The sequence below is a fragment of the Beta vulgaris genome, chromosome 7 (genome assembly GCF_026745355.1).
Source record: "Beta vulgaris subsp. vulgaris cultivar EL10 chromosome 7, EL10.2, whole genome shotgun sequence".
Lineage (NCBI taxonomy): Eukaryota > Viridiplantae > Streptophyta > Magnoliopsida > Caryophyllales > Amaranthaceae > Beta > Beta vulgaris.
The window spans coordinates 49,978,934-50,042,185 of record NC_079208.1 but is presented as its reverse complement, the minus strand read 5'-3'; the positions used below and the strand labels follow the sequence as shown (position 1 = coordinate 50,042,185).

The 63,252-nt window shown below is 34.8% G+C and overlaps 6 protein-coding genes across 7 annotated transcripts in view; 1 reads left to right on the top strand and 5 right to left on the bottom strand.

Annotated features, from left to right (window-relative positions):
* Positions 1 to 3,043: 3,043 nt before the first annotated feature.
* LOC125492031 (secreted RxLR effector protein 78-like) lies at positions 3,044 to 3,472 on the bottom strand. The gene has a single exon (XM_048634125.1). The coding sequence runs from the start codon at positions 3,470 to 3,472 to the stop codon at positions 3,044 to 3,046; it is 429 nt and encodes a 142-aa protein (XP_048490082.1).
* Positions 3,473 to 11,744: 8,272 nt separating this feature from the next.
* LOC104908654 (protein MANNAN SYNTHESIS-RELATED 1) lies at positions 11,745 to 15,734 on the top strand. Its single transcript, XM_010697787.4, has 6 exons — positions 11,745 to 12,244; positions 12,775 to 12,913; positions 13,004 to 13,074; positions 13,656 to 13,741; positions 14,166 to 14,745; positions 15,200 to 15,734. Exons 1-6 carry the CDS (start codon positions 12,050 to 12,052, stop codon positions 15,479 to 15,481), a joined length of 1,353 nt encoding a protein of 450 aa, XP_010696089.2. The 5' UTR covers positions 11,745 to 12,049; the 3' UTR covers positions 15,482 to 15,734.
* A 121-nt stretch (positions 15,735 to 15,855) lies between these two features.
* On the bottom strand, positions 15,856 to 26,732 carry LOC104908653 (calcium-transporting ATPase 9, plasma membrane-type). The gene is made up of 33 exons (XM_010697786.4): positions 25,811 to 26,732; positions 24,863 to 24,979; positions 24,720 to 24,759; positions 24,484 to 24,599; positions 24,277 to 24,408; positions 24,084 to 24,173; positions 23,696 to 23,765; positions 23,018 to 23,088; positions 22,816 to 22,899; positions 22,653 to 22,730; positions 22,498 to 22,569; positions 22,296 to 22,379; positions 22,141 to 22,223; positions 21,953 to 22,061; positions 21,824 to 21,879; positions 21,691 to 21,733; positions 21,098 to 21,181; positions 20,793 to 20,930; positions 20,523 to 20,588; positions 20,324 to 20,422; positions 19,996 to 20,106; positions 19,370 to 19,540; positions 18,944 to 19,003; positions 18,649 to 18,813; positions 18,441 to 18,557; positions 18,123 to 18,221; positions 17,876 to 18,013; positions 17,691 to 17,791; positions 17,223 to 17,268; positions 16,987 to 17,121; positions 16,791 to 16,898; positions 16,573 to 16,664; positions 15,856 to 16,273 (listed from the first exon to the last, which is right to left on the bottom strand). Exons 1-33 carry the CDS (start codon positions 25,997 to 25,999, stop codon positions 16,168 to 16,170), a joined length of 3,270 nt encoding a protein of 1,089 aa, XP_010696088.1. The 5' UTR covers positions 26,000 to 26,732; the 3' UTR covers positions 15,856 to 16,167.
* Positions 26,733 to 27,140: 408 nt separating this feature from the next.
* Positions 27,141 to 35,621, bottom strand: LOC104908652 (metal tolerance protein C4). Its single transcript, XM_010697785.4, has 13 exons — positions 35,063 to 35,621; positions 34,903 to 34,957; positions 34,048 to 34,180; positions 33,754 to 33,809; positions 32,715 to 32,829; positions 32,557 to 32,614; positions 32,359 to 32,477; positions 30,773 to 30,892; positions 28,861 to 28,962; positions 28,677 to 28,749; positions 27,875 to 27,942; positions 27,689 to 27,749; positions 27,141 to 27,578 (listed from the first exon to the last, which is right to left on the bottom strand). Exons 1-13 carry the CDS (start codon positions 35,346 to 35,348, stop codon positions 27,454 to 27,456), a joined length of 1,371 nt encoding a protein of 456 aa, XP_010696087.2. The 5' UTR covers positions 35,349 to 35,621; the 3' UTR covers positions 27,141 to 27,453.
* Positions 35,622 to 41,081: 5,460 nt separating this feature from the next.
* Positions 41,082 to 55,055, bottom strand: LOC104908666 (mannosyl-oligosaccharide 1,2-alpha-mannosidase MNS1). Its single transcript, XM_048647800.2, has 14 exons — positions 54,404 to 55,055; positions 52,432 to 52,479; positions 51,942 to 52,106; positions 51,522 to 51,634; positions 48,885 to 48,950; positions 48,602 to 48,773; positions 44,654 to 44,743; positions 44,411 to 44,535; positions 44,235 to 44,300; positions 43,549 to 43,657; positions 43,365 to 43,463; positions 42,323 to 42,403; positions 42,073 to 42,243; positions 41,082 to 41,784 (listed from the first exon to the last, which is right to left on the bottom strand). The coding sequence occupies exons 1-14, from the start codon at positions 54,551 to 54,553 to the stop codon at positions 41,563 to 41,565; spliced, it is 1,677 nt and encodes a 558-aa protein (XP_048503757.1). The 5' UTR covers positions 54,554 to 55,055; the 3' UTR covers positions 41,082 to 41,562.
* A 7,123-nt stretch (positions 55,056 to 62,178) lies between these two features.
* Positions 62,179 to 63,252, bottom strand: part of LOC104908651 (GATA transcription factor 28) — an 11,788-nt gene continuing 10,714 nt past the window's right edge. For both annotated transcript variants that reach the window (XM_048634172.2, XM_010697784.4), the window contains exons 6-8: positions 62,915 to 63,020; positions 62,617 to 62,688; positions 62,179 to 62,497 (exon numbers count right to left, since the gene is read on the bottom strand). In XM_048634172.2, the coding sequence (XP_048490129.1) occupies positions 62,435 to 62,497; positions 62,617 to 62,688; positions 62,915 to 63,020 (241 nt within the window). In that variant the 3' untranslated portion in view covers positions 62,179 to 62,434. The remainder of the gene's footprint in view (positions 62,498 to 62,616; positions 62,689 to 62,914; positions 63,021 to 63,252) is intronic.

Genomic DNA, 63,252 nt, shown 5'->3' with positions numbered 1-63,252 from the left:
TTTATTATGCTTTTGATCAACTCTTTTTTCTTTTTTTTAATCAATAAATCTATAATAGTATTGTGTAAAATGCTTTTAGTTGTACTACTAGGGAGTTTTTTCGTTAATTTTTTCTTTTACAAAAAGGGCTAGCTAAAGTTTCATAATATTTTATGATCTGAAGTTCACAAGTATCTAAGTTAAACTAGCTATTCTAAACAAGATATATGCCTTTTTTTCTATGATTTTTAGTATTATTAAACGTTTAGTTTACATATATATTTCAAAAATTGATTTATGTTGTGTTTTTGATATAGAATATATAGGCGTACAAAATAAGTATATTATTACAAAATATACATAGAATATTATATATACTCTTTTTTACAAGAGTGTATGAAATATACTAATGGTTCAAATATGACATCATACATACATTCGACTGTGTATATATACTTCTCCTTATTCTATCTTTTAGTTGATTCATTTCTCCTCAACACGTTTATCAATGTATAATTTATACCTTTAATATCTTTAATTGTGCATAAGTAAAAATTATAAAAAGTTGATATTTGGAAAGTATATATATTGAGACGAATCCAACAAGATCCCACTTGACTATATTTTTTCTTATGAAAAAATAACCAAATACGGTCAAACTATGTAAGATGAGTGGTGTAAAAAGACAATATGTAACAACTAAAAAAACGGAGGAAGTATGTTTTATAAATCATGACCATTTTGTAAGGGTGAAGGATTATCTTAAACTTGTAAGTTTGTTTGAGTAGTAAAAGTTGTATACTCCTTGTATGTAAGTTTCATCGAAAACTAATCATTAAATTTAATTATAAACTAATTAATCAAATTTTTATATTTAATTCTATAAGTTTTTTTTTTAGAAAGGAAAAAACCAACTAGGGTGGATCCCAAGAATTGGGCCACCCTAAAGCATCCTTGCGGATGATTACAGTAAAAGGAAAAACAGGAACATCAAACCAATAAGTAACGTTAGTCGTCGTGTGACCGCGATGAGCCATCCAATCCGCTGCAGCATTAGCCTCCCGAAACGCATGACGAATTTGGACATCTTCAAAGTGCTTCAAGTCTTCACCTGCATCAAAGATAATAGCATTAATAGTCCAAGGAATCTTTCAAATTTTTCTAATAGAGTTGATAACAACCAGATTGTCACCCTCAATAATAAGTTTTCTAATTCCTAAAGAAATAGCCCCTCTAATACCTTCTCTTAAACCCCTAGCTTCAGCAACAAGAATAGAGGACGACGAATCTAAAGTACCAGCACCACATAATAAAACTTTCCCTTCTGAATCACGAATAACAAAACCAAAAGAGGCTTGACCATTTGAGAGTTTAGAACCATCAAAATTAACTTTATAATAATTGGAAGGAGGAGGACACCAACCAACTTGATCCCGAATCTTAGACTTACCAGAAAAAACACCACTCTTCTGAATAATTGTAGCAAGAAATGAGTATCAACTTCATTAACTGTGGCTTCATAAATCCTAACCTTAAGCACATAAGCTCTAATCACCGCACTAACTTTAACTGGAGAGCAATTTTCCTGACGAAAGATCAACCCATTGCGGTTATACCAAATAAACCACCAAGTTATAGCAAATATCTCAATGTGATCTATCGAGAAACAAGATTTCAAATTTAACAAATGATCTACATAGGGAAGGTCATTCACAATAATAGGAGGAGCACTCCAGTTCATATGACTATTAAGATCCTCAAACACATCTATAACAAAAGGACAACTAGAGAAGAGATGAGAGGAATCCTCAGAGTGATAATTACAAAAGACACACTCCATAGGAAGAAAAACATGGCTTAGTTCCAACCTTTTCTTTGTAGGAAGATCGTTTTGGCAAATTTTCCAAATAAAAAATTTAATTTTTGGTGGAACTTTTAATTTCCAAATCCAATGAAAAATTATAGGCTCAGATGACTGAGAGTTTAGACCTTGAATAAGCTCAACACTTGACTTAACAGAATAATTTCCATTAGGGGAGAGGCCCCAAAACATTTTGTCAGAAAGTTGGTTACTAGGAATATATAAATTAGAAACTACATTAGATATATCTAGAGGGATAAACTGCGTAAGAAGAGATTTATCCCATTGACGATTCTGATTGATGAAGTAACTAACTTTTATATTTTCAGATCCACTAACAACAGGGCATATATCCGCAATGGGATAACTGAAGACCCACCTATTATGCCAAAAGGAAATGTTCTCACCATTTCCAACATTCCATCTTAACCCCTTCTTAAAAGAACTTCTTAACCCCATCAGTTTTCTCCATTGCCAAGAAACATTAGCTTTGACTATATAAGAAAACAAATCGTCATCCTTTAAATACTTTTTCTTAACTAAATCAACCCATAAATTGCCAGGAGAATCCAAAATCTTCCAAAGAAGCTTGAACTGAAGGGCAATATTATTAACCTTAGCTTTCCTTAGACCCAATCCTCCAAATTTTTTAGGTTTACAAATCTTATCCCACCCAATCAAATTCAGTGATTTAGTATCTGATGCTTTATTCCAAAAGAAATTTCTGTAACATTTATCAAGGGAAGAAAGAATTGTAGGGGGCAAATAAAAACTTTGCATTTGATAATTGGCTTTCGTTGCTAAATTAGATTGAATAAGAATGGTCCTGCCTGCTTGAGATAAAGAGTTAGCTTTCCATTTCGTCAACAGAGAATACACTTTTTCTTGAATTTCAACAAACGTAGCATTTGTTACTTTGGTATCAATAATTGGACAACCAAGATATTTAGCTAACGAGAATGATTTCTCCATTTGGAGGATATTAGCAAAATTAGTGGAAACCAACTCTGAAATATTTTGCGTACATTGAAATGCAGACTTGTGAAAATTAACAAGTTGGCCTGACATAGAACAATACTTATCTAAAATATTTTTGATAGTATAACAACTATCCTCTGTAGCTTTAGCAAACACCATAGTATCATCTGCAAAAGTTAGGAACGGAATTTTAACCCTTGAGTGTCCTAATGTAACACCTATAGATTAAGAGCCAATAGAACTAGCTCTATGCAATTGACGAGCTAAAATTTCTGCACATAAAATAAAGATATAAGGAGATAAAGGGTCTCCTTGACGAATTCCTCTTGACGGGACAAAAGTTTCACCAGGAATACCATTAACTAAAACTGAAAAGGAGACAGTAGTAATACATTGTTTTAGCCACTCTATCCAACGAGAGCAGAAACCCAATTTCTCAAGAGTAATAAAGATGAAATTCCACTCTAGACGATCATACGCTTTTTTCATATCCAGTTTCAAAGCAATCCAACCTCTCAACCCTTTTTTATTTTTAAAAGAATGAAAAACTTCATGAGCCAGGAGAACATTATCTTGAATTAATCTTTCGGGGACAAAAGCTCCTTGTAAAGGATGAATAATTTTACCCATAACAACTTTTAATCTATTAGCCATGATTTTAGAAATAATCTTATAGATTGTAGAATAAAGACTAATAGGTCGGAAGTGGTTAGGATTAGAAGGATTATCTATTTTTGGTATTAAGGTGATGAATGTGTGGTTGATCTCCTTTAAAAGCTTGCCTGAATAGAAAAAAGCTTTAATAGCTCTGAAGACTGATCTTCCAACTAAAGTCCAGTATTTTTGAAAAAGAAAGGTAGATAACCATCTGGCCCATGCGCTTTATCAGGCGCCAAATCAAATGTCGCAGTTTCAACTTCTTCAAAGGTAACATCCATACATAGATATAAGATATCTTCATTCGAAATAATTGCATCTAGTAAGTCAAAATCATTATTGGCATCAAATGAGCATAATGGATTAGCCAGGAAGCAATTTTTAAAAGCATTGGTAATACATTATTCTTCAATACGGCTAGGATGAGTAACTACATTATTTTGAGGATCTTGAATTGAATTAATTAAATTACGGTTTCTTCTAATAGAGGCACAAGCGTGATAATACTTAGTATTAGCATTACTAAGTTTAATATGATTTGATTTTGCTTTAACTTTCCATTGCAAATCCTGAAAATGTAATAATTTAGCTTGTTTTGCCAAAAATTTATTTTGCGAAGCTATTAAATGTGGGCAATTCTGATTATAAACTAAATCACTTTGGATAGACTTTAGCTTTTCTTCCACAATCCTAAGTTGTCTGAAAATATTTCCAAAACGAGTTGTTGACCATATTTTCGCTTTCTCTTTAAGGAGTTTACACTTTCTAGTGAAACAAAACATATGAGAACCTTGGAATTGAGTACTCCAAGTTTTTTTAATCAAACAATCAAAGTTTTTTCGTGTTGTCCAAAGTTTGTTAAATCTAAAAGGAGGAGCTTTCCTACACTTACTTAAATTTAAAGAAATTGAAACTTGACAATGATCAGATGAAGTGAAATTATGGTGAAATACTTTAGAATTTGGGAAAAGATTCAACCAATCAAGACTAACAATTCCTTTATCTAAACGTTCAAGAATGTTATTAGGACCATGGGATTTTTTCCGCCAAGTATAGGAATTACCTTCAAAAGGCAATTCAATACACTCAATTGAACCAAATAACAAATTCATATAAGCTAATCGAGAAAATCTAAATTTCGATCCTCCCAACTTATCAAGATGAGAACTAAGTTCATTAAAGTCACCCAATATAATAAAGGGCTACTTAACGACTTTAGATATGAAATCAGATCTTCCCAAAAAATTTGTTTGAGGGCATGACTAGGAGGAGCATATATAAAGATAGCAACAAAACTACAATTCATAGAGAATATACTTATATTACATGCCATAAATCTATCAGATTTATGAATGACTGACAAATTATAAGGATTACTAGCATTATCTTTCCACATTAACCAAATTCCACCAGCCATACCAATGGATGGGAGGAAGTCAAAATGATGAAATCCACAATGCCTAATACTCCCCTCAACGGGAGGGGATTGCAACTTAGTTTCACACGGCATCATTATATGAATATTATTATGATTACTAAAATCTTTGACCTCCTCCATAGCAAGATGCCTTCTACATCCTCTGATATTCCAAAAACTAATATTCATAACATATATACAGAAGAAAAGCAAGACTGAGCTTAGTCTTTTGAATAAATATTCCTTAAAAGGAAGCACATTAATAACAAGCATTATAATGAGGAAACGAACCAGGAACATATGGAGTTTACTAAAAACCTTGCTGCTCCCAGGATATGCAAAGTATTGAACATCCTTTACCTTGTTCTTAGCAACCAAAAGGCAGATATAATAATCATAATATGATGATGCCCAATGTTCAACAGAGCTTTGTAAAAACTCATTAGGCAGATTCTTTAAAGAAATCTCAATCAAATAGAGATTAACACCTTCTATAGGCAGAAAATGAATAACACAAAATTCTCCATTCCAATAGCTTCTAGGGCATAGAATGGAGCTAAATAAAAATATATGGGAAACCACTTCTGGCATTTTGATTAAAAAATCTCCAATCCAATAGCTTATGTAGCCTAAATCGGAGTTTTCATTAAATAGACAATATTTGTAAAATAACCAACACCATCCAATCCAAAAACTTCTTTTGTCTATCTTGGATTTCGCTAGATTGGGCAAAAAGCGAATAGCCACCCCAAAGTATGAGTTCTCGGGCTTATCATGATAATAATTGAGAACTAAGACAAACATAGATATATACCAGACACTCACTCGATTCTAGAAAAGGGGACTCACAAAAAGAATATCTAACCAAGCGTAATCAATTTTTATATCAATTTGAAGGGACCGAAATTCCTTCCTATCTTCCAAGACAATAATAGCATGTAACAAGCCACGAGTACAACTTACAAAAGCAGACAAAACCCATACAAATTTACTATCAAACAAAATGCAGCTGAAGCATAACATGACTAAGAGTAGTACTGCAGTAATGTCAGCGGAAATTACCTTACTTCTTTCATTTAGATCACAAACCCGATGGAGGTGATCATAAAATAATCTACAGCTTGATTTCGATAGCAGAGAAATCACACCTACTACAATATTGTCTTTAAAGAGCAGCGACAAACCACGGGATGAAGAACCCTTGCCGGACAACCAAAGCCTTTCGCATTATATGCGAAGTTCTTAAAGAGAGGACCATAACAACAACTAAATCTTGATTTAACAATTTTGATTGATAGAGTCACTAAAGGGCAGCTTTGAAACGCTGACCCCAAATCTAACCACCACACATAAAACATGGCTTCCCTAAAGATGAAGGGAGCCATCGAAAACCCACAACATCAAAGAGAAAACCGAAACCTAACACCACACCATCCTCAATAACTCCCAGCATCCCATAAAAGGGAAGAGAATAAACCAAAGCACATATATCCCAAATTACACACATTAGCGAGAACGCAACCCAAATAGAGCAAGCATCGAATTCACACACGCTAATTCTAGAGACCCTAGCCAGGGGATCGAATTTAAATTTGAAAGGAAGAAACAAGAATCCTTATCCATTTTAAGGATTGAAAAGGAATTTCAAAATAGGAATTAGACGAAATTATCTAAAGATTGTCTAGAAAATAAGTTACTTTTCGAGAATTTGAATGAATTTTTGAGAAAATTTGACTCACCATTTCGGGGAAGATTTTGAGCCGAATTTTTGAGAACTGGAATCTAAAATCCACTACTAAGACCCAGATTAGGCCTTTGCTGAAGAAAATCAGGAAGAAATTTGCAATCTGAGATGCAAAGAAACTCGTGAAATTGAATTGGGGAAGCTTTATTTGGCTAGGGTTTCTAGTTTGATGTGAATTGGGTTTTTTTCTCTTGGTTGTTCTCTTTCTCTCTCTAGCTCTTTCTCTCTCATGTTTTTTACATTTTATTACTTCCTAACTTTGATATTTAATTCTATAAGTAAATGTATGTCTTTTTTGTTTTTTGCAATTCTGACATCTACTTTTGTCAAACACTTATGTTTTAAACAGCTACTTTAAACGCTAATTGCTACTGAAAGCTACTAGTGACTATGATAGCTATCTCAACAGCTAAACGCTATTGCAAAAACTAAGAGTTACTGCAACCACTAGTTTTGTAAAACAAGCCTAGTCTAAGTTCATGTCAATGGTATTATGGAACGGAGGAAGTATACCGCCTCCTCTCTCCTTTTTTTTCTCTCTTCTCTCTCCTCTCCCACAAACCCCTAATTTTCAACCTAGGGGCTACCACCACCCTTTTGGGCGGTGGTAAGCCCCTTTTCTCGTTTTATTATTACTAGCTTTTATGTTTTTGTTTCCAATAAATCTCAGTCTCTCTAATGGAGAGTTTTTCTACCTATATATTGGGTTATGTCTACCCATATATTGGGTTTTATCTCTCTCCATGTGAGAGTTTAGAGAATTTGTTTTTGGGTTTTTGTGTATTTCAAGATGTTGATTTGTTGATCGAAATTTGTGCGAAGTTGCAACAGATGTCAAGACTTCGTTTACAATCACTGGAATTGAATCCGGTTCTACTTCAAAACTACAAAAGATCGACAGACCCCCTTGCAGAAGGTTGCATCAGACAGCGATGTGAAAGACAAGGGTTTTCAGAAGTGTTAGATCTACTCAACGATCGTGGTTTTATCATATTAGATTGTATTTATTTCATTTGATATGTATTTGTTTAGTTTTGACTTTTATTATAGATGTCGTATGACTTTGAATCAATGAATTAATATTAATTTTTTTTTTTAAAAAAAAAAGTTTCATGTCAATGGTTGTAATTAAGCCTTTTGTGTCATCAAGTGTAAATTTTTCTAAAACGATTTTCTCCCCCTTTTTATGCATTGTGCCGTGTAGTGGACTAAAATGTTTATATGGGACTGGTCTATGAAACGTCATTCTCCATTGTCTAACAAGTTGGTCCCATGTAGCCATGTAGTAGAAAGTGGATTGACTATTTTACCTTAGATGGCAAGACCTACCCCTGCACCTAGGGATGGCAATCCAATCCGAATCCGACCCTAGTCCGCTCCGATCCGAATGAAAAAATTCGAGTTGACTCCGACAAAAAAGTAATCCGACTCCGACTCCGTTTAAAAAATCCGACTCCGAGTCGGAGGAGGGTCGGAGTCGGATCTCATAAAAAATAATCCGACATCCGAATCCGACTCCGACTTTGAGTCAATCAATCATTTTTTCTTATTTATGTAATGTATTATTTATGTATAATCTGACTTCGACTTTCAGCCAGTTGTATTATATAGGCTTTTCCCACAGAAAAAAAATTAAAAAATTGGAAGAAAAATAAGTCGGATCAGGTTCGGAGTCGGATGTTCGAATTTTGAGTCGGATGTCCGGATTTTAAGTCGGGTCGGATCTCGGAGTCGGGTGTTCGGATTTTAGGTCGGGTCGGATTCGGATTTTCAAAGTCGGATCTCGGAGTCGGGGTCGGACTCGGATTTAAAATCCGACTTTCTGTAGGGTCGTAGTCGGATTATGCATAATCCGGTCTAAGTCCGACCCGTTGCCATTCCTACCTGCACCTACGTTCTAATCCAAATCTTTAACAAGTTCATTGTCTTTTGTGTTCAATCCACATTAAAATACAGAATACAGTCGTCATTTACTTCAATCCACATTTCTTTTTTCTGGTAGTAGAAGATTTCACATGGGATGGGACCGGCAACTCAGCAAGCCCGCCTATATTGCTCTTCTCTGTTTAATTTTTTAAACTATAGAACATCGAAATTAAGCTGACCAAGATCTAATCTTGCCGTAAAGGACGTGAATATTTACATTTAATTCTCTCTACTATATATTTTTAATTTATGTTTTGGATCCTAGATGGAATGCTAGTATAATATGAATGTGATTGAATTATGAATACTATTGAATATTCCTGATTTAGGGAGTGTCCTTCTTATTGATGCCAATTTAAGTTAATCAATTTAAGGGATACAAAAAAAAAAAAAAGCTGGTTATATCGTTTCCTTTCTCTTGTTACATAAAATCTAGCCTCTATAAAAAGAAAATAAAAGGGATACCATCAACAAAATAAAATTGATGTCAAATCAAATCTATACAAATATATTAAAAGGCGTGCGAAAATAAGAAACTGTGCCACATGGTGCTCTCCCTAGAGAGTTTTAGTTCATGTAATCCATGTACAATAAAAAAATTAAGAAATTGCATAGTATAAGGTTTGATCTCAAGACCTCAAGTACATATACTAAAGTTCTAACCACTAGGTTAAGTTATATTTAGTGTTTTTATCATAAAGTATTATATTAATAAATGAAATTTTTTCTTACCCGGGACATAGCCCGGGCCTAATAACTAGTTGATCTATTTAATAGGTGTGAAAAAATAGTCAATCTCTTCCTTTTTTTCTTTTTTCTCTAAAGAAAATCCTAGCTCTAATTTCAGTTTTGGTTCCAGATTTTTAGTACGAAAAGTTTTAGTTTATTTGTTAATAAAATTCGTTTTACCTGTTTTCGAAGTTTTTAGTCCCGTCTTTTGAGTGTAGTCAGTTCTCACTTGGATAAATGTATAAGCATTGTAAATGTTCATATTTCAATGGATGTAATTAAGTGGCAGTGTTTGTTCCCCAAATTTACTATTAATATCGATTATGCGTCAAGTGTCTACCAAATCAAATTATGATATGCTATCTCAAAAGTTTCTCAGAATGACATATAATATTATTTTTTTATCATAGTTAAAAGAACAGCTATTTATTCCAATTATAATTAATATCCTCAATAAAAAAAAATCAAAGAAGCTGAAAGAAATTAACATTAAACCCAAAAAAAAAGGGCAGTAAAAAGCAAACCTCCATAATCAATTTACCAAAACTGAATGGATTTGAGAAAGCCAAAAGCTCCAACTTACCAAAAGTGTTATTAGCAGTACACAAAGAAATGGATTAGTACTAGTTCTTGAAGTTCACACAATAAACTAATAAATTAATGTCAATAACGTATTTGTTTGCCAACACAATCAATGTCATTATGTCAATGCTTCTCATGGAATTCAGTGAAGTTTAAAACATTGCAATGGTTTTTCTTGCTATGATTACCATTTACCAACCTTTTAACCTCGAGGGCTTTTATAGTTTCCTGTAGGGGTTATCTTCTTTTTTCAGGTTGGTAGATATAATTAGGACACTCTAATGACTTTAAAGCCCATTGTAAATTAATTCGGTTAAATTTAATGGACACGATCCCGTAAGTGGTTGTCTTACCAAGCACATTATATGGGTGATGATCAAGGATGTCTTAGTCTAGTGGTTAAGATTGAGGTGTTGTGTACGATAGGTCACATGTTTGAATCTCCCCTCCTCTTATTTGTACTTTGTACCGCCTTTATGACTCCAATGGATAAAAAAAAAACATTATATTGGTGATCTAAAAAATATAATAAGCACCCCTTCTCTTAATTTACTTTGAGCTATTTGACTTATTTTATAATTGTTTATTCAAATTTCTTATGAATTTAGTCCATCTAATATATTAAACAAAAATTACAATAACCCTTACTTTCAACCTGCTAAGTGGTTGTTTGGTATAACGAAAAACATGTAGGCAATAGAAATTCACATGATTTTCTGATTTGAATACTTGTTTGGTTGGCAAGAAGTGGGAAAAACGAGGAAAATGAAAATTCACGGGAATTTGAAATTCCCACAAAATGTAGGAACTAATTTACCTACCATCCCCTTGGTCACTCACAATTTTTACATAAATTCCTATCAATTACAAATTTTCTTATGACTACCAAACCATTTAGACTAAGAATTAAATTCCAATAAATTGTAAATTCCTATGCAAAAAAGCACTCAGTATACTTTCTATTTAATAAATGTGCTAAAACAAATAGATAAAATATTGAAATACTACCCTCGTTTTACTATACATGCACCATTTTTATATGACACACAAACCAAGGGTGATGAAAAAGAGTGTTGTGATTGCATTTAAAACTCATGTGATTATGTTTTAAAAGAGGGATGTATTGTGAAACATCAAAAAGAAGAAATGTTGCATGTATTGTGAAACATTCAAATGAGGAAAATAGTGCATATATTGTGAAACATTGGTAATAAACTTTGTCATTAAGCTACATTCTTTTTAAAATAATTTAATTAAATTTTCCCTCTTGAAAAGACAACCTAACTAATAGTAGTAAATTCTTTAAAGAGTGCAAAAATTAAACATGTAAAATGCCCAATTCACATAACATAATTTCTTCATATCAATATTCAACGACATACTACATCCGTTTCACAATACATGCACCATTTGTTTTTTCACGCATTCCAATACTCTTGTTCTGACAATAATATCTTTAATTGTGTATAGGTAATTATAAACATGTACAAAGGCAACCCAGACAAAATTCTTTTTACCACGAGTTCTTGAAAAGGAGCCCAACAAAAAAACAACAAGAAAGTATCATACAAAACCAGAGAAAAAAAAAAAATCAACCCAATCACATCATTTTGTTTATATGTAGCTCACATCCAATTTACCCAATTACACATAAACGAGGTGTGTGCCTGTGTGGACAACATTTTTATGTCAATCACTCATGGTCTTTGTCCATATTGTTGAACAAGAAAACCCAAATTTTCTAAAAGTGAAAAAGAAGGTAAGAAAAAAAAAGCCAAAGAAAGGAAGAATTATAATAGAGCTAAAACTAAAGTAGTACTATAATATTAGTATTTGTAGATTTGTAGATTTGTAGATTTGTAGTGCAGTAGTAGTAGTTGATAAACAAGCAACTTGTGTTGTGTATAGTTTCTGCTGTCGGTGGTGGCCTTTCTCAGTCTTTTTTGAGCACTACATTTCCTCTTCCTTCTATACTCTCACCTTCTCTAGTCTCTACTCAAATCTCTTTTTCTCTCTCTCTTCAATCTTTCATCATTACATTTTTATGTCCAAGCAACCAGTAAACCAATCATCACTTCATTAAATTTCAATGCTTTTCTAGTAAATTTTGCAGTTCACACATTGTTTTTTGTTGGGTTTTGTTCTGTCATTTTTTTTAGTGAGGAAATTTTAGGAAATGCAAAGATCTGAAAGAGATAATCCAAGAGAAAAAAAGAAGGAATCTAATAAAAATTGCATTTTTGTTGTAAGAAATTGGATCTCTAGCATAATGGTAGATCCAAGACAGATTCTTGCTGGGTTTCTTACTGTCACTATGTTTGTTATGCTTGCTCATATGATCAGAAGAGACCATTTTAGCTCTCATTCTGAGGTGGGTCTTCCATTTCTATTCTTTATATTATGATTTTTATGTCATGGGTTTTGCTGATTTTCGTTTTACCATTGTCAGATTTTTTCTAATTCAATAATGATGGTAGTAATCTGATCATTTTGTATTTATTCAACATTGATGGTAGTAATCTGATCATTTTGTACTTATTCGACATTGATGGTAGTAATCTGATCTTTTGTATCTATTTACTATGTGATAATCCTGCTACATTTGATGATTTTGAGCCGTTGACTCCAAATTTTGGTAATTTTTGGTAGAAATTTGTAATAATTGGTTTTATATTTCTGCCATTAACACGTCCTTTGTCTAATTTAGTTTCTAGTAGATGATAGATTGATTAAATTTCAATGCTTTTTCTAGCAAGATTTGCAGTTCACACATTTTTTTTTTTCTGGGTTTTGTTGGGTTTTTAAATTTTTTCCTCATTTTTATTGCCTTTGTCTAGTTTAATTTGTGGTAGATTGATTAAATTCTTAAAGATCTTATATTTTGCAATTGTTTTTATGAAGGTGAGGATGACACCATTTCCAATGACCTCATATGAAGGATCCAAGTTTGAAGAACAGAATAGTGTGTCAGTTGATAGCAGTGGTCTATGGAGAGATGATGCTTCTGAGCTAAAACCTTGTTGGACTAAACCAAGTTTGGGTATTAATTTTGAAATTGATTTGATATTTGAACCTTAGAAAAAAGGTTTTATGATGTCATTTTCTTATTTTGTCCCATCTTTTATTACAGAAGAAGGAGAGCTATCAGATGGATATGTTACTTTCTCTTTAACTGATGGACCAGAATACCATGTCTCACAGGTCACTAACCATATTCCATCCCTCCACCCTCCCTGCCTTGGAATTTTGTTCTGAAACTGATATATTAGTTCTGTCCATCACTTGGTATTTTGAAGTCAATGTAAAAACATCTCATGTGAAAATGTTTTGATATATATATATATATATATATATATATATATATATATATATATAATATATATATATATGTGTATATTAGTGAAATTTTGCAATAAAGTGTAAACTATAAAAACAAATTGAGGTAGTAGATATTCATGATATGTTGAGTATGTCATTGCTTTGTTCTTGCAGTATGGATTATATGAAATACAAAACAATTTTGTTCTTTGTTAGAGTATGATCTGCTGTCATATATATATATATATATATATATATATATATGTTTAGAAGCACCAAGTTAGTGCTAAAATCTCGTCACAGAAGGCCTTTGCTTCATCGATATAGAATTGAGATTTACTTGACTTTTCTTCATTTTCATTGTGTCACAAGTGCTCACAGGGTTATAAACTATAATTAGGGTAGGGCTATGTTAATCTCAACTATTGATGGAGTCTTATACAGTTAAAATCCCTCTTACACAGATTGCTGATGCAGTGGTAGTGGCAAAAAGCCTTGGTGCAACTCTTGTAATTCCTGATATCAGGGGAAGCAAATTAGGAGACAAGAGGTTGGTTGTCAAATCTTGCAACATAAATCATCTTCTTCTCTTTCTTTTATGTTGTCGACATCATAATGACGGTTCTTTCTTTCTATGTGTTTCAGTTTCTCAATTTTCATTATTGTACCTGGGAACCCATAAGTTTGGAATTGAGTGTTTTATTCTGATTTGATTGTTCTCTTTCTAGTTCATTAAGAGTTGATCAATGAGTTAATCCATACAACACGTGCAAGCGTAAAACTTGATGGTTTAAGAGTTGCAAAGGGTTCATTTCTTTTATGCATGTCTTATGACTATGCAGAAATCTATTGCTGGGAAAAGAAGAGGGGCAGAAAACTATAAAGTGCAACTTTTTTAACCACTTGCTTATGGTTGAATGAATTTGGAGTTTGGCAAATTTCGAAGCCTAAGCTTAACCCATTGTTATTTGCAGGGATTTTGATGATGTCTATGATGCTGAGAAATTTATAAGTAGCTTGGATGGGGTGGTCAGGGTCGTAAGGCAACCACCTACAAAAATATCAACCAAAAAACTTGCAGTTGTTAAGGTTCCAAATCGTGTTACCAAAGAGCACATTGTTGAAAATATTGAACCAGTGTTTAGGGAGAAGGGCAACATCAGGCTAGCTACATATTTTCCATCAGTAAATATGAGAAAATCTAAAGCAATAAGTGAACTTGACTCTGTTGCATGCATGGGAATGTTTGGTTCATTAGAGTTGCAACCAGAAGTCCGTGGAGTTGTGGACTCGATGGTGGAGCGGTTAAGAACATTGAGTCGAAAGTCAGATGGTCGCTTTGTAGCTGTGGATTTGAGGGTTGATGTTTTAGAAAAGAAGGGATGCAAAGATAAAGCTGGTTCTGGATCAAAGAGTTGTTATAATGCAGGAGAAGTTGCTACATTTCTAAGAAAACTTGGTTTTGGCAAGGATACCACTATCTATTTGACCCAATCAAGATGGGACAGCAGTCTTGACGCTCTAAAGGAGCTTTTCCCCAAAACTTACACAAAGGTAACATTCGATTCTTTGTCCTTTGTTGAATTGCTTAATGAGGTATTAACCTAGTTTAAGAATGGGATCTTGAATTAGTGAGAATGCTCCTCCGCCAACCTTTTATCTCTTTGCGATCATAGAGCGCAATAGATGGCAGTGCAAAGATGTATACCTCGATCCTATGTAGAGCTGACAATCCTTAACATGTCACGACTGAAACTGACACAAAAAGAACATGAAGCTATCTAGAGGAACCTGAGACCGACGCAAAATCAATCCGAACCGACCACATTTGTTACATTGTCATATTATGCAATTACCCTACAATTATTTAGTTTTTAATATTATTGTGAACAACTTGAATTCAATACCAGACCACACACATATACTACCCGTTTACCTGGGCGTCAGCTTCAATATAGTGCTTTAATATACATGTTTAACTTGGTTATACCGTTGCCAATGATTGCAGGAGGGAATAATGCCTATGGATAAAAAGGATCAATTCCTTAATCCAGAAGCCCCAACACTAGAAGAGGTTGTTGACTTCCACATCTGTTCTGAAAGTGATGTTTTTGTACCAGCCATCTCCGGTCTTTTCTATGCCAATGCTGCCGGGAGGAGGATCTCTACTGGCAAGACACAGATTCTTGTTCCAGCCGATATATCTGCTTCTTCTGCTTCCCCAGATAAATACCTTTCTCATTATGTCACCAAGCAGAACCACTTGGCTTATTCATGCTACTGCTCATAGTTATTTCAGAAGAGAATTATTGGTCATACGTTCTATAATAGTGTTCAAAATTCTGATAAACAGGTAAGTCAAACCATTTTGGGTTAGGCAATTTATGGTTGAGTGATTTTTCATACTTAATTCAGGTTCAGGTAGCCTCCAAAAAACTCGAGGTTACACGATCTTTAGAGATACAGCTTGTAATATATTTATTAAGTTGTACTTTAGTGATTGTAAACAGTGTGATTTCAACATGTTAGTTTGGTTGGTTCGATTTGTGGCCTTATTTGCAATATGAGTTACCAGTTTTTTTTTGCTCCCATTGCTATTTCTCAAATCGGAAAATCGTGTAAGAAAACTGGCATAAAATTCTAATAATCACGACCTTGCATAAGTTCAAACAAAAGGAAAACTAGTACTATATACTGCCACATTTGCATTTACACACTTGCTCGTTTTGTTAGCGTTGTTTCTTTACAGATATAATCAGTAATATCAGCACACAATTTGCTAGAATAGTAGGGATGGGAGCGTGAATTTAGTTGTCTCCCTCCAAAAAATCGACTACAAGAATTGGTCACTCAGCTTTCTGTAGCGAGCAATCGTTACTCATTGCATTGCCGGAAAGTAGAGGGCGGGAACTTAGATGACATATTTTGGCTCCTGAAATTTTCCTGCCAAGTTACTGAAGATTGTCCTGAAAACGTCTATGCATTACGTGCAGTTCTACATCGCTGGAATGGTTTCCTTAACATTTTGGACAAGGGTGTCTTTGGAACCGGTATGAACTTTCCAATAACAGCCAGAGGCCAGCTGTGAAAAAAAAAAATAACACATTAGGGATGCAAACCTCATATGCCTAATCATCAAAAAGGCCACATGTCTTAGACACCCTCTATAGTTGGATGTCCTCGACACCATTAGGGTGCATCCTCTCCACTTTTTGGCTGAAGTTACGGAGACTTAAGCAAACTTATTTTACTAAGGTGAAGAAAACGCACCCTAAATAAGCAAATTGTTGTTAGACTAAAGAGCACTATTAACATTTTGCCTCATGTAAGCTGCTTATTTGTTCGATACTTAGTCAGGACTCTGAAGAAAAAGATACCAACCTGAACAGGCCGATGGCAATGGAAAGAAGCCATAATTTCCAGTTCAGTCTAACAGTTGTGGTGAACTTCCCAAGGAACTCAATGATAACTATCTGTTCAAGATGAAAGACAGCTTATTAGAATCAGAACCAGTTGTTGATATATACTAGTATTAGATTAAAGATGGAAAATGAGAAATCAAAATTCTTTTTAGCAGAAACAGCAGAAACATCACCCACCTGAAGCACAAGTGTAACTCCGATAATTCCCATGAACAGGCGATTACTGGTTATACCCTTAAATACGTTCATTTCATCTGGCTTACGAGCATTGAACTCATTGAACAACTGCAACATAACAAGTACATTAGTTTCTGAATATCATCTGGTGAATATCAGAAGAGTTTACAAAAAAATAAGGAAACTTAGGGCTTACTTGGCACAGAACAAATGCATTGAAAATCAAAGTATTCTTCAACTTATTCCGATGCTCAGCGTCACCTTCTTGTAATAGTGAAAAGTTGCTGCTACCAAAGTTGAAAGTAAGGAGGACAGCCACTTGATATAGAGCCTGCAAATCCACAAATGTTTAATGATGAACACCTCAGAGTTGGCATACATTTTCTAATATTCTTTAAATTTACTAGAAAACACATGAGAGGAGATGTTCACCTGTACAATTAGATTCCTCCACATGATGTTTGTAACAAGAGGCTCCCTAAACAAAGCACACCAGCATGAGTGATTATATATTAAGTGCATGGATTAGCATGCCATAATCACCATAGATCAGGATTATATATTACAGCTTGCAAGAGTTCGAAAAATACTCCATCTGTTTCTTTTAAAAGGTTACACTTGTTTTTTCACGGCTTCCAATATACAAACTATATGCATTACATATTTAGTAAAAATTATAAACATTTAGTATTTTGAAAATAGACATTGAAACAACTCTAACAAGATCTCACATACACAAAAATGATATTTACATTAGTGAGAAATTGAGAATTCACGGTCAGTACTTCTGACCATATATAGCATAGTGTTCCAATTAAAAAAAAAATGGAGTTAGTGTCAGGAAAAGAATTCAAATATTGAAAGAATCAACATGTGAATCTAAAGTCCATAATATATAACCTTCTGCCAACAGGAGCTCTACGCATGAGCTGGTTGGTTGGTGGTTCAGTGGCTAGTGCAAGTGCTCCCAGAGTATCCATGATAAGATTTACCCACAAAAGCTGCATAAACAGAATTCAATATTTCAGAGGAAGAGAGAGATTTCATACAAAAGACTGGAGAAAGGAAGAGTAAGAGCAACTAACCTGCACTGCATTTAGAGGGATACTGCCTGAGGAAACAGCAGCAACGACATTAATAATAAGTGCCGCCACATTGACAGTGAGCTGGAACTGTATAAATTTCTGAATATTTGCATACACAGAACGTCCCCAGCGCACAACCTGCATTCATATGAAAATCCAGTTGCTTACTTTACCAGTAAGTTCTTTTCTGAGATATAATATGAAGAAAAAGATTCCATGTATAAATGAGAGATACATTTTACACTACCTTCACAACTGAAGCAAAATTATCGTCCAAGATAATGATGTCAGAGCTTTCTTTAGCAACTTCTGTTCCAGAAATGCCCATGGAAAGACCAATGTCTGCCTAAAGTAGCAAGGTAGCAACAGAAATCAACTAACTAAACAACAGAGACTTTCAGGACTAACAGAATGGCAACTCAAAAGATGCTTCTCCTACTTGCTAACTAAGACCAATATTTATATTCCTTTCAAAAAAGAAAAAAGAACCAATTTATGTATACGAGTATGACATTTATGCATAAATGAAGCAAACAGAAAAATTGCTCAAGGATCAGCGCAAGACCTCATGTAGCGCAGGAGCATCATTAGTGCCATCTCCTGTAACAGCTACAACATCACCTCCCTTGCGTAAAGCTTGCACAAGCAACAGTTTGTCATTTGGAGATGACCTTCCCATCACCTGTATTAAAGCAAGTAAACACCGTAGAATATTAAGAAAGAATAAATAAAGATTTGGATAACGAAAGCACTTTTAAGCCATTGAGACAAACTGTTATTTTCTTGGCAACTTCCTCTCTTTCTTGTTCAGAAAGTGCACGGAATGCTTTCCCTTCAATGACAACAGGTTCTGTTGCATCAGAATCTGGAGGAAGAATTCCACACTCTGCAGCAATTGCTTTTGCTGTTTGAATGTTATCTCCAGTTACCATCCTGACCTGTTCATCACTCACTGATTAATCATCCTTGAACTATCTTACATCTAAGCTCAAAGACTCAAAGGGCCAATATCTTTCTAAATATTAAATCACCACATATCACAAACCAGAATTGCATAGAATACTGTACCTTCACGCCGGCAGCTGTGCAGAGTCTCACAGCTTCATCTACACCAGGTCGGCAAGGATCCTACACAAGCATGTGCCATAGATAGAACAAGTATATTAAAAAAAAAATTGGAACATTAAACTCGATGCTAAAATTTTCTGCAAAGGCAGAAATAGTGATGAGACAATAAAATACAGCCATATTCCGATGATTATTTTTATATACAGCCACACAAAGGCATCAAAATCGTGGAGGAAGAATGTAGATGAACTAAAAACAGTCTTCTAAGTTTTGAAACAGATCATAGGATTACATAAACCATTTTGCCATCTTCTACTTGTTTCACAGAGAAGGCATGCCAAATGTTAGTGAAGGAATCAGTTCAGACATAATTCTTTTTAGAATGGTATGTTGTCTTCACCAAATAATATTATTCACATTCTTTACCTTTATGCCAACAATGGTTACCAGAATCAGGTCATCCTCTGGTAGAGTCCATTGTGCTAACTCCTCCTCATTGGTGTTGGGAACAGCATTTCTATCGTAAGGCCTGTACGCAAAGGCAACGCATCGCAAGCTTTTTGCTGCCATATCATCAATGACTCCTTTAAAATATGACTGCAGAGAATTTACAAACAATAAGTATACAGAGGTCTATATCTGTATTAGATGAATGTCATTACTGGTTCACTAATTGCTAAACAGTAAAAACCTCCATTTCTAGTTAGAATTATGAGCAAAAAGCATGCAATTGATTCTCCAATGTCCCTAATCAGATTCGTTCATCATTATTATAGAGCGTACAGGCTATATCTTCTAATTGGTGATCAAACCAAAGAGATAAAGGTCATAAGCACAAATTATCACAATCTAGATCATTGTTTTCACAAAAAAAGGCTACAATATCTTGAACCAGGGGTGATCGACATCTGCAACTAGCAACTGGAGAGACAACAGTACTTTTCAAGTTCTGTAAAATTTTTTTAGATAAGATTAGATTACACAGTTTCATCGCAAAGGATAATTTTCTTCAGCTAAATAAACTAGTATACCTGTATGTAAGTTATTATTACCTTTTCACTATTAATAGGTTTTACGGAACCATCCGTATCAAGAAACTGTGTGCACGAAGCGAGAACCATCTCGGCTGCCCCTTTCCAATGGATATGAACATCTGAGTTGGACTGCAACAATATTAAAGTTAAGCAACTTAATTAGAATCTGATAACTGCAAGAGAACAGTTTATAGAGCCAGTAAAAAAAGGTAAGCAACAATAGAAAGGTAATTATTTTCTCGTGAGAGGAGAGTAATATATAGAGAACACTATATAGCTTGTTAACTTAGAAGACAATAACACACACAACATATCCATCTACAAGTAACAGAAAGGACGCAATTACCAGCTGCAATGCAACTCCACCTCGCTTTTTCTCTGAATTGAAAGGGCAAACATGGAGAATAATGGCTTCTGATCTCACAGCTTCGAACTTCATGCCCAGCTGCGAAAATATTACAAATATACTAAGTTCAAAAAATATGTACAGAAGATAGATATTGGAGATAAGATACTGAGAACTTTAAGATTTATAAAGAACATACCTCGACTCCCCATGACAAGATAGCCTTTTCAGTTGGAGATCCAGAAACTTCTGCATCACCACCATCCTGTGGAAGAAAAATAAGTCAACATATTGTTAGTTTTGATACCAAATGCAAGGAGCAAAGCCAAGCAAACTAGCAAAGTATACAAAATGAGTTAAACCTTGCTGCACGGAAATAACAGTTATTAATAAAACAGCACTGGATGACTTTCCTGACATACAAACTTGTCATATACAAAACAAAATGTCAAGGAAAGGAAGAGCATACCTTGGGGACAAAAACACTACCAGTGGTATTAACTGCAACCCCTTCAATTACAAGAGTGGATTGCTCCTTGTGCATCTGGGCAGCATCATTTGGTGGATTTAACCTTTTTCTACCAGCATAAGCCTCAACCACAGTCATCTACAAAAGGATTAATCAGCATCAAAATTAGAACAATTGTTTTTTTTTCTTCACTGATTTATCAAGTAGAACTTCATTGTTCTTCTCAACTCATTGCAAGAAAGGAACAATAGAGAGATAGACCCACGCTTATTAATGTAGTGGCAAAAAGATGCACAATTATTCACCTGATTTAATGTTAGTGTTCCAGTTTTGTCACTGCAAATAGTAGTTGCAGAACCCATAGTTTCACATGCTGAAAGCCTTCGCACCTGCATAGCATAGGATGACAAAAGCTGAACGGTGGAAAGAATGAACCAGAAAATCTATGGTAAAAAATATAGCAAACATAGCTAATTGACATGAAAGCATCCTTGTTGATGCTTTATATAATAATGTTTGATACTGCTACGATATCTCAGTCTCTCACTGATCACTTCACGTTCATCAGTTACTCAAAATTTCACAGTAGATTTATGAATATACATGCGGGTCAATTGAGAACAATTACTAATAGAAAATAAAGCCTTAGGGTAAGACTGCAAGTTACATCCTAAAAACAATTCTGTGTTTGTTGGCTGTCAAATAACATGATAAAGAAAAACTTTTATGTCTTATCAAAGCAGAGAATTGGTAAGAGTGCAAGTATTGAATATGATATATCCTAAAAGGTAATTGAAAGTGGAATTATATTTCCAAACACTAGCATTTTTCAGAGAAGCATTACAAGTTATTCCCAATAATTTAAGATGCAACTAAAGATGTACAGAAATATACATACCAGGGCTTTATCTGCCATCATTTTGCGCATTGAATAAGCTAGGCTGTCAAGAGACATCAATAAGAAAAGAAACTTAGACACCGAAAAAAAAAACAGAGACCCAAAAAAGGGTGGAAACATCTTAGCCTCTTACGTCAATGTAACAGCTAAGGGCAATCCTTCAGGTACTGCAACAACCACAATAGTGACCTAAAGTATGCAGCAGTTGGTCAATAACATAAAATCGCTGAAATTGGAAAACATCGGCAGAATCAATCAATACCGCAATTGTGAAGATCTCTATCACTCCATCTATTGCTTCACTAATGCTTGTTTTACCACTTGTGAATTGCACTTCACCATTAGGTTCCTTGGTGTGACCAGTAAAAAATCTGCAAGGATATCAATTCAGTTATAGCTCTTCCTGGTAGATGTTTAGACAGACAGTACAATGATTCATAAAATACTTACCGAATCAACAGAATGGCAAGTACAGCTACAGCAACAGAGAGACCAACTATGCCTATAAAAGTTGCCACCCCATTTAATCGCACCTAAATTATAAATGTGTTATTAAAACTGTAACTTTCTTACACCAAACTAGAGGCAAGAGGAAAGGAGGGAACCTGCAAAGGTGTTTCTTCACCAGTGTCCTCGGAGATACTTGCCATCAACAATCCCCACTCAGTATTAATACCAACACCAGTTATCTAAAACCAGTAAAAGTAGCCTATGCTTATAATCAAACCGTGTTTCACATAGAATACAAAATAACTAAGTTTAAGACTCAAAACAGTGCTACAAAAGAAATAAGTACAAAGCTCATACCATCATATTTCCAAAGCCATCTGCCACTTTACAACCGGATAAAAGAAAGGGTGATTTTTTATCCTTGTGAACCTACAAAAAAAAAAGCATATGCTCCTTGAAAATTATTAATTCGACAATACGTAAATAAATTCAAAGTGGTCTAACCAGCTTACAATCTTGCTTTCTCCAGTCATGCTGGATTCATCAATTGCCAAGGAATGGCCAGATATGAAGATCCCGTCAGCAGGTACCTGGGTTCACAAGATAAGAAGTTCAAGTATTAGTCTCTGGAGACACTGGATTCAGCAATTGAGTAGAAAGAGTAAATATGTGAACCTGGTCTCCGATTTTAAGAGGCACGATATCACCAACAACTATGTCATAAATAGAGACCTTTTCCCTTCTGCCACCTCTCATCACCTGCAATAATAACATTGCGTGGTTACTTGAGTGCTAACATAACTGTAAAACTAGTTAATTTGTACAAGAAAAGCTTAAGTAAAATGTTATACGTTTTCTCTGTTAAAGAATTACACACCTCTAGCTGTATATTCCTTTTCTCTGCATTCAAGTTTTGGAATTGAAGAGATTGTTTATAATCACTGATGGCTGTTAATGAAGTAGATAAAGGTTAATATTCAAAAAACGCAGTTACTCCGTCATATAATAGAGCAGAAAAAAAATTAAGGTTAATGGTGAAACGGACAACTTTGCAAGCAATGGAAAACACAGATGAACTTAGACTAATGAGCTAAATTCAGACGAGTATCAGCCATCCTCTCCTCTACAAGGAAAAAGGATGGTTTTGCTTTTTGTTGTGAGCTATCCAAGTGCCATGTTTCATATTCATATATACAGATTAGTGGAGAACTTCAAAAAAACTACCAGTAGACGTATCTAAGCCTTGTCACTGTTATCATGTCATTGTTAAAAGTATTTCAGCCATAACATGATTTTAGAACAGAAACTCAAGTCTCAGCCCTATCCATTTATTTCAGTTTAGAACCTTCATATTTAGAATGATGTCAGGTTTTTTCCATCAAAACAACAACTAGGTGCTTTTTCAACAAGAATGGGGTAACTGTTAAACCTTCAACATCATTACAAGTTTAAGACTATAGCATCGCCGTTGAGTTTCAAATGTAGCCCTGTACTATATTTCATCGACCTGCTACTTTTTGAAAAGAAATTTAAAAATTGTGGTTTAATGAATTACCAGTAACAAATATGACAAGCAGCACTGCGAAAACAATACTTCCTCCATCATACCATCCTTCTTTAAGACCCTGCATCCAGAGACTAGAGTAAAAGTCGCAGCCTTTGGGAGGAACATTTGTAATTACAACAAGAGAAAACCAACAAAAAACTTAATTGACTTTCGGAAAATTTAAATTCCGCAGGACACATTCCATCACTCCAGACTTTATTCATGGTTGTTTATGACAGCGAGTAACAACTAACAAGTATCTCCCAAGACGCAAATAGTATTCATTTTTTTAACAAACGTTTTAAGAACATCAAGAGACCTATTTGTGAGTGTTAGATATTCTTTCAAAAATCAGTATATACAAGGATGGAGTTTATAAAAAAAATGCCAAACTCACCTCAGTTTTTATCCCTAATGCTAGTGATACAACTGCAGCTATGATTAAGATAATAAGGGTCAAATCTTGCCAAGATTCCCACAGAAAAGACTGCAAAAAAGGACAAAGAATTAATCAAATGAAAATTTCTGATAAATTCTAAAAATGAAGGTATCTTCTGAAACTATTCACTAAATAAAAATAAAGTGATTACCAAGAAACCCTTTCCCTTTTTTGTAGGGTATGTATTTGTTCCGAAAGTGCTCTTTCGCTTTACAACATCATCCACCTCCCCTGAGACTCCTGTTTCTACGTTTGTACTAAGCTTCTCTTCTAGCCCTTTAACCTGAAAGATACAATGTTGCAACATCAGTAAACATTACAATTGTAAAAGGGTCAAAGTCTATAATAATTTACTTACACCCCCATATTGCTCCAGAGCTGAAAAATTATTATCCCTGGTCATTGAAGTGAGTTGTTCAAGTCCAATTCCAAAATCACCAGTTGCTATTGGAGGTGACACTGAAGGGCCTTTCACTAGATGCATCACATGAAAAGAACATAATAAGCAAGTGCTAAAAAGGAGCCAAATTATAATAATTGTTTGGTTCACAGGCTAAATAGTACAAAGCTTAAAGCATAGGATATAGGAGTTACCAATATCTCGTTCCCCAGCCAATTTAAAGAGCATTGCAGCCTAATGAACCAACAGAAGAAACAACAAAGTGTAAAGATATACCCCATCAAAACAAGAAAAAATCTTAAGTACACCAATCCTGAAATAGTCTAGTAGTACTTACTCTCACGACTTGAGCATGAGCCCTTATCATTCTCCTCCTCTGCTCTTTATCCTCATCCTTCTTTAGATCCAACGTGTAGCGAAATCGACGGGAAGCATTTAGCACAAGGGCTGCTTGCTGCAAGGGAAATAAATTTATCAGAAACATAAGGTTCCAAACACGTTTCAAGTTATCTTCATAAAAATAACATTAGCAAGTAAGAATGGTAATATCGTATTACAATAACCAAAACAAAACTAGTTTTAAGAACGGCAAAGAATGGGATAATGCCTCATCAATGTTAATAACCTGAAAATTAAAATTCTCTCTTCCAACCTAGTAATCTACCTACACTCTATGCATATGTAATAGTAGAATCCGAACTAAACCAACAACTTGACAACTAATAAAATCAAAACTATTTTCGCTCAAAACTCATCAAATAGAACTTCTTATTCGACAAACGATTTAAGCCAATATGATGCAATTTTCATCACATGCACCGATTCGTTTCAACACCCTAACTATTACGTTCATCATTTCTTTCTCATCATTGTTATAAATGTTGAAATCGTGAACCCTTCATAAAATTTGAAGTTCTCAATTCACAAAAACCATCTCAATCACCATAAATTGATTGAACACCACAATGAACATCATAATATGTGTACCCCCCTAGTAAATAAAGTTAAATCATCATATTGCATTGATAATTTCCACTCCATCCCATTTATATACACAATAAAACCACATAAGCAAATAACATCACGGTACATACTACGTACCCAAACACAATATATTAACTTTTCCAAAGCAATGTAAAAAATGCATGCAAGATCATAATAATTTCCCCTTACATATTATCAACAATAACAATATCATATTCGTTTGTTGCAATTTATATTTTACAAACATTATATATTATATTAAAGTACGTGCATTAGAGAGCATGAACATATTTTAACGTACCCTCCAACGTCTAAGGGATTCAGGTGGGGCATTCTTAGTATTGCCAATATCAAAAGGATCATCCACAAACTCCTCCTCCTCATCCTCCTCATCATATGGCTGTTGATGGGCAGCAGCCTCGACATCGTCGGCGGCGGTTTCAGGCGGTGACATTTCCTTATACTGGCTTGCCTCTTGGCCACCCGCCATTATTAATTTCCCTGTTTTTTCTTCAATATCTCTCTCTTTCTTTCACTTCACCAAAAAAAAATTTTAAAAAAAAACACAAAAACCCCAAAAATTATGATACAAGTATTAGGAGCCTTCTCAAGGAGAGATGGCACCGTACTCTTGTTTTTTGGGGAAAAAAACAATTTAGTTCGGAGCCACCACCCCCTTACTAAAAAAACAGGGAAACTAAAAAAAAACAGCCAAATTAAATTTTGTAATTAGTACTGCTGTTATTGAATTATTATTAACCAACAATGAAAACGGATCATTGAAAAAAAAAAAAAGAATTAATCCCACATAGTTGAAACGCGTAAAATGGATGAATTAGAGAAAATAAAGGAGAGATTATCCACGTAAAAATTGTGTAACCCAATATTAGTATGAGTAACTAAAATTTGCTGAATTTAGGGTTAGATGAATATCACTATATCTGATATAATTGTTTTTTTTTTTTTTTTTGAAAGGTTTACCTTACCACAAATATTCCGAAAATTATGCCACAATTCTCCACCCTTTAATCTTTATCTCCCCCATTTTAGTTGTTGATTGTATGGTTATGGTAATGGTGATGACAGTTGATGTTACGAAGAAGTACTATTGAAGTATGGAACATGCTCAAAGTACTTTTTTTTGTGCACTCGCATACATTGCCAACATTGGTACTATTGATGGTACATAAGAAGTTTCCAAGATATTTCCCGCCTTAAAATTCTATTATATGTTCTGTTGTAGTAAAATATATTTGTACTTTCTTTGGGTTCCCACCACATACATATCGCAAAAAATGAAGTTTGATCGTTAATTACTTTAAAAAGTATTGATAAAAGATATAAGCAAATAAGATCACGAAAGTAAGTTTTACGACAAATTTAATGGTATAATATTTATTTGTCATATTATAAGAGATGTTTGAAGTAAACGCTAATTTCAAAACGGTGAATTACTTGCTACGTTTAATATATATGCTTCGTTTGATGTCAATCGTACAAGATGAAGGCCATTAAAAATTCACGATTGATCATATCATATCATTTCACTTCATTTTCAGAAGTCGTTAATACATAGTTATGCAGAACTAAAAGTCTCTTTGGATCTAAATATGATATAGAGAAAAAAAGAATTAAAAAAAAAATGGCAACATCTTCCCCACTTGCAGATTTTTGTACTTAGACGACAACATGATTGAGCTTGTGTACTTTCTAATTCTCTTCAATCACGCTCACGCCAGAAATAATAACAATGTGTATACAAGAATCAACCAAACTATTACTAAACTACGACAAAAACTCACATCTCCCTGAGCATCATTATGTACACGAGTTTTCAAGAAAATCAGCAACATTCTGGATAATTACATTGCAGCAATAATGGCCAGGACTCAAAAGAAACGGAAAAAAAGAAAACATCAGATGAACGAATGTGTACTAAATATATCAGGATGGCGGGATGATTGGGTTATGAGCCTCAATGTCAACATGGCGTATCCCAGGAACAAGCTTCTGGATCTCTGATTCCAGCCTATCCACTTCACTTCCTAGAGCAGTCACAACTTCCTCACCTGTCATTTACAATAATTTAGCTTCTCTAAAGGATGGCATAGATCTCCATTCTACTATCCATTATGTCAGTACATGCTCATTCACAAAGACTTGGTCCGTGGTTACATACCATAGTTCGACATAACCTTGAGCAATTCAGTTTCATCCTCTCCGTTTGCAGCATCTCGAAACTGCACATTTGAGAAGCTTTCGGCTAAGTTGATACACCAAGTGAGCACCAAAGCGTAATATTTTTTTCTAGAACAAGAACCATTAAAAACGGAACGGTGATGGTTAGTAAATCAGCAAATTTTACCTGTCTACCCCATGATTCACGCCCAGCACGATTAATATAGTTTTGCACCAGCACAACACCATTGAAATCTGTTGCACATACACCTTGTCAGGAACTCAGGATGATACAAAATAGGTGCAGGTACTCTTGAATCTTGATTATACGATCGTACAGAAGGGGGTATTTGACAGATCCACTAACTCAAGCCTCATTTATTGGACATTAAAGAGTGTCTTATTCCATATACACTAAAGAGACACAGCAAAACAAAAAAAAATGAACCAAAAAAAAAAAAAAGAGCACCCTCCATTTGTAAATTGATGGTCCGTCCACTTTGACTTTTACACTCACTAATGCACATCTTTGACCATTATTATTCTTAATTATATATTAGTAAAATTATAAGTTGATACTCGAGACTATACATTTATGACAAATCCAAGATCATGAATACAAACGTTTGTTTTTATATATTAGTAAAAAAATAATATGGTCAAACGGAAGTATCTAAATAGCGCAAAAGTGAACCAAACGGAGTAATACATGATTTCCATGGGTGCACAACTCATATGCTTTCTATGTCTTAAACACACCAGAGTCCATATGGCCAGACATTTGTCTAAACTTTCATTCAGTCTTAGTTATGAATGGTAGAGGCAGCAAACAAGATTAAGCAACCCCCCAACCCCGCCCAAAATAAAAGCAAGTATAAATAAACGAGGTCATTAGCCTAAATGAGCATAGTAGCCTCAATGTAATCATATATAATGCAATCTAAAAAAAATTCATCTGAATAATCAGACATGGAAGTACATAAAGTTACCAATTTCTGCCTTAAATCTGAAGAACCCAGGTCCGATCACCTCACTTTTACAGTCATAAACTGCATCTACAACCTGCCATAAATATAAAGATATGCAATGAGAAAGAAGAGGCACTGTAATGCAGTTATGATTTAAGAAATACTGTGACTCAAGAGGAAGCGAAGGCACGCATAGAGTACATACCGGGTCATTTTTCAAAAAATGCAAGACCTTTTGCATATCTTGATCATCAATTGCCCTCCCAATCAAAGCATGACGATTTCTCTGAATCAAGAATATTGCGACCTGCACTTACCCCACATACAACAGCCCAATATTCATGAGCCACAGGTTGCAACAATCAAACAAAGAATACGACTACAACATCTGCCATAAAATAAGTTCGATAACTTTCTCCTATCTGGGAAATTTGATCCAATTCCAATAAACCACCACCACCCAAGGTCTGAAGACGTCCACATGCAGAGAGGTTGTTCGAAAAAGACCCATACTCAATTCCGTAGAAGAACAAAGGTTGGAACACGTTTTTTTTTTCCAACAACCAAATCTGATCGGCAAGGGCACTGGAAAGACAGCCAGAGCAATCCACTCTTATGAGGTCGATCATCACTGTTATACAGTTGGTGTAGTGGGCATTTCTCACTTGAAAAGCTGCAGACCAAGTGTTCAATTATATGCAATGCTTGTTGGATTTAAAAGGAGTCCGGTTACTATGAGCATTGACATAGTAGACCACCAACATAATAAATATTCTAAAGAATCTGTACCACAACCATATATATTCAATACTCCCAAACAACCCATGCTCCTCTTATCTGCTCCCTACAGTTACAGCAGTTTCTATCAAAATTTCCAATTTCAGTATTGAGACCCCACAACCAAAACAAGATCACTATATTCCCACAATACTGATGCAAATTTATTCTTTGGGGTGATGCGTCTCTCTCCAATCAAAGCAAAACTACTATTTAAAGTGCCACAGTTCCAAAGCAGCTGAAGGCATCTGGGTGAGCAGTAGTTTGGAGAAACATGATACTTGTGATGAGCAGCAGCCACAGGCAGAAAACAGCATTGACACCTTGTGTCCCGTGTTCAGAGGTAGATATCGTTATGGGATACATGTCAGGGCGTTCAGCTCATCATAATTCAAAATTTACAAGTCATTTGTTAAAGAATTTTATAGTCCCTTTCCCAAATTAAAAAAAAAAAAGAAAAAGAAAAGAGAACCTCAGCAATTCTTTACGTCAAACCTTATGAGAGATAGAGAGGGAGGCATCACGAAGAGAAGGAAGATAAGATGATAACATGGGACATGATCACTACGGCCACCTACCTCAATCAACATTTCACAGATTAATGATAAAGCCGGTTTCACATTCAATTGACAGATCTATGGCTTTTTCTCTCGAATCCTAGATCAGAAAAGTAATTCTCTTTGCAGTGACTCTCTTTCAGCCCTTTGCGATGGCTGAAAGATACTGACAGATGCTTGGTACAAACTTTCCATCGTCTTTTCTGTACTTAATAAGGTAGCCATGTCAAAGTGTTCGATGGAGGGTTCTTGTGTCATATTGACATGCATATGCTGGAAATAAGCCGTGTTTGGGTAACATAGCTTACAGGTTTTTTATGTGAGTGTTCAGAGGATTCAATGGGACGAGATTTTGTTGCGGCGATTTTTTATTTTACTGTTATTGTAAATAATTTGGTCGGAACTTTATATGGTCCTCCATGATTATGTAGGTAACATAATTCCTTTGCGAAAAGTAGGTTTTATAAATAGCTTCCTTATGCTTCATAGCTCATGGTGCTTTCCCTAGCTACTAGCTAGTCACTCAAAGTTATAACACATCATTGTAGTTCTTTCCTATTTTCTGTCTGGTTTCTGTAGTTTGCACTTCTCCCAAATAATTAATACAAGCTACAAGAAGCAAGCTATCAAGAGCATCAAATACAGGTTCTAAAGAGGTTGGCAGTAGAAAAAAGCACTATATATTAAGAGCTTATGCCATGGAACTAAATTTAATAATGCCGAACCGGAAGGCACCAAAAGCTGATGACGAGAAACATGAAACATCTAAATCATTTTACTCACCAGACCAAGCAGGTTGCCAACAATAATTGAACCGATAGGGTCATAAATTGGATTCCCAGTGGCATTTACCGCCATTAGGGACGCACCAGCAATAACTAAGCCAGTAACTGCAGCACCATCCTGCACAATAGAAATTCATGAATCAGGGACATTGTATTGTAATCTTCTGTTCGTGGTTTTAGTTGTATCCTCTACAAACAGTTACTCCCTCTGTATTTTTTTATCTTTCTCCATTGAAATCTTGAGACTATTCACTATTAGAGAGAATCTTCTAAATTCTTCTCAAAATATAAGAAATAATATAGTCATGTGGAATCTTGTTTGATTTGTCTCAATGAGTACTTTTTTTTTTTGATATCCAACCATTATATTTTTTATTAATATGTAGTGAAAGATATTTAAGGTCAAAAAAGTAAATTGGCAAACGCGCACAATGAAAATAAAGATAGAAAAAAGACAGGGAGTACTACTTACTAGTTTTTAATCAATGTTTTTCCCTTTTCATTAGAAAAAATACAAGACTCGGGAACATGATGAGGGGGAGATCAGAAACACTATCTCTTTCCTTGGGCAAAAGAAAAAGAAGACAGACAATATAAATAAATTGCAGTAACAAAGAGAAGCACGTAAGGAAACAGAGTGGAAAGTGGATCCCTTGAAGTGCTTGAGCATATGAATAACATACCATGAATAGGATTAACTTCATAAGGGTGTCTCACAATTAATTTACATAAGTGCAATGCATGAGTCAAGATTAAAGATTTAAAGTCCAGAACTGAAGCAGAAAAATCAAGATTATGGGCCTTATATTCAAGCTGATGCAACTGATTGAATCAACAAAGAGTATGTTATGGCAAAAGGCCATAGTCTCATAGACAGTGTCAGCACTCAGCAGACTACAAAGGTAGAAAAAAACACTATTTTGAATGGAAAACTCAAATTACATTATTACTGAGTAGCTCAAGCAAATCAATACTATAGTCTATAGATGGACGATGAAGGCAAAAGTCCCATATCTATGTAATTAAGAATGTCCTATCGAACGAGTTACTCTTTTTCACAAGATTTGACCTCCTCGAAGTTTGTCTTAGAAGTTAATTTAATTTTTTTGTGAATTTGGAGTATTTTGCTCTCTCCTTCAACTTTAGAGAAAGAGCACAAGAAAAATAGGGAGAAAGTGAATGAAAAAAGAGGGACACAAAAGAGCTCATTTATGGGAGTAAATGATGCTACCAAGACCAATACTTTCCTAATCAACCAAGGGTACTCTAAGCACACCAAATCCATCCCCAACCCCATTTGTGACACTTTACTCTCAATTGTTGAAGAAAATCCATCCCTCAACTTAAAGAAAGTACTAAATATCAAAACAAGACGAGTTCTGAAGCAAAATGCATGCTAGATCAACAGGCCTAACATCTGCTCACTTCAGCAATAAACATCAGTAAACAAATCTAAAGACCAGGATGCATAGATATATGGAGTAGTAGATATAAATTGAACAAAAAGGGTAAATGATATACCTATGCCAAGTTAAGGAGAGCATATGTCTAGTTAATACAACAGTAACAAGCACAAACATTTACCTCTGTCATGACTGCAACAGCAGTTGGATCATGGCCACGCCAAATGTAGTCTCTAAGCTTCATTCCCTCTGCAGCGGCGCCTTTCCTTACAGCATGTATCGCAACAACAAGAGAAGCACCTAAACAACTGCTAATATGTAAGAAAAATCAAACAAGTCATCATATAATGACCAGAAACCTGAACTAATATGACTGTACCTTCAATAATAAAGGAGCCACCAATCACAAGGGCTGCATATCCAATGTGTTCAGGGGGCTGAAAGATGTACCATAAATTTAGAAACATAATTTCGTTTGGAGCACAGAAGCTAACACTCATCATGCAGTAAGTTCAACCCCCCCCCCCCCGGTACTACCTGTGAATCCCACAAGTGTTGAAATCCATGAACTACAGTTGCACCCGAGCCAAGGCAGAATATCCCAACAGCAGATATCAAGGACCAAACGAATCTTTCCTTTGAGTAACCATAGCTACGCAACACAAGCAACTGGATTAGATTTAGAATGCAGAAAACATTAACCGTGTAAGCAAGAGAGAATAGGCCAAGGTAATCAACTGTCACAGCTCACCTCGTCAGTTTTCCTAGGAGATTTAGAGTTAAAAGCCCATGGAAAGCAACTCATATTTAGATCATCGGCCATTAATCACAATTAAAGGAGCTACTTGAAATATTTATCAGGTTCAATAGCGTTGTTTTAGTGAAAACCAACCCAATTTTCTATTTCACTTATCTTTGTCTCATTCTTGAAGCAACTGAGCTCCTCACTGAACAATTGCCATATTTATGAAAGAAAACTTTTCGAACTATGAGCATCTTCAACCTTATTTTGTTTGCTATTGATCTACTATTCATATTAGATCACATGGTGTCAATATATATTCTGATGATGACATTGCCCATCCACATATAACAAAATAGAAGAACCCCCTCAGATATGTATCTCTCGGTCACCCACCACACATGTCCCATTGTGGTTGCATTACTTTGAAACTATACAGCTGGATATTCTACCAATATCAGAAAAGAAAGTCACTTGAAGCCCAACTATCCAACAAAAATTTTATTCCTAGAGATCTAGAATTAAACGAAAAGAATTAGGATTTTTTTTCCTGAAAAAAGTGGTTTCTCATACTGCATACTCACCAAGATATATCACTTACACTGATCAAGCAAGTCAACATGGAGCTCCCTAGTCCCTCCTACCTATTTATTATGTGATCAACCATTGATCTGTTATTCAACAAGATTTCTCTCTTAAAGATATAGAAACATTCTGAAAGTAACCTAGAAGCCTAATGTGATAGAAAGCTTCAGACACAAGGAGTTAATTTAAGTTTTCATGAAATAAATGCAAGCATAGAATCGATGGAGTTAATTCCCATGAAATACTTACGGATGAAGAGCGTCTGGACCACGCCTTGAACTACTCAAACCATAAGCAAGAAGCACCTATAATGTGAACTTGGATTAGTCTCTCTGCATCTAATAATTAATGGATAGAGCAGTGTAACAAAATTCGCTAAATACTTCACTTTTCCAATTCTCCCAAAATGGGCCAAAAATAGGCCAAAACTGACCATAATTCACTTTTTTGGATTGCAAAAATTCGCGAGTAGATTAGGAAATTATGTTACAATGGGATAGAGTCAATCTTAAAGCACCAAAACTTCCATGAACCATATATTACCTGATTTGCAAAATCTGCAAGTGAATGTACAACTTCAGCTAGCATAACGTGGCTAGAGGTCGTCCACCAGACCCCAAATTTGAGTGAAAACACAAGAAAATTGCACCATAATGCTGTTGTAACAGCGCGTTGACTAGAAAATCAAAGAAAGCAAATCAACAAATGAAGAGTAAAAACTGCAAAGATAAAAAACCATCCAAAAAGCATTTGATATCATACGGATCTTTAAGGCAAAAGGTATCATCATGAGCAATCATAATGTATGTGTAAATGCATGCAAAAATTGCCTACGCCCACTACACAACTTTTTGTATACTCCTGAACGTATGTCGGGATATAGTATGTCATACTACAAAAATTCTACCAGCATCAATCTCAAATTGCTAGACATGGACAAACAACCTATCACTCTCAGTAATGAGTAAACCACTCATAAACATGATTGAGGCACTGTCATCACTACATTTTCTTCATTTACCTCAAAAACTAGTTATCGTATAATCGATGAAAAGCAACAAGTTGTCCTCACTACTGAAAACATCAATCAAAAACACTTCAAAGAAAAAAAAAATCGAGCAAGTAATGAAACAAAGTAAAAAAAAAAACCACGCTAACGGGATAAATTAAGGATATACATTATTATTACACTAATCAATTAAGACCTCTTGTACAATAAAAAGCATGTATATCAAAACGAATTGCCTTAACTATAAAATTCAAAAGAAAAAACATTGAATCGATAGGATGAAACAAACAACATTTCCAACAATCCAAGAATAAATGATTTACAAAATATTTCATAATCACAACACAATAAAAGATTACATCAAAACAAAAACGAAATAGAATCAATACCTGTGTTGATCATTAACTTCAATCCTTTTCACTTCCTTCGCTCTAGTCAAAAAATCTGCAGCTCAAACACAAAGACAAATCAACAAAACAACAACAAAGAACAACAAAAAATAAACCAAAAAATAAACAAAAAATACAAGAAAATGCAGGAAACAATTACTGCGACGAAATGAAAGCTGGTGATGATTGAAATCAAGAGGAAGTTGGGGAAAAGACGAAACCCTATTCGAGTAATTAGGCAACAAAAATCCACGCAAAAATGTAGGAGAAATAGAATTAGGAGTTCTTTGAAACCCTTGTTCTACAACCGAATTAGAAGGCGTCGAAGAATTAGAATCATCGGAAAACAAGAGAAATTGAGAGAGAGAATGATGTAACGGAGGAGGTGGAGGTTGAGGACGAGAGAGGAGAGAGAAAATCCGAGAAGAACGCATTCGCCACTGCATAATACAATCGCGCGTTTATGGTGTATTACTGTTACAACTAATGTTGATGTTACTGCATTTTTTTCAGAGCAAAAATGGGGAAATGAGGAGAGAGAAAGAGATGGAGGGAAGAAGAAGAAGAAGAAAGTAGAGTGTTGAGTGATTATGGGTTTAAGAGTTTAGACTTTAGACTCAGAACTCAGAAGCAAGCAAGAATAATAAGGTGGTTTTTATGGCAAATTATTGCTTCCCTCCAACTTCTACGGTTCTACCACTACACTTTTTTCTTCTTTGTGATTGTCATCAAGTTGTTACTATCAGCCTCATATGGGACAAAGAATTTCTTTTGCTATAACTTGGTAAGTAACTTTTTTTTTTTTAACTCGTAAATTAGACCTGTCTAAAATAAACCGACTTAAGAATTTGATTCGATTTTTTAAGTTTTGAACTAGAGTTTTTGACTCGAAATGACGAGTTTGGAAATTTTGAGTTATGATTACGTTAGGATCAACCTAACTTGATTTACTCGAAATTTTAATAAAATTTTAAAGAATACTATTTTTTGTAAGATATAATTTTAAATAGTATGGGTAACCAATAATCAAACATATTATATATTTACATAATATATATTCTATATGAAAGATAGGATAATAAAAAGTTGATAAAAAAAAAGGTATCATTGATATGTATTTTTTACCCTAATTCGACCAACAACACATAAAACTCGACCTGACCCAAAAATATATCCGTCTCGTTTTTACCAAACTTGAGACCCGCCCATATGACCCGTTGGACAGAGAGGAGAAAGATTAAAAAGAACTTTCGTGTTTTATGAGAGAGAAATAAAGAAGATATTGTCAAACATGTCAACGTTGCGAGTGAAAAAGAACTTTTTTAAATGAGAAATGTTGCAACATGTAAGTACTAAAAAATGAAGGAAGTGATATTTTTTATGCCTTTTTATGAGCACTTAAGCAAGTATATGTTGATCTACGCCTGACACAACAAAGTTTGTATGCCAAGACAACAACATTTAGATTTGTTAATATTAACAATGTTACATATACTAGAAAGAATCAAGGTTGGCGTAATTAGTTGGATGCTCTCCTCCGTCCTTGTCATAGTGGTTAGATTCTTACCATTTACAAAGTGGCATCACTAAATTTCCTCTCACTTACAAGTGATCTTCATCTTACTTTAAAAATACACTAGACGAAAACTTATTCCTTGGATGATTTTGGGAAATATGATAAGAGAGAAGCATGCCGACCTCTTCTCCACACCAAATTCGTATCGTAGATTTCAAATTTTTTCTTTTTGAGATAGATTTGTACATACTCATAAAAAAAATACATTTGTACTTTAGCATAAACAAAGTTTTAATATATACAAAAATAAAGCTAAATTGTGCTACATCTAATTACCTCAAATAATATGTTAGGAAAATTATTTCAAAAAATTCCTCGAAACAATTTTTTTTTGGCATAATGTATATTTAGCAAACATCTACGTAGTTAACATTTTAACAATGTTGTAATTTTTAAGGTTTCTAAATTAAAAGTGTTAGTTGTGTTTTTTTAAAAGAAAAAAAAGTTAATAAAGTTGAGTTTCTTTATTAGTCTATGATAATAGAAGTAAGAAGGAGTTATAGAAAACAGTATTTTCACCTGATAACTCCTGAGTTTTACGAATATGCACAAGGTACCCTTACAGTTTAAAAAATGCATAAGGTTTCCATGAGGTTTTAGAAAATACGCCGTGAAGTTTACGTTAACTCCTTTACTTATGAGGGTCAAATCATATCCTAATTAACCCCAAAAATCCCTGAATAACTTAGTTTATTACAATTTAAATCCTAATTAATTATAACTAAATCTTAATTAGCTCTAGTTAATTAAACTCCTGATCCACTTTCCAATCCTATGACTCCCAGCCGGCAGCCCCAACCCTTCCCCAGCCACCCATGTCCAGCTACCACCAACCCGCAGAAAACCCCTCCCCTTCCCCGCCCCTAATAATCACCCTCACCCCCGAAAACCACTCCATCCACCACCCTAACTCCCGAAAAACACCCCACCCACTACCCAAAACCCGAGAACCACCCCTACCCACCACCCTCAACCCCCCCCCCCCCAAAAAAAAAAATACACCACCACCACCCTAGACCTCGAAACCACACCCATCCACCACTGAAAGTTGAAACCCTCGAAAAACACTCAATTACACCACCACCCCTCTCAAAAACCACCTCCATCCACCACCTCAACCCCCAAAAACCATCCCTTCCCCTTTCTCACCTCCGAAAATCGTCCAAACCCCCCCAGGCACTCATGAACCCAACTAAAATCATTTGCAATATATTCCATAAATTTTGAAACCCAACCTAATTAAAATCATAATTCATAAGCCAATAATTTCTTTAAGATTTAGAGAGAGGAAAAATGTTGTTCTTGTTGTTGGTGGTATATGAGAGGTTTAGTGCATATTCTAGAAACATTGGTGGGTTGTTCTCTTACTCATTTAAAATACCTAGTTTGCTACACGACGTCCTAGGATTTCCTAATAACGCCCTAAATAGTAAATACGTATAATATAGTGTATTTTTTCATTTTCAGATTTTCTCCCTTCTTCCTTCACTTTCCCTCCCCTCTTCTTCCACATCACCGTTGAGCACCGGTGCAACACACCACTACTGCCGCACCGCCGCCGCACCACCGCTGCCACCACCATCGAACCACCACCGTCGTACCTCCACACCCTCCTCTCCTCTGTTTTTATTCATTTACAGTTAATTTTTTTTTAAAAAAAAAAGAGAAGCGTTTACCATGGACGCCCTACCACCGGTGGTGGGGCGTCCATGGTGAACGCCTACCTTTCTTTTACAAAAAAATTCAGAAAAAGGGGACACCCCACCACCGGTGGAGGCGTCCTTGGTGGACGCCCCCCCTTGTTTTTAAAAAATTCAAGAAAAAACCGAGGAGAGAAGAAGGGGGGTGGTGTGTCGGGATACGACGGTGGTGGTGGTGGTGGCGTGGAGAAGAAGACGGTGATGGTGGTGGTGTGGCGGGAACTTTTGAAATTGGAGGAGGAGGAGAGGTTATTGAAGTGAGTCACGGGGAAGGAGAGAGAAAAGAGATGCAAATATATAAATCAGGTATAAAAATATTTTATTTAGGGCGTTACTAGGAAATTCTAGGGCGTGTTTAGCAAAACCCTAAAATTTTTGGTAGAAAGAATTTGGAAGGAAAAGAACGGAAGTGGAAGAAAAGTTCTTAGTTTCCCATATTTGGTTGAAAAAATAAATTTAAATGAAAGAAAATGGAAGGAATTGAAAGGAAAGACTCCTTAATAAATTTTGACTTTCCTTTCCTTCCAAAAGTGGATGAATTTGGGGGGAAAGAGAAAATTTAAAGCAATCATGGGAAGTTGAGTTTTTTTTTCTCTCTCTTTCTCTTCCTTTTCTTTCTCTTATCTTCATTTTCTTTACCAAAAATGAACCAAACAAGCTTTAAGGCTTGTTAATGTTTAATGGGGTTTTACCTTAAATGACAGAAATCTAAATTATATACACCCCATTTAAATCAAATAAATTTAAGGGTCGATATGGAATTAGAAAGCTTCCGAGATTAGGGTAGTGAAGATCGGAATGAACATCAATGGAGTTGTATAGTAGTAGTGTTGACATTTAATAAAGGGGGAGTAAGCTTGAAGCATTTGCTTTTCATGGAAGTGTTGGCAATCATCAAATCTCAAATTCTCACAAATCAGAGGGGTATTTGGTGAACTAAGTTTGTAATGGAGACTTAGATATAGGGGAAAGCCATGATAGCTTTTAAAACCTTAGGGAACCAGGTGAATTTCATAAAACACGAGGGTACCTTGTGAATTTTCGTAAATCTAAAGGGCACCCGGTGAAAAAACAGATAAAAAAAAGTTGATAAAGTTAAGTCTATGTCTTTGAGAGTATTTTGTAACTTTATATAGACACCAAGTTCTAAAAAGGTCCATAATATAGATAAGGTGTTCAATTTATTGTACTCGTATCCTTTATTTTCTTAAATGTGATGTATGTTCTCAGGTTTCAAAAACCAGAGGTCCGTTCGAAAGCCAAAACTGCTTAGCTCTCGCTTTAGCTTTGACATTAATTTTATGGATCATGACCTTGAAATTTTTCATATTTGAGGGCGACACCCCACTTGAATATGGTAGCTTTCAGCGCTTCAACTCAAATGTGGTTCTCCTACCAAAAGGAGAACATCGAAATACTCACTTATGAGAGTAATGAGTCACCAAAGAACATGACACTTTAAAGAATCATAAACCAAAAATTCCAAGAAACATAATGTCGTTGGGATTGCTTATGCAATGAGATGCAATTATCGCTTTTGGTTGATAGTTCGGATCGTGAACGAAGTTTGCTCCTCCCAACACTTTCATAAGGTAAGGTTTACCCTTTAAATGCATGTTGCCTTCCTCAAATAAGAAGCTACATTATCGTTCTACTTATTGCTACCAAAGACAAGAAGTTATAGGCCACATCCATCAGAATTATGGTTCAATCATCACAATCATTGAACAGCGAAAACCTCTAACAAGCAACTTTATTTTTACCAGCCTTACTTGTTGTTTAACTTTATATGGTTTGTAAGAGTTAATAAAGCTCAGTGTAGTATTTGGTTAGTTTTAGTTTATCGTATGCATGACCTTTTTTCTAAATTGCAATTTTAGTTTTAATTGTTACAAAATTCTACAATCTTAAAAAAAAATACTAACTTAATGAATATTCCCTACTAGGAGCGTGCACCAGTCTAGAACCACACAGCACCGAAACCGGCTGGACCGGGATCTGATTTTTTTGGGAACGGGACTAGGACCGAAATTTGGATCTGTTTGACCAAAATTTGCTTTTAAAAAAATAATTTGTAAAAATTTATACATATTTATAAATTAGATGTATTAAAATTTAATAATTATAACAACGATAATTTTAAAGTTAATAAATAGTAGGTTTTTAGCTTTCTAACTTTATAACTTTGATTTAACCTTTAAACTATTTTTTTTCTTACGAAAAAACAGAAATTTCGGTCCACAGGTTTGGACCGGAATTTTACAGGTTTGGACCGGAAACCCAAAATCCTGATTCTCGGTGGATCGGGGACCATACCGGACTGAGGATTCCGCTCCGATCTGGTCCAAATTCCATATGCTATGCACACCCCTATTCCCTACGCACACCGTCGCGTCGTGCCATTCTCTTTACAGTACCCAAATTCGTGCAAGCCAAGCTATTATTTCATTTGTCACTACGCAACGCAACTGATGCTACATCTGTAGAAGCTTGAAAATCAAATATTAATATATTACTTTGTCCTCCCTATAGAGTAAAAATCCTAGGTTCATTTTCCATTTTTGTGATATGAACCACTGCAAAAACTGGTTAAAAATTTGCATCTTCTCGTGATCTAAGAGTACCATCAGACTGAATGTCATACTAAAAAACTAGCCAAGTTACGATTACACAATACTTAAACTGTTAAGCACTTGCTACAGACAAAGGTGCACGTTCTACTGGAACCACAACTTTCTGAAACCTTCAGGCAGAGTATCATCTATAATCACTAGGAAACTGCATTCAGAAACTACCGTTTGGCCCCGAGTATTTTTTGTACTCTTCGAATCAGATACAGAATCTGCAGCATATTTCACAATCTCTAATCATCTTCAAATCAGATAGTATGGCATACATGAATGTCAAAAATAGAATTCTACTCTTAAACATGATAATCAGAGAGGCCATTATTGTCAAAGAGATTGTACAAGAAAAACCTTTTACACATCTGAACAATACAGGTTGGGATAAAAGATGATGTACTATCAAATCATCATCCACTAAAGCAAGCACAATGAGCTCGAAATTACGACTATCACTGTATCCGTGTATAAATACCTCAATACTCATGAAGCATGACAATAAAAAAAACTAAGCTTAAGTTACATTTGAAGTTTTGAACTACTTTACAAACCTACAGGATGAAAGATGAAGCTAATCCGGAGCATAAAGTGCTGTTTCAACAGCCCCAACGCCTTCTGGTTGATTTAAAATCCTGCACGCTGAGCCCTGAACCATCTAATGTACTGGAGCTTCAAATCAAAATAAAGTTGAAACAGGTATCTAATCTCAATACACCATCTACTGTTGATGTTTAAACTGCCTCCAAAATTTGTCCGTAGATCAATTTCGACCTTCCTTCCTGGCACGCTGTCGAATAAAGGGCCTATTACGCTGCTCCCCACTAACTGACCGCGTTACAATTTTTAATGGATGAGCCTCGGTATTAAAGACCCATTGATCTAAAGGAATTAATGATGGGGGTGAGAAGAGAAGATACATATATTTCAGGGTTTCTGCCAAGAAAAAGCTCTGCATCATATTGTCTTTAACACCGCTATTTACCTGAAAAAAGCAAAAATGTTAAACAAAAGATGAATCAATAAAATAATTATCGCAAACAATAGCAAGCACTATAAACTGACTGTCTTCTAATTATACGGGTGTGTGCTCTTTATCCCAGGATTAATCGGGTCTAATTGGTGAATTATCAAAAAAAAATTGGGTCTAATTGGTGTAAAGACAAGGAGAGGGTGGATCAGGTCCAATCAAGTCTAATAAATTCAGTTCATGTGATCAATATACACCCTAAAAGATCCGAATCTAGAAAAGTTTGGAATTTAAGAAGCTTACATCCTTGAGGCCCACATAGCCTCCCTCTACACGGGAATTTTTCTCGAACGCTTGAAATATGTTCCAACCCCATTCCTGATACGTCTTGTTTCCTGTAAGGCGCCACAAGTAGAACAGTGATTCCACTGTTTCTGGTCTCAAAATGTTCCATGATGTACCCACAGACATGTCCTGCACGAAAATTCAAAGATTATAAAAAAAGATGAGTCTTTCAAATTCCAAGAACAGAGAACCTAACATGACGACTCACCCGGCCCTCGTGAAAGAAATAATTCTCCCCTGCTAATTTTGTAGGTGTTGACTGGTAGAAGTTATAGCATGTCCACGCCAACTACAGCATCCAAAAACAAGTTAGAGACAATCATCCTATTCTTTTGGTTTGGGGAGGGGGGAAGGTTATTCCTAACTCCTAAGTGAAGAGTTGCCAAATTCCAAAATTGTACTATTAACAAAGACAAAACCCCCTTTGCAGCCGATTCTTTGTCATATTAAGGTATCATTGACATGAAGTTCAAACCTCGCCGGAGAGAGAGAGTGAACTGAAAAGTGGCCTCAAATTTCATCCCTTCCATGTCGGTAAACTGACACTTCTCACTTCTCAGTGACTAAACAAGAGAGGAAATAAAAGTACTTCGTAAAACCTCACAAGTTTGCCTTAACCTTATAGTCCTTATGAAGCGAGACTACATAATCCTGAGCTTCACAAAACCTTATAGTGAAAGGATCAACAAGAAGACTTCTTGTAGACTTGGCCACAAAATGGCACACAGAGTAAAAGAGGGACTTCAAACTCGCTACCTCCCTTATGTTTCATAGAAGCCAGTGGACATGCCCATTTATTTGGCATCCATTATACCAAAGGGAAAACATGGCAATTAGCATATCTTTGAGTTATATCTAGTCGATCCAGGTACAGGCTCCCATCCAAAGGGACCACTCAGACCAAGTTGCGAAGCCCCATGCTTGATCCAGGATCTCACTGTCAAAAAAAAGTTCATTGCAGTGGCAAAAAATAGTCTCTGCTGATGAATTCACCCTAAGCTGATTAGAGATGACTTTGAACACAACAATGTTAAATGACTTTCATAAGTCTAATTAATCATATTAGATGATGGGTCAATGTTGCATTTGTATACAGTCAACATAGTCAAAGTTCCATTGCAAAATTATTATTGTATAACTTCTTGACCAATACTATGCTATCTAATACTCAGAAAAGATTTAGCCCCTGGAAATATTTCAAGGAATAAGCAGTAGTAGACTCATGCGTTGCATCATATTTTGTCAGGTACCTCTTGAGCAAGTGACATAAATTTCTTTGAATCCTCTGGACCATAACCAGATGATCCTAAAGCCAACATTCCAGGAGCAAAGCATGCTAACTCATCCATCTGCACAAATATTATATGATGTGGAATACAAGCACATGAGTAATCCAAAAACAAAGAACGATGTTATTTCAATGTGAAAGCTTACCTTATGATGCAAAGAGTTCCCATTTCGCTCACAGATATACGTGAAAGATGAAGGCGTTGTCTTTTGAATCAGAGTTAAAAGGCCATTCATTGATTTCTCCCACATCTCCCTGTTCCCAAGATGTGCACAAAATGTAAGAGCAGCAATAAAAGAAAATTTCAACAAGAAAAGATCTTACAAAAATCTATATACGACCACAAAATACAAAAGAACTTCCGCACTATATTATTGATGGTGACCAAGACGTGAAGAGAAGCAAAAATGACTAAACAAATAGCATATTATAGAGAATTACAAATATTGGGGTCATGAAAGATCACTCTCTTCCACTTAGCATAGTCACGATATATGATAATTAAAATAAAGGTCATCAATAGTGGTTTTATAGAATACTTGATTGCTTGGCAAAGATTCCATTAAAGCATAAAACTTCAATCATCATCCAGGGAGAACTCAAAAGCAATAAACCTGCCTTTGTCAAATTCCAGTCAAATGAACCAAAAGAGTTATGAAGACACAGTAATGAAGCAAAGAAAAGAAGAAACACAGTAACTCACATGGCAAACTGAAACACGCTCTGCACACAAAATAAGTCACTAGATTTGCTAGATACGTTGATCTGCTCTTTACTTTATTCTAAGACATAACTACCACATGTCATGCAAGTGGATACCAGCTAAACACACCTGTAGAGTTTTACGGATGCAGTTTTGTTCCCCTGTATCCATACCTTGAGAAGATATTCGTAAAAGCTGCAACCAAATCCTTAGGTTAGCCACTCATCCATCAAAAAGCAATAGAACAGAGAGTTCGTCGTATTAAGGTTGACAATTTGAGCTTACAAAGTACAAACAAAATTTACCTGTCACCCATAGCACCAAAAGTGATAGTTGTACGCGATCCTGTCCCGCTATCAGGACTAATATAAATAGGCAGCAAACCATCTTCAGGAAAGGTTTTATTGAATACTGATATAACATTTTCAACCTAAATATAAAATGATCATCAATAAGAACACGATACCTTTATTTAAGAGTACAAAAGTGTGCATAGGCAGAGTTAATTCTTTAAAAATATGAAAATCAAAACACACTTGACAATTTACCTTCTGCTGGTATTTGGGATCCCCTGTCCTCTGAGAGAGTGCAATAAATTCAACTTGCTCAGTGCCTGAATCTGCTAATATGCTGTCTCCCTGCAAAGAATAATCAACAAGTGTGATAATTAATATGTAACTGAGCTTGGTTGGAAAAAAAAAAAAGCAGTCCTTCCCAAAGTCAGTAAGGACAGTGGTTGGCTGCCTATCTAGACCCTCATCATGTATTGCTTCGCCAAAGAGTAGCATGCTTGAGTGAAACAAACTGAAGATAAGTTTCCCTTCCCACTGTCATATATCTTGCCTCTTCACTGTAATCTATCTTACCCTTTCCCAGAACCCAATAAAAAAAGATACTGAGGCAATTCACCAAGTAGGAAAGTTTTTCACACAATGCAAAAGAGATCTTTAGATTTCAGTTTCTTGAAAACTGTTACAACCACATGATAAGATGCCAAGCAGTTAATTCATAAGCTGCTCTTGAAACATATGGACAGGTCTTATTGGCTATCCAAAAGTGCCAACACAAATTCCATAATCGTTCAAGCCAGAAACAATCTATAGCTCTAATGCAGCAGAGCACCATAAAGAGAGCACCGGATCATATATATAAATACTAGCCTTTTGTGCACGCGATGCGTGCGATGATATTTTTAGGCCTAATACTAAGTAGTAAACAAACTGAAAATGCAAGTTAGTATTTAAGTTCATCTCCATTTTGTGAATAAGATTCTTTCATGTTCTTTTTATGTTGTTTTTCATTTTTGTAATTTTGAATAGTTTTTTTGTTTCTCAAGTCTTATATGCGCATATTTTTTAATAATCAGTATGATGTTCTTTACTAAATATCGTCATGTTCTTTTTTTTTGGTTTTATTAATTTTTTAAATATATAATAGTTTTTGATATGGATTTCAGTGATTTCTCTATGATCCCAAAATTGTAACCGAAAAGTATAAGACAATTTTAGTTTTTTTTCTTGTCTAACTTCTAAATTCTGATTTCAAAAATTGATATTTGAAAATTTCATCATTTTAATTTTTCTCCTTTTCTAAATGTTCACACTTTGAGTTTCAATTATATTTGAAATAAATTTTAAATTTTTCAATCTGATTTTGCATGAAATGGTCATTTTAATCTTTCTCCTTTTCTAAATTGTAACACTTTGAGTTTCAATCATATTGAAAATGAAATTTTAAGTTTTTCATACACAATTTGATTTTGCATGAAATGATCATTTTTTATTTTTCTCCTTTTCTAAATTTTAACACTTTGAGTTTCAATTATAGGTGAAACGAAATTTTAAATTTTTCATACACAATCTGATTTTGCAAATTAATGTAATTTTTTTTTTTCTGAAAATGGATTATTGCAAAAGTTGTTCGCAAAAAGGTTTGATATTGTTTTATTTTTCAAAATTTATTTCTGAACATGGATATTCTGCAAAAGTTTTGGGTAAAAATTTATATTGGAATTTTTAAGAAAGAACTAAATTTGCAACTTTTTCATCAGTGTCATAAATGAATCAAATTTCATGTACATCTTGTTTTCAGATTTTTTCTGAAAATGAATCAAATTTAAGTCTAATTATATAAAAGCCCTTTTCAATTAATTCATATTATCTCCATTTTTTCAACTACATAACAGTCGAATAATGTGAAATAACTTTGAAGATTAAAAGAATTATGTACTTGTTTGAAAGTTCGCAAATCGCCGATGGACGAATGTGTGATGTCACTGTCAAAATCTTATGTTTTTCTCAGATTTGTGTTTATAGGTAGTTTTTGTGAGTATGTAATTGTGAATGGTTATTGAGAACAATGATTTGTAAGTGAATTTTGTGAATGTTTTTGTATGTATGGACATCCTAATATATTAGTTTTAGTTTGAAAGTTAATTTCTAGTTTTTGTAAAGTTTCTTAATCATTTGAGTGATTTGCATAATTTTTACAACGTGATTTTCTCAATTCTATGAGTGATTTGTAAAGTTTCCTCATATAAGTGATTTCTGAGTGATTGTTGAAATTAATTTTCGATGGCTTTGTTTGACCCCCATTTTGGTATTGAGATTTCTTTTGTAATTTAGAAAGAGAAAGGGGGCAAAATAGTCAGTTCAAAAGAGGACACCGTTGCTCCCCCTTCCCTTATGTAGTACTAGCATTTTTTGCACGCGATGCGTGCTTGAATTTTTTTCAAAACAGAAACTCGATTTTTTTCGACGTATGTAAAAGTCAAAATTTGAACATTAGACGTACAAAGTATAATTGTTTTTATTTACAAAATTTAATTGGTTTAGTCTCTGTCACTTAAGTCTCTCACCAGTCTTTTTTTTTACTTTTCAAGGTCAAAATTCTATGAACAAAATAGAAATTTTATTGAATTTATCTCTGATTTCTAATATTATAATTTTTAGTTGATTTTGAATTAAGTACACTACTTATTCATATATTGTGAAAAAAGTGGACACTTGGATTTCAAGTCAAATTTGTGAGTATGTATTGACGTTGTAGTGTATTGGTTGTAGTTTGTAAGTTAATCTTTTGGTTTTGGTTTGTAAAGTTTCATCATTTGAGTGATTTGTGTAATGTAAATTATACAATTCTATGATTTTAGTTGACTTGTGAGTGATTGTTATAATTTTATTTCCAGTATTTTTATTTGAATCTCTCTTTGGTTTGTAAGTGGATTTGTAATTTAGAAAGGAAAAGGGATAAAATAGTCTCTTCATTCGGGGACACCATAGCTCCCCCTTCCCTTATATAATAGAGATATGTTATACTTTAATTCTTGAATGATATTTTACATAAACCTTTTTACCTTGATAATTAATCGTTATAATATAATAGAAAGAGATAGGTTCAAATATATGTAAGAGTTTCATTATATATAGGAAACACTATGAAAAAGTAAATAATTTTTTTTTCTCGTCTAACTTCTAAATTATAATTTCACTACAAATACACCTCAGTTTTTTTCCTTGTCTAACTTTTAAATTTTGTTTGCACACATTGATATTTAAAAATTTCCATCATTTTAAATTTGGTCCTTTCCTAAATTTTAACACTTTTAGCTTCAATTATATTTGAAATGAAATTTTGATTTTTTTTCATACACAATTTGATATTGAATTTTTTTTAGAAAAACAAAAATCGTTACTTTTTGCAAATTAATTTAGTTTTTTTTTCTGAAAATGGATTTTTGCAAAAAGTTTGATATTGTTATGTTTTTCAAAATTTATTTCTGAACATGGATTTTTTGCAAAAGTTTTGGGCAAAAATTTAAATATTGGCTTTTTTTTAGAAAAAACTAAATTTGTTTCATATGAAAATGAATTAAATTTAAGTCTGATTGTATAAAAGCCTTTTTGAACTCATTGTTGTCATCTCCATTTTTTTAACTACATAACAGTCAACTAATTTCCTATTGTTTATTTCAACTAATGTGAAATAATTTGGAAGTTTGCAAATTATGCTGATGGATGAATGTGTGATATCACCGTCAAAATTTTATGTTTTTCTCAAATTTGTGGTAACTTTTGTGAGTATTTGTAAGTAACTTTTTGTAGTAAATGTTTTTTTATGTATTAATGTTCTAGATTATTAGTTTTACTTTGTATGTTAATTTTAAGTTTTAATAAAGTTTTTTAATTATTTGAACGATTTGCAACATGATTTTCTTAAATTGTATGAGTGATTGTAAAGTTCTTCTTTTTAAGTGATTTGTGAGTGAGTGTTGTAAATTAATTTTGGTAGTTTTTTTGAGTCTCGATTTTATTTTGAGATTCCTTTTGTAATTTAGAAAGGAAGGGGTAAATAGTCAGTTCAAAAGAGGACATCATACTCCCCCTTCCCTTATATATATATATATATATATATATATATATATATTATATATATATATATAATATATATAGTTCGATTAAATGTCCAACTAAATAGATTAATAGACTACAACTTACCCCTGTCCATCCAGGATTATGTGGTCTTCCATGTGCCAGGTTAATAATGTTATATGGTATACCAGAAGATGTGTCCCATGCAGGTAGCAATCTATCAGCAATGTCTTGGGCTTTTTCAAGGAACATCTTGTCGTTGGAGAGATCATATGCGCTTAACAGTCCCCCTACAACTCTGTTAAAACAAACATAAAAACAACAATTTGGTCTTGAACACTAAGCAACATTAAAGCATTTTTATAAAAGCATTGACTATAAAAATCGACATTAAACCTTATAAAGCAACCTTATGGTTGTCTCAAAGACACTAGCATCATAATCTTTGTTAAAATCCAACGAATTTGCAACCCACCTGCCAAAAGACAATGCAAATTATCAAGCTGAAGAATCACAAAGCAGAAATGAATACCAGTTAGAATTGAAACTCTTTTGAAAAACGGTCAAAAGATGGATGAGGCAACAAGTACAAAAGCAAAAGCGAGCCAACAATGGTAATATTCATAAGTTGTAGACTTTGACTATTTCCTTTGGGTTCATATATATATATATATATATATATATTATATATATTATATATTATATATATATATATATATATTATTGTATAGATGTATGTATGTATGTATGTATGGATGTATGTATGTGTGTGTGTGTGTGTGTATATATATATATATATATCTCTATTATATAAGGGAAGGGGGAGCAATGGTGTCCTTTTTCGAAATGCCTATTTTGCCCCCCTTCCCATTCTAAATTACAATTTCACTTACAAATCAAAGGGGGCTTCAAACAAAAATACCAAATATAATTATAACAATCACTCACAAGTCAACTAAAATCATAAAATTGCATAATTTACGTTATGCAAATCACTAAAATGAGGAAACTTTATAAAAACTTAAAATTCACTTACAAACTACAACCTATGAAAAAATTGACTTGAAATCAAATGTCCACTTTCTTTACAATTTATGAAGTACTGTACTTAATTCAAAAATCAACTAAAAAATTATAATATTAGAAATCATAAATAAATTCAATAAAATTTCTATTTTGTTCATAGAATTTAACTTTGAAAAGTAAAAAAAAAAAAAAACAAAAAAAATGGTGAGAGACTTAAGTGACAGAAACTAAACCAATCAAATTTTGCAACTAAAAACAATTATACTTTGTATGTCTAATGTTCAAAGTTTGACTCTTATGCCAAAGAAAATCGAGTTTCTGTTTCGAAAAAAATTCAAGCACGCATCGCGTGCAAAAAATTCTAGTATATTTCTCACGTAAGATGTTTTCTTATGTGATCTTACATATATATACATACTTCCTCCAATATTTTAACTTGCACCATTTCGTTTTTGGCACTATTCTTCAACCAACTTTGTTAAGCTATCTCGCATCATTATATAAGAAAAAACATAGTCAAGTGGGTCTTGTTAGATTCGCCCCAATGCAAGGATTCCAAATATCAAACTTTTATAATTTTTACTTATACGCAATTAGAGATATTGACGTTCAAATAAGCATCTCCGCAAAGGCGCAAACGTGAAAAACAAAATGGTGCAATAAAAAAAAAAAACAGATGAAGTATATATATAGAAAAAGTTCATCTAATAGTTATGGATCACATCAACCTCTTTATCCAACACTACCTCTGTCTTTTTTATCCTTACGGATTTAGCCTTAATCACTTGTTGCTAACTTCTTAAATGAATCTGAGTCATATAATTGAGATGAAAAAGGTTTGGCCCCATTTCTAATCAATGTCCCAATAGAAGCCACTAAATGTCCAACCTCCCACCCAATGAGAAGCAAGAATAAAAGAAAGACCGTAACAAAAATGTACTAGACCAGGATTAGTATTAATTACAAAGAGAAACAAACCCAAATTAGTGAATCATTAATCCTTGTTGAAAAGGCTAACAATCAAGTAATAACAGAAAAGGGGAAAAAAAAAAAAAAAAAAGAGGGCAGAGAAATCTAATTGTATAAAATTTCACTCTTTTTATTAATGAAATGTGAGAGCTTAATTGTCGAAGTTCAATCCAAGTCTTCAATTACTCCCTCCGTCCTCAAACACTCCCAATTAACATTTGGCCCAGAGTCTTCGGAGGGGTAAATCTATAGTGAAGATAAACAAAAAGTAGATTTGATTGGATATAGAGGGTCACCCTATATTAACAGAACAAATAGATTTGAATGGAGATAGTAGAATAATTTGATACCGAGAAAAGACAAAAATAGATGCGGTAGCAAATAGTGCTTAATTTATGTTGAAGAGAAAGAGAAGGTAAATGTGATTGGAGATAATGGTCCAAATATCAACCCCTAAAAGAAAACGGGCAAGGTAAGTGGGACATCCCCAAAAATGAGAAATGGGTAAAGAGTATTTTGGGACAAAGGAGTATTAAAATGTAGGACTGAGAGGGTAGGGGTGTCAAACAAGATGTTTCAAATTATTACTCTGGAGTTTATATTGTGCTTCTCAACATCTCAAGGCTTCAAGGGCCATTTTTGTGCCAAGTAAGCATCACTTTATGGCAGTTAGAAAAGCATTTGATAGGTTTCTGACAATGAACAAAAAATGCAATAAACAAGATCTTTATAGCATCGGTGGACTGACAATACAATACCAACTTGATTTAATGGATAAAAATAGTAATCCTAATATAGGTTATATGAATAAAAAACACATTAATGAGCAACCCTTCCATTGCAGATCCATAAATCACTTTCCACTCATAATCTAGCAGCATCTTGATATTATCATATGATTGTATAATAGAATTTGCGACAGACAGTATACTGTATACTTTTAGGTCAAACTAGAACCAATAAGATTTCAGGAAATCAAATATAGAACCTCACTTGTAGAATCTAAGTGAAAGAAAAATGCATGCAATATATTAAAGGAACAAGAACTCACTCTCTAGCTCTTTGGAATTGTTCATCCAGACCCATTATATACAATGTATCCAATGAGTCTATCAATGTAGCTCCAAGACCTCCGAAGCTATTAACACCACTCTTTGACTGGGGCTGTGTAGATGAAATGAACTACATAAGTACAAGAAGTACAAAGAACAGGTGTAAACAAAAAGACACCATTAAATTAAAGGATCTCTAAAATTTCTTTAAGGAGCTCTGAATTCAATGGTCAAACAAAGATGTATGAGGGTATCTTAGACGTTTATTGTTTGTCATTTGACATGGCTTCACTAAAGATATGGAAGCGGACTACGCATTCCTCATACGACTGATTCGTCATTTTTTCACAGCTTTCCAAGTTCTTAGGATGCATGATAAATCAAAACTCATAACTAAAAAATATATCACCAAGAATTACCTGAAGTTCATCTTGCCCCCAGGCATATTTCTCGTATGAACTCCAAGCATGAAGCATGGCCTCTTTCACTTTCTGTCTTCGCTCAACATCAATAGGATCATCTGAAATAATTTTCGTTGTTGGAAAATCATTCTTTACCCCTATAGAACTTTTGACCCCTTCAAGCTGTAAAGGAACAGAAAATCAATCCACAAAGAATAAAAATATGAAATTACATACTGAAAGAAGAGACAAGAAATATATAAGCCGATAACCGCTTGTAGACAGTTTCAGGCTAAAAGGTAATGGAAATTCCAGCAATAAAAAAAGGTTGGCCATGAGAACTTGAGAAGAAACAAAATATCCTTACTTTACAGAAATAATCAGCCAAGAGGGATAATAATATTTCAAAGATGGGACTACAATAAAGTCATACAAGTTAGCAAGTCAATAACACAGAGATAGAGAAGCATAAAAATAAATACTGAAATTGGGATAGCAATTATTTTACCTCTTCTTGTAATCGATTGACCTCTGAGTATAACTTAGCAGTCTCCTCCTGCAATCAGCATGATACGATTAAACTAATGCCGGAATATTCTCCCAACGCAAACTGTGACAAACGAAAGAGAGAAAGGGAGTGTGTGGTTGCATGTATTTCATCTAAAGTCACAATCTAATTTCAAAGTCAAGTCCCAAGAATTCACTGTTAAAAATGAAACAATAATCTCATTGCCAAGCACCTGCCCATAGCACTATCAAACATTAAAATTTTATTACATAACTGCAACTACAGGAACTTCTAGTAGCCTTTACTGAAAACACATAAGAACTTCCGTCTCCCTCCATAAAAGCTGCATATCATCAAAAATGTATTTCAACCTTACATTAGCCATTGTAGCTTCAGCTTTCATGAAGTTTACTAAGCAAAATGTAGACAGAAGGTTTGACTCAAAGAGATGCTTATCACATAACCAGATGTTTACAAGGGTAAACCACTGCTGTGTACAACATTCATACATCATCTTTCTGCACATAATTAGTTCATCTGCACACAGCTTTGTCATCAAGCAATTACATTAATATCTAGCATCTACCAAAGAGCTCTAAGAGTACATTGCATCTTCAGACCTTCCACAAGAGCCACAAGGGTTAATTCCAGGAGGGATGCGGCAGCTCGCTTTCCAAGTGATGAAAAGCCACGGCTCCCTTGCGTAAGCCCAAATATCCTCAATATCCAATATGAATGAACCAAAACATATTAAAATATAATTTGACGGCTACAAAACCCTATATATCAAAAGCCACAGCTCCAGTACATATCGGTTTCAGTAACATAGAAATCTGACAAGTATAACCCACATTTCTACAATCAATCCGTTGTTTTTTGGTCATAAGAACCCACTAATCACTTTATCCCCACTAATCACTTTATCCCCACTAAACGTTCACCAATATATAATCTTCTGACTAACATTCTAGTCAATCTTCATGATAATGTCAACATTAGAACCAAATTTCAAAATTTTCCCCACATAATCACCCATCAAATACAAAAAATCCACTCTGTATGAGCTACTCCCTAAATAGACACAATTGGCTGCACCCCCTGGGAAAAATGACATTGTGGCAAGTGGCAACTATAGCACAGACAAAAAGAGTAAAACTAGCCCTAATTGTCCAACACTCCCTCTAGGAAAAGCAAAGTGTGACACTTTCTTGATCATTGCCACTACACTTAAACCATGAACCACCTATCTCAAATTTTCACCAATAAACTTTACTTCATCCACCAACTTCCTGACATCAGTTCCTCACCATCTACATCTTTACATGGTTTGTCCATCAACTAACAAGAAAATATACGCCTTGAATTCATCCCAAGTGTCAATAAACCACAAAATGTTCAAAGAGAACATCCCACAAAATGAAACCACTAATCATAGACAGCTTCATACTTCATTAATATGCCCAAGCTCTCAATAAATTAAAAAGATCAACAGCTTACCAACTATTACCTCACACAATACTGGCCTGATCCAGCCTAATCCCGCTCTCGCTCTGAAAAAGCTCAAGTATCAACTCTCTAACATGAAAACAATCTTACTTATACTCTAAACCCCATTCCAAAGAAATAAATTAAACCCCAACTTTCACATCATACAGATATTATCTACACAAATAAACATCAATTAATCAAAATAGAACTTCAGCAAACAAGTTAAGACAATGTCAAACACAACTTGCACATCTTCCATGTCATCATGATCCACTTAGTTAATTAAACAACACTATCACTTCAAACTTAAAAAATATACAAATAATAACCATGTTACATGATCTCCTTCCTGATAAAAAAAATTACAAATCCTTCAAATTATTACCCATAAAAAACCCATAATTAAAAACGAAAAATCAGATCTAGCAACCAAAAAAAAGGAACAAAAATTCAAATAAAATCAAAGAAATATAAAATTACTAACCTCATGCTCTCTGAGAAGACTTTGGCGATCCCAAACGAACAAAGTACCCATAACAAATGCCATGAACAACAAAGCCAATTTCTTTGGTCGTTTCAAGTAATACGCCGGATTTAAATATCTCCAGCAAGATAATGATCTACTTCTCGCCATTTTTCTTTACTTGGATTTTTTTGTGTAATCAGAGAAAGAAAAAAAAAAATCCTAAACCCTAAAATTAGCAGTTGAATTTTCTAGCATATGAAAATCCAAATTAAAAAGTTAATGTAAGATAACAAAGCTCAATTCAGATAAAATTGATCGATTGAATCAAATCTGAATTTCAATTTTATGTTCTTCACTAAATTTTAGCAGAGAATTTTCTGGGTTATTTCACTTTCTCTCTCTTCCCCATTAACTTTTGATTGACGGCGAACTTTTTTTTTTTTTTTAGAGGAGAAGAAGACGATGACAATGAAGAAGAAGCAGAAGACGGGAATCTCTTTAAAACGAAAAATGGAGAAAATGAAAAAAATTAATAGATACTTTTACTGGTACTTGAGAGAAAATATTTTATGGAAAAATAAATAGAGAAAATAGTGGAAAAAGTGAGAATTAAAAATTGATGGATTTTAATTTGTGGGAATTTCTAGTTGGTGTTTGGTTTGGTTTGTTCGTATCGTGAGTTTCAAGTCAAGCATAGGTTCTTGCTTTTTCCCAATAGGAGGTTGCCATGTAGATGATATTGGATGTACGAGGTACAAGTCAACTATTACATGCTATAGTCAATCCTACGAGAAGTGTTTGCTAGAATTTATCCTTTCTCATAATTTGACAGTTCGTTTGGTTAGTGGTACTAAATGGTAAGTAATGATGATGGTTGCTTTTGAAAAGTGAATATAGGGGGAACAAAAAAGAACGCTCTAGAGAGAGAATAGGAAGAGAGAGAAGCTCTCAAGTCTCAAGATGGGGTTTACAAACCCCCGACCACCGGATCCACCCAAACCGCCCATCTCTCCTCCGCTGTTCAAAAGTCCTCACTCACCCATGCCTCCCAATCTGCCGACCTCACTCTGCGCTGCTGGTTTTTGCAAATCTCAAGTGGAGAAGATGATGACTCACCTTCTCCAGCCAACTAAACAGCAAAGCCGCCATAGCCGACACCTTCGAATTACCCACCACCGACGCCATGATTGGTTTTCAATCCAGGTAAGTTTTCTATCTCCTTTACTAAATTCATTTATCTTGATTAAGTATAAATTTGCAACAAGTTTGTTGAATTACAAAGAAATCAGGACTAAATTCCAATTGTTATCTGTTATGATCAATTCCTTTTGGGGGTCGTCTGTTTGTAATATGTCTGTCAGTGTTTATGTTCGTGGTTCATGGAATTCGCCGCAATCTTGCAGCCAACTATGGTGGTTTTGTCAAATTTATCTAGTAGCTATGTATTTTTATGGAGCTCAACTTGGCAGTGGTGTAAGGATTGAAGTTCAGTTCTGCTATACTATGTACTTTTGCATTCTTTACAATTGCATCTATCGATTTACCTCACAAGAATTACTGGCTTATAAACTTGTTATAATCGTATGTCATGTACCCCACGATAAATATGTTTTACATTGGTCGGAATGTATTTTTTTAGAGTGGGTTACAGTAATGAAAAAACATGTCCGGTTCTTCTATCTGGAAACATTAACACAATTAAGCTCTGTGATCGTGTCTACTAATGTTTATATACACCATCGATGCAACACAATCACTTCTATGCACACCGCTTGGTCGGTGAAATTACTGAAGGCTATGGTTACATGGTACAGGAGCTTGGTTCATTTTTCTATGCAGCATATCACTTCAAATTGGGTGTGCATTTGGATAAATATATTGCCATGGTTAAGCAATATAACACTTATTGCAATAATATATACTTCTAGATTATCGCTATATGAGTATGTGACCAGCGATTGGATAACTTTTGTCTTGCAATTACAGAGATATATACTTCATTTCATGCCCTACCATTGTATTAAGATTGCTCCCTCTTTGCGAATATATAAATATAATTGTAATTATATAAAATGCCACAAATCTGTGAGTAAATGCCACTCTGCTACTATTGTGCCTGACTTTTGGGACTGGCATATAGCCTTGCCCAGCATCATTCGATGCCTGCCTAGACACTTGGTGTCTCTGAAATATTATATGCTCAATCACTATGAAAACTACGGTTGGAGGCAATGCAAAGTCTTTGGAAGGCTCATACATTATCACACTATACGACTGTTATATGACTTCCAAATGTACTATAATTTAATTGTCAACCTCGCATGTTTTTCGATTGGAACTCTCTATTATCATTGCAAAACTATTAAACGATTGGTATTTGACCTTGCCCTAATTTCTATGATACCTACCCCAGGTGTACGTCCTCTGTAGACAATCGAATAATAAATTAACTATATGACAACCATGAAAATTATTAGTTGGAATATTCAAGGTGCTAAAAAACAAAATGCATTTAGTGAAATTCTCTTTCTCACTCGAAAATACAAACCTGATATTGTAATCATACTGGAAACCATGAGCTCAAAAGTAAATCGGCAGAAAATGCTTACTACCCTGGGTTTTGATGATATACTCATTATCGACCCGAGTGGACATAGTGGTGGAATATGGGTACTATGGAAAAGGGACACTTATTCTATTACACCGCAAACATCATCGCACCGTTTGGCTCACTTTATAGTTCAAGAAAAATGCTCGTCTTTTGCTTTTTGGCTTACTGGTATCTATGCTCCTGCCCAAAACAGGATAAAGCTCCATTTTGGACAGATTAACTGAATTTTTCTCTACAATTCACCTTCCATGGTGCCTTATTGGAGATTTTAATGAACTCTTGCAACTCAGTGACAAAAGAGGGGGGAACACCGCAACCCATTCACGTTGTCAAATTCTTTCAGATTTCATTTTCTCTTGTCAAGCCCAAGATGTTTGCAGCCTGTCAAATGTTTTCTCTTGGAGAAAAAAATATAACGACCAATATATATATGAAAAACTTGATCGCTGTTTAGTCTCCCCAATGGGCATCAAAGTATCGAAATTCATTTCTCCATTATGATGCTTAACTTGCTCTGATCATGCACCTATAATATTAACTACAAATCAAGTAAGACAATATAAACCAGCTAGATTTCGGTTTCAGAATGCATGGACTAATGATCCTAATACAAGAAAAATTGTTTGCAAATATTGGAGCCAACAACATTCCCGTTCTTTTTATAATATAACCCGAAAACTTCAGTTTATTAAACAAGAATTGAAATTATGGGCAAGGAAAAACTTTGGACATGTCCAACAAAACTGGAATCAAATCATACTAGATTAGTAAATGTCCAACAACAATTACTCCAGTTTCCTAGCAATCCTCATATTGAGCGCACTTGGACGATTAGTTCGTCAATGAGAACGACTTTTAACTTTCACCCAAAAGTTTTGGGGGAAGTACTCTCGAAAACAATGGTTGACAAAAGGAGATCGCAACTCTGCATTTTTTCATTCAAAAATTACTGCTAAATTTAAACGTCAACGCATTTTGTGTATCAAAAATCATTTGAATCAATGGGTTGATTCCCCGACTGAAATACAATATGCTTTTTTATCAGAATTTCAAGAACGTTTAATCTCCCACCGTGTCACGGCAATCACCACCTTGCATCTCCCTGTAGTCTCCGATACAGATAATTCACATTTAGTAGCTTCTATTTCGGACAAAGAAATTAGAGACGCTATCTTCAGCATTGATCCCTCAAAATCCCCGGGATCAGATGGATATGGGTCTAAATTCTTCCAACAATATTGGGATATTGTAGGTCCTAAAGCCATACATGATTTTTTCAATCATGGTCACCTTTTGCGTAGTGTTAATCATACATTAATCACTTTGATACCGAAAACAGCTAATCCTGAAAAGCCAAATCAATTCAGACCTATCAGCTTATGTACCCACATTATATAAAATTATTCAAAAATTTTGGTAGAACGTCTTCGGCCAATTCTTGTTAAAATTATAGCCCATTTCAAAATGCTTTACTCCTGGAAGCTTATACATGATAATGTACTTATTGTTCAAGAAATCCTGAATATCTTTAACAAAATCAAAAAGTAAAAGGGATGGTTTGCCTGAAATTAGATATGGAAAAAGCTATGACGTATCGAATGGGATTTTTAGCCCATGCTCTTAAAAGTTATGGTTTTCACCAACAATGGATCAAATGGATCATGCAATGCATCTCGACTGTTCCTACTCACTATCATCAATCAAGACACAACTCTGTCTTCACCCTTCTCGAGGACTTCGCCAGGTGACCCTTTATCACCTTATCTTTTCATTTTATGTATGGATGTCCTCTGTCGACAATGGATTTGCGCAACAACTCAAAATCAGGAATTGGAATCAAACTTGCTCCACACTCATATTATTCCAGACCTATTCTTTGCTGATGACGGATTACTATTTTGTAAAGCTAACTAGATTCTGCCCAGCGACTCAAAAATATTCTAGACTTTTTTTGCCTCAATTCAGGACAGTTAGTGAACTTTCATAAATCATCGATCATGTTTTCTAAACAAGTCCCGAATTCTAGACGAAGATCGATTGCTGGTATTTTTAATATGACACCAAAGGATTTTTTGGGAAGGTACTTGGGCGTTATATTCTCCAATTATAAGCCACTGCCTAACGATTTCCAACAATTAGTTCAAAAAGTAGACAACAAAATTAATACTTGGCACAATCATTTTCTCTCAAAAGCTGGAAAATCAGTACTTATTCAGAGTCAGCTAGAATCTTCCCCAGCTTATCTTATGGCAACGACTCAGCTTCCCAAAAAAATATGCTCTACAATAGATAATATCAACCGAAAGTTTTTCTAGCGCTCCTCAACGAACTCTTCAGGACTATCGCTTATTGCATGGTCAAAAATTTGTCGTCCTAAAAAATATGGTGGTTTAAATTTTCGGAAAACAATCCATGTAAATGAAGCATACTTAGCTAAAATGGGATGGCGAATACTTTCTGACCAACACTCTCTATGGCCAAATCTTATGCGCCAAAAATATCTTAGGAACACTCTTCTTTGAGTACAAGCTAAGTCAAAGAGACTCTCATATTTGGAAGTCAATTCTCCGATCTCGAGAGCTACTAAGGAAAGGAATACGTTGGAAAATTGGAACTGGAACAAATGTTTATTTTTGGAGTGATAACTGGTGTGCTAATCAAAGCATTATTGAAATGCTTAATCTTCAAATCAGGTCTATTGCTAATCTGGAACTTACTGTCAGTAATGTCATTCTTCCATCTAGGCAATGGAATGTTCCTCTCCTTAATGAATTAGATCCATCGCATATTATCCAACTAATTTTGGGGATTCCTATCCCAAGTATCCCACCGCAGATGTGCCTTGTTGGGGGCTTAACCTCTGGAGAATTTTCTGTCAAAACAGCCACCTGGCTCGCTCATGGAATTACTCCTCAGAATATTCCGTGGGCTTTTAACTGGATATGGAAAATTAATATAGCCCCTAAAGTTCAAATTTTTCTATGGCAATGTTTACAAAATGGTTGCCATTAAAATTCAATTTAGCCGACCGACATATCACTAATGACGCTCTTTGCCCCCTTTGTAAAGCTGATAATGAGACCCTTGACCATTTATTTTTCTCATGCCCCCTAATAAGTCAATATTGGAATTCAAATTATCTAAGACCAAAAATTCGTTATATAATACCTCAAGAGCTTGAACAAGGCCTAACGAGTCTCCGTCCCTACCCTCAGGCATTACAATTATTCTGCTACAATTTGTGGAGTATTTGGAAGGAACGCAACTCAATTATCTTTGAGAAAATCTGCTAAATTTAAATCGTATTTATTACAGAGCCTGGCATTTGTATTGGAATGGAATGGACTACGCGAACTACGATGGATTTTTCCTTTACTATCTCTTCTCTTCCTCCTTGCAGGTCCCCACGTCCATCGCAGTTAGCTGGCAGCCTCCCCCTTCCACTTACTTCAAGCTTAACTTCGATGGATCAGTCATTGACTCTTCAGCCGCTGCCGGTGTTGTCATTCGCAACTCCGCTGGTATTCTTGTGGCCGCTCAAATTTATCGATTTGGCCAAACCTCAGCTCTCGTTGCTGAAGCCTGGGGATTAAGAAATGGATTAATACTTGCCATTCAGCACCATATTCAAGATCTGTATATTGAAGGAGATAATCAAGTAGTTATAAGAGTGTTGCAAGGGCATTACAATTGCCTCTGGACTATCCAAACCCTAATTGATGACATTCGAAATTGCTTCGACAATTTCGATTCTACAGCATCAAGCATATTTTTCGGAAGCTAATCGGGTAGCAGATCTTCTATCAAAAAAAGGTCACAATAGTTCTGCTGCTTCGGTAGACGTGGATGCTTCTACAGAACCTATGTTAAATAAATTAGTTATTCTGGATTCGTTAGGAGTCTCCCTTGAGAGAAGGGTGTCCTAACTTTCAATATGTACCAAAAAAAAAAAAAAAAAAAGTAATGATGATGGTTTTTAGTGTAAATTTTTGAAGGTATTATCGTATCAACATATACTTCATGGTAATGTTACTTTATTCCAAAACACCTATTTTATTTCTAAAATCTCATTATCATTCATTACCACTTGAAGATGTGGTATTGCGCGGTAATAGAAATTTATGAAGGAAAACACATGTTTTGACATCAAATTTCATTACCATGGATGTTAACATTGGAATTTCTTTACGAGCTTACACTAAAAAGAAATATCATTACCACAATTTAGTACCACTAACCAAACATGTCATCAGGATTAGGGGTGATAATGAGCTTGACAAGCTCGCGAGCAGCTCGGGCTCGGCTCGGCTCGAGACTTAAACGATCCGAGCCGAGCTAGGCAAAGTTCGGCTCGTAAAGCTCGTAAACAGCTCGATTATTATTTTATACTAAAAAAATATTTTATATTAAAAAATTATTTATATATATTAAAAATTATATTAAGTATTTCTTTTAAGATATTAACTAAGGTATATAATAAAAGAAAGATAAAAAGAAAACAAAAAAGATAGAGAAGAGTCGAGCCTAAACGAGCTCACGAGCCAAGCCTGAGCCTAATCGAGCTCACGAGCCGCGCTTGAGCCTAAACGTACTCACGAGCCGAGCTTGAACCTAATCGAGCTCACGAGCCGAGCCTAAACGAACTCACGAGCCGAGCTCGAGCCGCAAATTCTAATCACGAGCTCGGCGACGGTGTTGGTGTGGTGTTGGTGGTGGCGGCTGCAATGGCGGTGAAAGGAAGGGGGGAGGGGAAGCAAAGAAGAGAGGGAAAATAGAAGTATAAATATACAGTATAAAAATATTGTATTTAGGATGCTAGTAGGAAATATTAGAGTGTCAAATAGCAAAACCCAAAATAAAAAGGGACAAACTCAAAGGGTGGGAGGAAGTATTTCGTTTGGCCTCCCACATGGCACAGTATTTCTTTTCAACTTCGGCCAGAATATTTGTCCAAAGTCACTGCCCTGTTGACTACGTTTGATGGTCCTCAAAGTGCAATATTAATTACAGTATGTTATACACAAGTCTGTAAACTTTAATGTTCTCAAGTGCTATATATTTCCAAGACAGTTTCTGCTGCACATGATCTTGCTGGTAAAGCAAGAGAAGGGAGCTAGATTCCCTTTCTTCGCATATTGCTGCCAAGAAAACAAAAGAACAAAAGAAGAAAAACGCATTCAAATTCCGGAAGTAAAATTTCATTAAACAGGGTCTTATTCAGTCGAAATTGCATACAACAATAAGAACACATTTCATCCGCTCTCAGTAAACAAACCTCAACCCCCACACAGAAAGTACAGGGCTAATCTTGTCTTCAGTGACCGCGAATCTAAATATATAAAACATTCTCGTCCAATCTAATAACCCTCTAAATGGGAATCAAAGATCATCGATCCTCGGTCCACGGTATATCAAACTAACTGCACATAAAAAGGCCATCATGTGGACTCACTAACATTTCCAGCAACTCTAACCATTTGGCTCGCCTCAAAATTCCCGTTCTGTTGCAAAACAAAAACGACAACCAAATTAGAAGGGGCAATAAGAAACAAGAGAAAAGAATAAAATACTCCTATGCAGTACGGAAAATGAAGAGTCTTCCAGAATTCTGCTGATTTACCTCCTCACTCCTAGGGAAGGGAAGATTCTGTCCACCAGTCACTGCCGATTTTGAAAGGTCTCTAAGAGTTCCCTATGAAGTTCCAACAAACAACAAAACCATCTTAAAGCACGTAGCTGGGATCTCTAAAAGCAAGTAAATAAGATCGGTAAAGAAGAAGACACAATAGAAGAACTACTATTCTCAATGTCCCTGCATAAAATAGGAAAGAGTGATTCCACATCATAAATTAATCCTTTTCAAGTACTAACATGATCCCTGCAAAATGGACAATAGCAATTGTAAGTGTGCTACATACCTTGTTAGCCCACATAAGTCCACAAGCATTGCAAAGGGTCCTTGGTCCTTCAGGTCCTCGCCGCATCATCGGCGTAGCTTTCTCACTGATTCCACAATGTCGGCAACTAAAGGACATGTTTCATGTTATATACTGTATACATATATGTGGCATTTTACAGATTAACTGTCGAATCAATATTTAACTAGTCAAGTCTAATCAAGGTACATGCATACAAGTGCCATACAATTGAGGCAATATGGGAGAAAAAAGAAACATAGAGGCCCAAGGACCAAGCAATTCTGTACATTAAAGGTGTGCGCTCCACACTTGATATTAACTAATCTCAACCTATTAGC

Coding starts and splice junctions, on each gene's coding strand:
- LOC125492031 (XM_048634125.1), bottom strand. CDS start 3,472: ATGGCTAATAGATTAAAAGTTGTTATGGGTAAAATTATTCATCCTTTA.
- LOC104908654 (XM_010697787.4), top strand. CDS start 12,050: ATGCAAAGATCTGAAAGAGATAATCCAAGAGAAAAAAAGAAGGAATCT. Junction 12,245..12,774: donor ATTTTAGCTCTCATTCTGAG/GTGGGTCTTCCA, acceptor GTTTTTATGAAG/GTGAGGATGACACCATTTCC. Junction 14,746..15,199: donor TCCCCAAAACTTACACAAAG/GTAACATTCGAT, acceptor CAATGATTGCAG/GAGGGAATAATGCCTATGGA.
- LOC104908653 (XM_010697786.4), bottom strand. CDS start 25,999: ATGGCGGGTGGCCAAGAGGCAAGCCAGTATAAGGAAATGTCACCGCCT. Junction 24,760..24,862: donor CTCATGCTCAAGTCGTGAGA/GTAAGTACTACT, acceptor TTGGTTCATTAG/GCTGCAATGCTCTTTAAATT. Junction 22,731..22,815: donor CTCTTAAAATCGGAGACCAG/GTTCACATATTT, acceptor TTGTGAACCCAG/GTACCTGCTGACGGGATCTT.
- LOC104908652 (XM_010697785.4), bottom strand. CDS start 35,348: ATGCAGTGGCGAATGCGTTCTTCTCGGATTTTCTCTCTCCTCTCTCGT. Junction 30,893..32,358: donor CTGTTGCAGTCATGACAGAG/GTAAATGTTTGT, acceptor TCTATTGTGCAG/GATGGTGCTGCAGTTACTGG. Junction 27,579..27,688: donor CAAGGTTATGTCGAACTATG/GTATGTAACCAC, acceptor TGTAAATGACAG/GTGAGGAAGTTGTGACTGCT.
- LOC104908666 (XM_048647800.2), bottom strand. CDS start 54,553: ATGGCGAGAAGTAGATCATTATCTTGCTGGAGATATTTAAATCCGGCG. Junction 44,536..44,653: donor ATCCCAAATACCAGCAGAAG/GTAAATTGTCAA, acceptor TTTTATATTTAG/GTTGAAAATGTTATATCAGT. Junction 42,404..43,364: donor TTATGTCACTTGCTCAAGAG/GTACCTGACAAA, acceptor TGGATGCTGTAG/TTGGCGTGGACATGCTATAA.